This window comes from Papio anubis, unplaced genomic scaffold (assembly GCF_008728515.1).
Source record: "Papio anubis isolate 15944 unplaced genomic scaffold, Panubis1.0 scaffold346, whole genome shotgun sequence".
Lineage (NCBI taxonomy): Eukaryota > Metazoa > Chordata > Mammalia > Primates > Cercopithecidae > Papio > Papio anubis.
The window spans coordinates 1-72,089 of NW_022163596.1; the positions used below are offsets into that span (position 1 = coordinate 1).

The window sequence follows — 72,089 nt, forward strand, 5'->3', positions numbered from 1 at the left end:
AGAAAGAAAGAAAGAAAGAAAGAAAGAAAGAAAGAAAGAAAGAAAGAAAGAAAAAAGAGAGAGAAGGAGGGAGGGAGGAAGGAAGGAAGGAAGGAAGGAAGGAAGGAAGGAAAGAAGGAAGAGACAAACACATAAATTGAGCATCATTGAAAAGGACCTGCATACTCAAAAAAGAGTAGAAAGAATGGTGGCTAAAAAGAAAAACAGTAGGAATTCAGAGTTGTAGTCAGGTTGCAGGGGAGAAATTTTGAGAATATCGCTTGTGATTCAAGGGAAAGATACTGCTAATGACAGAAGTATAAAATTTGGTAAATATGTTCAGAACAAAGAGAATACGTTTCTTACCCTTTGACATTATTTGAGAGATGATGGTAAACAGCAATTTTTTTTTCATTACTTTCGGTTGCTAGTTTTTATTTTGTTCCATCCAACTCCATGCTTGGGCTGGCATGTGGGGCTTCATTTTTGTTTGAATTATACATCATCCAGTGGATATGTTTTATTCTCTTCAAGTCTCATAAACCTATTTCATGCCATTCATACTCATCAAACCATTTACAGTCCATCTGTCTTCTCCTCCAGCAGTCTTTATCATTCCCTATACCTTTTTTTCTCAGCAGAGGAACTGACCCTGAAAAAGTTCACTTTTTCCAACTGTTCAGAAATATTAATCTCACCTTCAATCTACAAACATGTACTCTAAACACACAACCACGTTTCCTTGTAAGCAGCTGCCCTCATTTTCTCCCTCCTATAAACAAACTTTGTTAGAGAACCTACAAAACCACTTATTTTATTTCATTTCCTATTTTCTAGTAAACTCACTTGGATATGATTTCTGATTTTAATATGATAGACATGCATCTGCAATCATTAAATCCAGTGATTGCCTTTTATTTAGTTAGACTACTCGATAGAATGATAACATTGATGATGCTTTTCTTCCTTCACTGTAACACACTATTTTATTACCCACCCTTCAGCTCACTGATCATTTTCTTTCTGGCTTTCTTCTAGCCGTATCCCAATAGTTGGTGCATCCCATGGTTTCATCTTTGCTCCTTAGCTCATATAGACATGATTTGTGTGTGCTATTATTCTCTTATGCAGATTTTCTTAACAGCAATGGGCATTCCTAAATAAGCAAAACTAAAAAGGCCAAAGCAAATTTGTCACTAAAGTTTCCTGTGTTTCCTATTTCATTAAATGAAGCCAATGACATTAATATTCATCAAGGTATCCAAACCCAAAAGTTCAAACATTTTTGAAATGCCTTCCTTCAACCTCGTATCAGTTGGTTACCAAGCCACTCTTATTATTCTGCCTATGTTAAATATGAAATGGTTTTCCTCTACTCCGTAGCTCTATCAGTGCAGACTTATTTTCCCAATTGTCTCAGTTATCCCTGAACTGAGAGACCTTTTGTGAAATCTCATCCTCTATGTCTTCCCTTCCACAGATTTGAGCACAATATTTTCTACTTTAACACTTATTTCAAATCTTGGACAGAAAAGAATGATACGTAAGACCTTTACAATATGGCCACTGATATGAATTAAATGTTTGTGTTCCCCCTTTTCCCAATTTTTATGTTGTGGTCCTAATGTCCAATGTGATAATGTTTGAAGGTGGGACCTTGGAGAGGTTGATTGGATTTGGATGAAGTTATTGGAATAATGCTCCTGTAATGGGATTGGTGCCCTTATAAGGGGATGAGGAGACCAGAACTCTCTCTGGGAGATGTGAGGATGTAGTGAGAAAGTGACTGTGTATAAGCCAGGAAGTGGGCCCTTAGCAGAACCTGACTATTCTGGCACCCTGATCTTGGAATTCCAGTCTCCTGACCAGTGATAAATAAATATTCATTGTTTAAGTTACCCAGTCTATGGTATCTTATTATATCAGCCTGAGAAAATTAATATAACCACAAATTCCTTTTCTTAATTTGCCAAGCCACATCTCATTTTTAACTATACTAACTTATTTTTAAAATATACGCAGAGCTGAGGGGTACCACTATTCAAATATCATTAAAAAAACTTTCTAAAGGCACACAAAATCATGAGTTCAGGCAGTGTACCACAACGTAAATACTGGAAAGAAGCTCTAATGGACAAACACTTGAGCACAGGCAGTAGCAAGAGGCTGGCTGAATCTGTGACACTCCAGAGGCATGGTCATAAACATCTGACAGCCCTAATAGTGGCTCAGAAAGGGCTAACCCCTGGCAACAGTGGAAAAAAAATAGTTACTCCACATTTTTACAACTGACATCACTATTTCTGAAAACTTCCTCTTTCCCTTTCTCTATGTTGTGCTAGGAATTCAGGTATTGACATGTCTCGTATGATTGATAAGCAATTCATGGATGAAATATTCTATGAATATGAAAAATATTTGAGGGCAAAGAGTGATTACTTTTGTTCCAGTTAGTCTCGTAATGACAGCCTGTTCTGACATAAGTTAGCTCTGGCTAGTCTCAACTAAAATATTTTCAGGTACAGTTCATCTGAAGTTTCAAGTTATTCTCAAATAGATAATATCATCTACAGTAGCATGCTCAAATACCGTAATACTCATTGTGTATGGGAGCAATTAAAACTGAAGATGATTCAGGTGAATATATTGCTTGGCTTTAGAAACTAGAACTGCAAAATGGATTCTTAAGAATGTGAATCTAGTAAAAGAAACAACAGAGAATGAACACTGACAAATAAGAAATATATATTGGCAGAAAGAATTAGAAGTCATAATGATACTTGTAGAAAAGGAAATTAGAGCAGAAAAAAAAAGTAACCCTAGTGACAAAAAGAACTGTAAACACTTTTAGAGATAGGAAGAAAGAAAAAAAAATCATGGTAACTGAAAAAAAAAAAATGGATCCTTTACATTAGAGGAGTGTATTTTTCACTCACATATTTACTCACAAACACACTCAGAATAGGAAATCTATCCAACAATTTCAGCAAAAGACAACAAATTATTTTAAGAAAGCCAAAAAGTAAAATAAAAAAAAAATCTGATTAATCTTCTTGGAAAAAGTATTCTAACATTAAAATTTTATTATTTTTTCTTTTTTACTAAAAAAAAAAAAACCTCTAGAGTTAGAAGTTAACCTTTAATTGCATGGTGTCATTCTCCATTCAGCATTACATAATTTGAAAACTCTTACTCAATTTTATAAGCTGACAGTTATAAGGAGTTTGCTTTTAAATGGCCTCAGGCTTTAACTGGGCTAGGATCCTCTTTGGTTTGGAAAACACAATATCCCATTGAGCATTACCTAGGAATCTGATCATTATTTCAAAAAAAAAAAGAATCTCATTTTTATGGAGAGAGAATCAGATAGAATTTCTGCAAGAAATGTAATTGTATCATCCAAACTGATGAGGTGGAGGGGGAAAATGTTATAACCATTTAAAAGACAGTTTGGTTATGTGTTACACGAAGCTGAACATAGACTTATCATACAATCCAGAAATCACACTCCTAGTTATTTACTCAATAGCCAAGAAAGGCAGCAATTGAGCCCAAAGATGTAGAAGAATAAACGTGAAAATAGAATCGTGTCAACTACATTAAATTCCTAACATACGTTCAATGTATTTAAAACATTCTCACAGATGAAATCCTGATACCGGATGCCTTCACTGGTGTATTCTTCCATTTATTTCTGAATAAATTACCCTACCCTTAAACAAACTCTTCTGAATTATAGGAAAATGGTTCTTTTTTTATGAGGTCATCACAATCTTGATTATAAAATCTGACAAGGACAGCACCCACTCTGGAATTAAAAACCAGTTTCTCTCATGGTATAGTTACAAAAATCATAAACAAGATAGCAAAGCAAACTCACAGAATGATTTAACATAAAAAAGTCAATGTTATTTAGCATAATAACTACAAAAAAGATTAAAAACGATTATCTCAAAGTAAGTTTTTAAGATGCCTTTGCTGAATTCAGTACCCCTTCATAATTTTAAAACAATTATTAGTATGTTAGGTGTACAGAGAATCGTCTTTTATGAGATAAAGACTATCTGCAAAAATCCAAGAGCATTCAAACTTGATGGTAAAATATTAAAACTTTCTTCCCTTCTGCCCTCTTTCTTTTCCCACTACCTCCAGTAGTGCACAAAGGAAAATCACCCTCAGTATTACTTTTGTTCTACCTCTCACTGTAGGGTTTAGCTAGGACAATATCACAAAAGAAACAAAATAAAACAAAAACAAAAACAAAATAGAGAAAAGAAAAAGAAAAACAAAAGTAGACATCATGTGCATAGAAAAGGAGAAAGAATATTCTTATGATTTGCATGTCAATGGTTACATAGTTAGAAAATAAAAAAAAATCTATGAATTATAATAAATTTAATAAATTGCTTTACATACTGTTTTGCACAGTGCTTACAGATGCTTTAGTAAGAAAGGTGAAAACAGTGAATACACAGATAGAACTCTGTGTCAGCATTTGGCAGCATTTAGCTGTCATGAGACTTCCTGAAGGTAAGACTTAAATCAGTAGTTCATGTAAACTGTGCTGCTGTGCAATGTTAATGCCACCCATCTCACTGCAATGCGAGCGCAACACGATGCTTTACAGGGCTGACAGGACTGGAGTGCGTTCTTGTATTTTCAAATTAATGTTAATTCTATCTCATTTTAAATGTCGACATTTTATCACCAGCTTTTGTATCAGCAAGGGAGAATTCTAGTCTTGGCAATAGCCTCAAGTGTGATTTCAGCATTACCCAAATGGTGGTGATGTTCACTCTTCTCAGCAAATGAAACTTTCATCTGTTTTTAAAGCAATCTACAAAATATTTATCTCTCAGTTGCTTCATAAAAAAGAGCTCCCAAGAGGTGGTAAAAATTATTTTTGCACTATCACAGTGAGATTTAATGACATTTTTAATAAATAACAATACCCTGTTTACACATAATTAAGTATTACATTTATAGTGTCTTGGCTTGGATTTATCAAAATGCACTAAATCAGTGATGAAAATCAGGATTTATAATTGTTCTATTATTATTTCTGAAACTATTTATGGTAGGAAGGGTTAGTGACTGCTGCTGGCACTGTGGTAGCAGTAAGTTAATGATTCTCTCGTCTTTTAGTGGAGTTAGACTGTAGTTCATGTGTAAAACAATACCTCCAGGCTGTGCTTTAAATGCTGAGCTCATTTATCTCTCATCAGTTAGGTAAATGAGATGCGGAAGTGGCTCCTGGTTTCTAAATAACTTTTTATACACTACTGAAAGCCTTAAAGGGTACTCAAATGCTTTCTCTTGTTAATGACATTTCGCTCATATAATCCGTTCCTTAGTCTAGGAGACTCATTTTTTTTTTTTTTTTGAAGCTTCCAGGCAGGCTGCTGATTTCACACTTATTATGCCAATGTTTATAAGTTCATTTTTTATTGCAGATTTACTTGTTTATATGAGGATACTTTCAAAATATATGTACCATAGTTATGCAAAGTGTTAACGTTAGGGGTAGCTGAGTGAAAGCTCTGCTGTCTTTTCAGCTCTTTGGTAAATCTGAAATTATTTGAAAAGAAAAGATCTAAAAAATTACACACCAAAATACTCTCCTTTTATCCCCCCAAATAAGAATAGAGTTCTGATCGGCATATTTTGTACTTATTTTATTATTATAATGTGGAATGCTTTCAAATTTACATATCATGCATGTGTGGCTAGCTTAAGTTTTTAAATGTTATTCAAGAATTGTATAAAGATTGCCACAAAAATAATGCCTAGTAAGTAGTTATAGCCCAGACATTCCAACTGCCACTCTACATTTCTTTCTCACAAATCACTGTCAATACTATGATAGTTGAAGAACAAAAATAAATATCACTGAGTGAGTGTCTCTGTGTAATCTATAGTATGATCCTCAAGGGCCACCGTTACTGTGCTGGAGAGAACACAATGTCTTTCATTCACAGAAAGAAAATTAATTTTATTGCTGTCCCTCAACCTTTCAATGTTTCCTATTCCACAGACAAAAACTCTCAGGCAGAGTAGAATTATTTTCTCTCCTTCACTTAGGTAAATTCTAAGGACAAAGGAAATACCTACGAAATTGTTTTTGGATAGATCAGTGTGTGAGTATAAGTGATTGAGCTATACAGTCAGAACAAAATAAGACACAATTTCAAATTTAAGACCTCATCTCCATATGGAGGTTGTGATCCTTAATTTTATGTGTGGCCTGGGCCATAGGAGGCTCCAGATATTTGGCTGAACATTATTCTGGGTGTGTGGGTGCGGGTGAAGGTGTTTCTGGATAGGATTAACATTTCAGTTGGTAGACTGAGTAAAGCAGATTACCCTCCCACACGTGTGTGGCTTTCATGCAATCCACTGAAGGCGTGAATAGAAGAAAAAGTCTGAGAAAGGAGAATTTGTTCTGTGAACCCCAAATATCTGAGACCAGTCTCAGTTAATTTAGATGGTTTATTTTGCCAAGAATGAAAATGCGTGCCTGTTACAGAGCCTCAGCAGGTCCTGATGACATGTGCCTGAGGTGGTCAGTGCACAGCTTGGTTTTATACACTTGAGGGAGACATGAGACATCAATTAAAATATGTAAGATGAACATTGGTTCATTCTGGAAGGCTGGGACAGCTCAAAGCAAAGGCGGGACAACTCACAGCAGGGAGGGGGGCTTCCAGGTCACAGGTAGATAAGGGACAAATGGTTGCATTCTTCTGAGTTTCTGATTAGCCTCTCCAAAGAAGGCAATCAACAATGCATTTATCTCAGTGAGAGGAGGGGTGACTTTGAATAGAATGGGAGGCAGGTTTGCCCTAAGCAGTTCACAGTTTGACTTTTCCCTTTGGCTTAGTGATTTTGGGGCCCCAAGATTTATTTTCCTTTCACAGTTCCCTCTGCCTGTCTATCTTTAAGCTGAGACAATAGTCTTCTCTTGCTTTCAAACTCAGAATCAGACTTAGACTCAGACTGCAATTGACACCATCAGCTTTCCTTGTCTCAGACCTTTAGGCTCCAGACTAATACAATGGCATTGGCTCTCCTGAGCCTTCAGATTGCTGATCGCAAGTTGTGGGACTTAGTCTCCATAACTGCATAAGCCAATTCCTTATTTAAAAAAAAATCCGTGTGTGTGTGCATATATATGTATGTATGTGTGTGTGTGTGTCAGACAAGGTGTACATAGATAGGTGTGTGTGTGTTTGTGTGTATATATATTTATATGATTCTCTTTCTCTGGAGAACCCAAATACCAAGATGATTAATAATTAAGTTTAAATTAAAATTTGGTATGTCATTTAAATAGATTTGAATGTTATGGGTCTAAGAATGTTTTGGATTTTAAGCCAAGGATGAATTCCAATTTGATCTTTGTTGTGGTTTTCTTTGGAAAGGTGTTATGCCATTGAATCAGTTAAAAGTGAAATTTACTCATAATCCTTGGTCAAGGGTTTTATAACCCTCCCATCTTTGAATTACTTATAGCTTACTTTAGAATTATTGCTCATCCTCTTCCCTTTCTTTTACATCATCCATGCTCTTCATATAACATAGCTATAATTAATGAGTTTTACCAAGTCTGTTTCTTGAGTCTGTAAATCCAGGGGGACATATATTTCCATATAGCATCTAGTGTTCCAAAACTGCTTGTCTAGGCTATTGGGTTCCCACCTCTGTCATCCTGTTCCCTCACGGGATTCTGAAGTCATCATGTCTATAATTTACCATCATTTCAATTATAGTAGGTACTGGTGGAGTCACCTGACTTTTCTTATCTCCTTGCCTAAACATCCTTCTCAGGAATAAGAGCACCACAGGCCAGAGCTGAAGCCCAGAATCCAGAGCTAATTTGAGTGGGGTAGATGAACCTGTATCAGTAAGACATGAAATTAGAAACTAATGACAGACAGGAAACTATGGACTCTTGGACCAAGAGGGACCTTCAAAAAATGACAAAACTAAATCAAAGATGAAGACACAGGATAAAAATTAAAAGCTGGCTTGGGCACTGCTACAGAGGACTTGCAATGATGTTCAGTGGGATTGATCAGAAAGCACCAGGGGTGCATAAGAAGCTCATTCATTGATAGATTCCCTGACAAAGGAATCATCTCATACGACAATTGGGCTTTTACCCATGAACAGTGGAAGAAGAGATAAGGTCTGGCTTTGAAAACCATTGTACTAAACACTGACCCTTCTAATATACCCAACAAGACCTAATTGTGCATTAATTCTAACTTGCAGAATGTTTTGTTCTTCAGAAGCAGCAACATAAAGCAGTGAACATAAGTAAAATTTCAGGACAAACAGTATCAAAATTGTACAGGTGTATATAGCACGTTTTCATAGTTTCCCTTAGTTAAATATCAAGAAAAAAAGAGCAAGAGTTATATTTCCTTTAGCAGACAGTTTTTTTGGCAATATATTTTAATTAGTACAAGAATGGTAGAATATGATAAATATAGAAGATAATTAATTTAGGCATAGAAACATGTTAACCGTTGTATCTAAAACTAATATTATGAATTATTAATTTAGTAAAATTTGTCATTGTGCTTAGGAATATTAAGCCATATTAAGTAGTATATCTTAATTTAAAGTTATTCACACATTCCAAAAAGTATGAAGAGTTAGAAGAATGTTGTTTAAAAACATAGATGACAAAGATATTAAAGTTGCATTGTTGTTGTAGTTTTGGAATTCGGAAGAGAAAACACCAATGTGAAATAGTAGAGTTTATTTCAATGTTTTAAAGTCCTGCAAGCTTCATTACGTAGCTATTAAAAAGCAATTTTTTGTTCACATTACTTTGACCATATCACCTTAGGCCTTCCAAGGGTGTTTTCCTGCCAAGAAACAAATTAAGCATTTATTAGAGGGTCACTAAGGCATCATTACAGGAGTAATTGCTCACTATAGGTTCTTGCCATTAGTTCATTTATTACTTTCTCTGTCTCTTACAAGCTTTATAGAATCATGGATTTTTAATAAGTCTTGCACTCTGTGGTGATCTCAGGTTTGGTGTTGCTCATATAATTTGTTTCCTTTTTGATTCTGACAGCTTGTTGTTTACAAAATGGTAAATTCTCCTTCCTACAAGACAGTCCATAAAATGGCCTGAAAGATGCTATAAAATTGCTAACACTGTAGAATATGAATTTTTAACAATACTAATTCTTTGTCTTTTCTCTGACAATTACCTTCCTTTTCTTTATCATCTTATAATTTCCAAATTATAGGTAGATTATGTAGCTTTATAGTAAACCACAAGGGCATTCATACGCTCATTCTGGAAAGTTTCTGTACTTTCCATGGTATACCAGTGTGGAAACTGTCCAACATGGAAGTCTCTCTAACCCTCACCAAAGGCCGTGCCCTTGTGGCTCAGACAAGTGCTTGGGAATTCCAGTGGGACAGACACTAATAGTACTGACCCTAAAATAAACAAAAAACTAATTTCCTGATGCACCATTATGTTCCCTTTTCACTTTTCTGAAAAGGAAACTCGCTGACTTTGCTTTCACATATAAGGTTGTTATGATGCAACTAATTTTTACATGAAAATGATCTCCTTATAAGATAGTCCAGCATCTTTTCATACAGATGTAAATAAATGTGGTAAAACTGTAGTTTACACTCTCATTTTCTAAAGCATTAGCACTACTGCGTGACAGTGTCATTTTATATAAATATTATAATGTATAAAAATGATACTTTAATGACCTCCTCTAAATTTCTTGGAATATGGGACTAGTTGCAATGTAAAAGGAATTCAAGCATAGACAGAGTAATGGTTTTGTCATTAAGATTCTGTATCATACAGTACAAAGAAACTCTGTTGTTGTGTTTTGCATTTCAGAACATCACACAGTTGAATATTGGTGGTACGCAGTTATGAATGATGCCTAAAGTTTCTCTTAAAAAGTCTGCTTCTCATTTTCAACCAGAAAACTAAACGTATGAGTATCACAACTTTCATTCAAATAATGTATGTGGTAGTCATGATTGCTGTCCATATCAGTTATGTCTGGGCCTCCTTCCCTGCCACCTTGCAATTGGGAAGCGGTATGGTCTAGGTTGCTTTGGACAATGAAATGGGAATAGAAGTGACTTGTATCATTTATGAAGTTAGACAATTTTTTTTTTTTTTTGAAATGGAATCTTGCTCTGTCACCCAGGCTGGAGTGCAGTGGCACGATCTCGGCTCACTGCAAGCTCCGGCTCCCAGGTTCATGCCGTTCTCCTGTCTCAGCCTCCACAGCAGCTGAGAATACAGGTGCCCACCACCAATTCCAGCTAATTTTTTGTATTTTTAGTAGAGACGGGGTTTCATCGTGTTAGCCAGGGTGGTCTCAATCTCCTGACCTTGTGATCCACTCACCTAGGCCTCCCAAAGTGCTGAGATTACAGGCGTGAACCACCATGCCCAGCCGATCTGAGACTTTTGAATCAGCAATAATACACTACATTTTTTTTCTCTGCCACAGTGATATGATTTAGCTGTGTCCCCATTCAAATTTCATCTTGAACTATAGTTCCCATAAACTCCACAGATCGTGGGAGGGACCTGGTAGCAGGGACCTGGTGGGAGGTAATTTAATTATGGTGTGTCCAGAATTGGTGGGTTCTTGGTCTTGCTGACTTCAAGAATGAAGCCACGGATCCTCACGGTGTTACAGTTCTTAAAGATGGTGGGTCTGGAGTTTGTTCCTTCAGATGTTCAGATGTCTCTGCAGTTTCTTCCTTTTGGTGGGTTGGTGGTCTGGCTGACTTCAGGAGTGAAGCTGCAGACCTTGGCAGTGAGTGTTACAGCTCATAAAGGCAATGTGGACCCAAAGAGTGAGCAGTGGCAAGATTTATTGTACAAAGCAAATGAGCAAAGCTGCCACTCTGTGGAAGGGCACCCAACTCGGTTGCCACTGCAGACTGGGGCAGCCTGCTTTTATTTCCTTATCCTGCCAACCCACATCCTGCTGATTGGCCCATTTTACAGAGAACTGATTGGCCCACTTTGACAGAGTGCTGATTGGTGCATTTACAATCCCTGAGCTAGACACAGGGTGCTGATTGGTGCATATACAATCCTCCAGCCAGACATAAAAATTCTCCAAGACCCCACCTGACTCAGGCGCCCAGCTGGCTTCACTTAGTGGATCTCATGCCAGGGCTGTGGGTGGAGCTGCCCGCCAGTCCCACGCCACACACCTGCACTCTTCAGCCCTTGGGCGGTGGATGGGACCCTGGGTTGCTGAGCCGGGGGCAGCGCCCGTCAGGGAGACTTGGGCATGGTGGGCTGTAGGTCCTCAGCCTTGCCAAGCGGAGAGGCAGCTGAGGCCCTGGGAGAATTTGAGTGAGGCGTGGCTGGGCCAGCACTGCTGGGGGACTCCGCAGCTGCTGGCCTGGGTGCTAAGCCCCTCAGTGCCTAAGGCTGGCCGTGCTGGCAGGCCACTCCCAGTGCAGGGCTGGCAGAGCCGGCATCCACCTGGAACTCGTGCTGGCCGGTGAGTGCCACATGCAGTCCCGGTTCCCGTTCATGCTTCTCCCTCCACACCTCCTTGCAAGCAGAGGGAGCTGGCTCCAGGCTCAGCCAGCCCAGAGAGGGCCTCCCACAGTGCAGCGGTGGGCTGAAGGGCTCCTCAAGCTGGCCAGAGCAGATGCTGAGGCCAAGGAGGCACCAAGAGTGAGGGCTGCTAGCACATCATCATCTCTCAATGGGGGTGGTTACCTTCATGCTGTTCTTGTTATATGAGTGAGTTTTCACAAGAACTGATGGTTTTACAAGGGGCATTACCCCCTTTGCTGAGCACTTCTCTTTCATGCCACCATGTGAAGAACATGTTTCCTTCCCCTTCCACCATGATTGTCAGTTTTCTGAGGCCTCCCCAGCCATGCTGAACTGTGAGTCAATTAAACCTCTTTCCTCTATACATTATCCAATCTCGGGTATGTCTTTATTAGCAGCATGAGAACGAAGTAATACACAGAGTACCCAGAAAATACTCCAGAAAATATCGTCTCGTTTTCTCATCCTAGGTCCCAAAATAAGAATGACTTAGAGAAGAGCCCTTAGCTAACCGGCATAGGATATAAAATTTGAGGAAACAAACTAACCTTCAGTGCTTACATCATTAAGTTGTTTGTTGCACATTTTAACCTAGTATAAATGAATGTTCCCATAAGGGAAAACACTTAAATTGGTGGTATTTGTTTAGGGTCTGACTGGTAGATAGTGAATAAATAATGACTGGATGTTGGAAAGCAAGCAATCTATGCTATGTAATGGTGAAAATGTTGGTAACATTGTTGCTATGATAGCTTGGAAGGCAGGTCAATTACTAATGAACCTGCGACTTTGAGGGAAGAAGTTGTGCAGGGTTAGGAGCATATGTTGGTTGCTATTGGCTATATTTGGTGATGTATTAAAAGGAAGAGATAAAAAGAGGGAAGAATTGATCAGTTTGCAAGTAGAAATGGAAGAGAATAGAGAAAAATCACATAATTAGGGACCTGTGAGGTTGCAAAAGGTAGATGCTTCTCAATTACTGAGTAAATAAAGTAAAGTAAAAGTGAAAGAAGATATTCAAAATAATTTGAAAAAATACTGAGATGTCACTGAATAATGGATATTATTTCAATATGAATGAGATTAAGAGTAACATATTTGAAAATACAATATAAAATAAAATATTACAAAAAATTTGAGCACTGAAGTCTATTTGAACCTCAGCCTTTCTGTTCAGATCCAATTAATGTTAGAAGTACAATATTGGTACTTAAAAATATTAAATGGATTAAAGTAGTGTGTATTAGGTCCATTCAACTGGACAAAATAGCACAGGGAAAAAAAGGCCAAAGGTATAGTTTCCCATCGTATTTGTTTTCTACTGCTGCTGTAACAAACTACTACAAACTTAATGGCTTAAAACAGCACAAATGTATTATTTTTCATTTCTCTTGGTCAGAAGTATAGCATTGATTTTGTTGGATAAAATCAAGGTACCAGCAGAACGATTTCTTTTTGAGTCTCTGGAGGAGAATCTATATCCTGACTTTTCCAACTTTTAGAAGCTGACCAAATTCCTTGGCTTATGGTCCTCTTTTAAAAATCAGCAATGGCCAGTTGGGTCTTTCTCAGGATCCTGACTTCTGCTTTTGTTCTCACATCCTTTTCTCTGATTCTGCCTATCCTGCCTTTGTTTTACCTTTGCAGTTCCTTGTGATTACAGTGGTCCACCTGAATTATCCAGGACAGTCTTTCTGCCACAAGATCCTTAATCACATATACAAAGTCCCTTCTGTTATGTGAGATAACATAATCAGAGGTTCATGGAATTAAGATGTGGATATATTTGGGGAGTCATTATTTTGTCTATCTTGGTGAATAAATGATGAATGGATGTTGGAAAACATGCCATCTATCTTATGTAGTGGTGAAGATGTTGGTGAAGTTTTTGCTATGATAACAAAACAGCTCAGCATCTAATGAACTTGTAGCCTTGGGGAAGAGGTTGCAATTTGTGGCATTAGGATCCCCTTGTATCCAAAGATTCATGTCCATTCCACATGCAAAATACATTCACCTTATTTACTCCAATATTCTCAAAAGTCTCAACTCACTACAGAATCAACTAAAAGTTTAAAAAAAAAGTCATCTAAATTTTATTAGTTCAAAGTTTCAGATCTCATTACCTAAATCATTTAACTCAGGTATAGGTGAGAATCTGGGTAAAATCCATCCACAGGGAAAATGTTTCTTCATCTTTAGACTTATGAAACTAGGAAACAAGTTTCCCACTCCTAAAATACAATGATGGGACAGGAATAAGACACCAGTTATAGACATTCACATTAAAAAAGGAAGATGAGGGAAGAATAAAGGAGTCACCAATTCCAATTTCAAAATCTCAGATGGAAAACTCCATTGAATTTAAAGGCCTGAGAATAATCCTCTGAGACTAGTGGCTCTTTCCTTATAATTGTCCTTCTTTTTTCATGAAGGCCAGCACAGTAAGTTAGTAGTTTTACCAGCCTGTTTCCTGCTTCTAGAATTTTGGAAGTCAACACCTTTTTCCATTACTTCATCTTTCTATTCCTTTCAGTAAAAGCTGGCTATGTTTCTAATGAGCCTGTTCTATGATATGCCTCAAAATTCTTCCAGTCTCTGCTCATTGCCCGATTCCAAAGCCATGCCTACAGATTAGGTATTTTTACAGCAGCAACTCTCTTCTTGTATGAAAATTGGTTTTCATTTCCTATTGGATCAAATGTTAGTTTTACTTTTAGTTTTTTAAGGATTCTCCATACTGTCTTCCATAGTGGTTGTACTAGCTTACATTCCCACCAGCAGTTTAAAAAGTGTTTCCTAAAAAGGAAATACAAAGGATGTGGTAAAAACCACATGCATCACAGCATCTGTTATTTTTTGATTTTTAAATTATGGCCATTCTTGCAGGAGTAAGGTGGTATCTCATTGTGGTTTTAATTTGCATTTCCTTCATAATTAGTGATGTTGAACATTTTTTCATACATTTGTGGGCCAATTGTGTATCTCTCTCTTTTTTTTTTTTTTTTTTTTTTTAGAATTATCTATTCCTGTCCTTTGCCCTCTTCTTAATAGTATTATTTGTTTTGTTCTTCTGGGTTTGTTTGAGTTCCTCGTAGATTCTGGATATTAGTTCTTTGTCAGATGCATAGTTTGTGACTATTTTCTCCCATTCTGTGGGTTGTCTGTTTACTCTGCTTATTATTTCTTTTGCTGTGCAGGAGCTTTTTAGTTGAATTAAGTCCCATTTATTTATCTTTGTTTTTGTTGCATTTGCTTTTTGCTTATGGATTCTTTGCCAAAGCCAATGTCTATAAGAGTTTTTCTAATGTTATCCTGTAGAGTTTTTATGGTTTCAGGTCTTAGATTTAAGTCTTTGATGCATCTTGAGTTGATTTTTGTATAAGGTGAGAGGTAAGGATCCAGATTCGTTCTTCTACATGTGGCTTGCCAATTATCCCAGCAGCATTTGTTGAATAGGGTGCCCTTTCCACTACTTTGAATTTTTGTTTATTTGGTCAAAGATCAGTTGCCCATAAGTATTTGGGTTTATTTATGGGTTCTCTATTCTTTTCCATTGGACTATATGCTGATATTTATAACAGTACTCTGTTGTTTTGGTAACTATAGCCATGTAGTGTAGTTTGAAGTTGGGCAATGTAATGCCTCCAGATTTGTTCTTTTTGCTTAGTTTTGCTTTGGCTATGCAGGGTTTTTTTTTGGTTCCATATCAATTTTGGATTTTTTTTCCTAGTTCTGTGAAGAATTTTGATGGCATTTGGCAAATCAGAAAGGAGGAATTACCTAAGGATTAGAGCCAGGGCATAAGAGACTAGGGAGGCCTTCAGTAGAGAAGAATTAGGGCCTAATAATGATACATTTCATAATCTAGTGTAGGGGACTTTGCATAATATACAAGTAAGTTATAGATTTTCTATGTGTAAGTGACTGCTGATTCTCCCATCATTTTTCTATCAAATGGAATATTTACTGTGAGTTTCCTTTTGATGCTTCATCATCATATATTAAGAGCATTGGAAGCAGACAAACTGGATTTTAAGTTTATAGATTTCTGTACCAAGAGGAATGGCTGTGAAGACACAGCCAGGCATCATGCTCAGACATCAGACTTTGTGCCTGATGCAGAGATTAAGTAGAACTTTTGGTTTTTCCTCATGTTCTGAAATGTAGAAAGGAGCATAAGCTGCATATTTGGCAACCCAGAGGGCAAATTGTTATAGTCTTTGATGTTGCCTGAAAACACTTCTGCTTCTTTTCCTTGGCAAGTTGATAGGCTTGCACTTACATTTTACTTTGAATTTGCGAATGGTCATATTTCTTGATTTGATCAGAAAAATGTTAATGCAGGGAGGACATGAGTCACTTCTAGATGGACGTTTATCCAAGTTATCACGCACTGGACTCTCTCTTCCTTCTGAGATGGAAATGATTTTCCAGTTAGCAGCTGTTTTATCACTCTGGGTCCAAGAGTGAGGGTAACTTGGTGCAAGTGCCGCTTGCTAAATTATACTGGACATGAGGTATGAACAAAAACGAGTAGGAAAGAAAACTTTGTGGCTTGAATCCACTGAGACTTCAAGACTTTTGCCTTATCTTTTGTGACTGTAGCATGACAAAGCTCATACAAATATCATTGAAAAATCTCATTTTATTTTTCATATGAGACAACTTGGGACAATAAAAATAACTGGTTTATCCTTGTCAGTCATCTTAAAGGGATAACACAAGTTGATGTGAAATGTGAGGGTAGATTGAAAAAAATAGGTTTTTGAAAAATATATATGTAATTAATAAAATACGTGTCAATTTCAAATCAACTTGATAAGATGCCAGTAGTTATGTTTATGTAGTTTGCCTTTTTCAGATCCAGTTTTCTCACTGGCTCTGATGCATCATGCTGTGCAGTTGAGAGCATTTTTAGAATATACCTACATAAAAGTATTTTGTATTATAAACTTACGGTTTTTTTTTTTTGCTGTAAAATAAAAATTGGGCTTTTATTTTCCCAACTAAATTGATGTTTTTTCAAATATACTTACAATGTTTGATATGTTACATTCCACACTCCTCTGATTCTGATGACAGATAGAAATGATCAGCCTATTATCAGCTCAACAATTTCTTGTTGAAGACAATAAATGACTTTGTTGTTGTGTTAGCTGTGGATTCAACTTTTACTTTAAAAACATGTGATTCAACTTCCTACTTTATCTTCTCCCCCAGTTCCTGACAACCACTGTCTACTCTCTGCTTTTCTGTGTTTGATTTCTTTTATCTTTACTTTTTATTTTATTTGTATGAATTTATGAAGTGAAGTCTAATTCTGTTACACGGATATACTGCATAATGGTGAATTCAGAGCTTTTCGTGTCTCTATCATCAGAATAACATACATTGTACCTGTTAAATATTTTCTTGTTTTTCACCCTTCCCAGCCCCCAACCCTTTCAAGTCCACGTTGTTATCATTCCACACTCTATGCCCATGAATATTGAGTATTATTTAGTTTCCACTTCCAATTACCAAAGTGGTAATTGACTTTCTGCTTCTGTGTTAGTTCTCTTACAGCCTCTAGTTCTATCTATGTTGCTGCAAAAGACATGATTTCATTCTTTTTCATGGCTGAATAGTATTCTATTATGCATATCTACAACACATTTTTTAAAATATAGTAATCCATTGATGTACACATACGGTGATTTCATATTTTTGCTGTTGTGAATAGTGCAGCAATAAACATGAGTTCATGTATCCTTTTGAGATAACAATTTCTTTCCCTTTGGGTAATTACCCAGTAGTGGGATTGCTGGATCATATCGTAGTCCTATTTTTAGTTCTTTGAGAAATCACCTCACTGTTTTTTATAAAGATTTTACTAATTTACATTCCCACCAACAGTATATAAGTATTCCCTTTTATCTGCATTCTTGCAAAGTTCTGTTAATTTTTTTTTAATAATTATGATTGGTACAAAATGTTATCTCATTATGGTTTTAATTTGCATTTCTCTAATGATTAGGGTTGATGAACAGTTTTTCCTGTTCTTGGCCATTTGTATGTCTTTTTTAGCAAAATATCTGTTCATGTCCTTTGCCCACTTTTTAATGGGATTATTTATTTATTTATTCGGTTGGGTTGTGTGATTTTTCTCATCAATTTTGACTATCAATCCCCTGTCTGAGGTACAGTTTTGCAAACATTTTCTTTCATTCTGCAGGCTGTCTGTGCACTCTATTGATTATTTATTTGACTGTAAACCAGATGTATCTGGTAGACATTTCATTTTATCCAACATTATTGAATTATTAAATTCAAGAATATAAATTTTTATCATCAGAATGTGTAACATTCTCCAAGATACATCATAAGTAAGGCTACAAAATCAGTCTCAACAAGTTAAAAAAATCAAAATTATGTTAAATATCTTTTCAGATCACAGCAGAATATACTAGAAATTAATAAAAAGAGGAACGTTAGAATCTATAAAAATACTTGGAAATTAAATAACATGCTTCTGAACAATTTTTGAGTCAATGAAAAAACTAAGACAAAATTTAGAATTTTTTTTGAAATGAATGAAAATGGAAACACAACATACCAAAATGTCTGGGATACAGCAAAAGCAGTGCTAAGAGAAAAGTTTATACAATTAAATACGTACATCAGAAAAGCAGAAAAATCCTAAGTCATCAACCTAACCTCACACCTCAAGGCATTAGTAAAGCAAGAACAAACTAAACTCAATGTTGGCAGAAGAAAAGAAATAACAAAAATGAGCACAGCTAAATGAATTTGAGACCAAAAATAGAATACAAGTGATCAACGAAACAAAAAGTCGGTTTTCAAAAACATAAAATTGATTAACTGCTAGCTAGACCAAGAAAAGAATAGAAGATCCAAATAAACAACATCACAAGTGAAAAAGGAGGCATTACAGACTACTATGAGCAACTACAGGCTCACAAACTAAAAAACGTAGGGGAAACTAATAAATCCTGGAAACACACAACCATCCAAGCATGAATGAGGAAGAAATAGAATTCCTGAACAGACCAATAATAAGTTACTAGATTAAATCTGTCATAAATATTCTTCCAACAAAATAATAAACACCCAGGACCAGGTGGATTCACAGTTGAGTTTTTCCAAATATACAAATAACTGCTACCAATCCTCCCAAAATTGTTCCAAAAAAATACAGGAGGAGGGAATTCTCCATAACTCATTCTGTGAGTTCAGTTATCACCCCGATACCAAAACTAGATGAGGACACAACAACAAACTGCAGACCGATATCCTGAATGAATATAGACACAAAATCCTTGACCAAATACTGGCAGAATAATTCAACGGCGCATCAAAATGATAATACACCATCTATTTGATTATTTTAGATAATCATTTTAGACTGTGCTTAAGTCTAACATAAGTAATCTTCGTGATAAATCCAATCATGCAGTTTATGGGAGGTTGCTATCCAATGGATACAAAATTTCAGTTATTCAAAGTGGTTAAATTCTAGAGATCTGCTGCACAATATTGTACCTTTAATTAACAAAACTGTGTTATACACTTAAAAATTTGTTAGGAGAATATATCTCATTTATAGTGTTCCTACCACAATTTAAAAAATCTGATTCAAAATGCTTATTTTTTTTTATTTTTGGAGCTAATATACTTTTGAGATTAATTTGAAATTAATTTTGAGGTTGACTTTAGTAATAGTATTTTGAGAAGAATCTTAGGTTTAATTAGAGGTGACAAGATTTGTTATAAGAATTTCCTTTACTCTATATTTTCTGAAACATATTCTCAAATATAAGGTACATAATTTTATATAGACAACATCAGCCACTGTTATTAGAAGTATTGCAATTGTTTATTATAGTAACTACTTTATATCAGAGATATTTTTACTGTAGTCTGAAAATAACTAATATTTCATAATATTCTATCATTTTTCCTGACAGATTTTAATGCTCTTTAAAAGAAGGTAACATTTCAGTCATTGTTTAAAGTAGATAGTACCATGTTTTGAAGGCTTTCTTAAGAACAATAACAATGAAAAGTAACAAATAAGATGTATTTAACATTAGGAATATGTATATTAAGTTCTTCTTACATAAAAATAATAAAAAATTGACTTAGTTGTTACCTAAATTTTAAAATAAAAATTTCTTAAATTAATTTAATAATTCCAACATGACCAAATAAATATTGACAAATTGGAAAGTAACTTTAGGATTCAGGTAGAGAGATGTACAAAGAATTTACAAGTGAGATTTCAAGTGATGGAATATAAGCATATTCTTTATGCTTAAAAGTAATTTTTTCTCCTGTATATATTGAACTCATCTTTTACTCATAGAAGAAATTTAAGTGACTTCATTTGAATTACCATATGTTTTAATTAGTATTGTCTGAATGCCTATTTTCATTTGATATAATGCCATCAGAGAACATAATCAATTACCAGTGTCTAAAGAGGTTGTAAATCACAAGTTTCTATATTGATGACTTTATTGTCATTCAACAGCATAGTTTACATTGAAAACTTTGTTTTGATGTAATTGAAGACAATGAGCATATGAAACATAAATCTCTTTATGTAAGCAATTGATTATATGAATTTTGGGTTGAGATTCTTTTTATGGAAACTGGTACATTCAAGTAAAAAAGGTTTGTATGTTTTGCTTGCTTTAACTAGCACATTAATTTATGTGCTCAAACTTTCATTTGGCATTATTAGTTAGAACAGATTTTTATAAAGGAAAGTATAATGTTGGCAACAGACTATTCGGCATTTGCAATTTTGATTATTCTGCAAGAACCTAGAAGACCTATTTATGTAATAATGTATGACTTTGACATGATGATAATTTGAAGAATTTATAGCACCTTTTAAAATTTAGCCAGATAGCTTACATGAAGGCCCTAAAAGTTCATTTTAGTATACTTTTCTTGTCCTCTACTTGTCCTTACATAAGTAGTTGACTACATTAAAATCATAAGAAATTTGCAGATTCCAGAAGATTCTTGGTTGTTTCCAGAGAAATAACAAAATTTCATATACTGAAAGTATTTTAATAATGGGATTTATTTTAATAGTCTTACAAATGCCTTCAGACCAGCATTTATATAAACATTGAAGATCTGAATGGGGCATTCAATTTTTCAAAAACATTTTGTTGCATTTTGTGAGAAAAATTACATTACACACAAAGTTGAAATTATTTAATCTATTTTATAGCAACTTTCATACAGGAAATGGATATAAAACTATTTTCTTCCCATTATGGCCAGAGATTATATGATGTACATTATTTTCAAATGTGCATTTTGGTTTTGATATATAAATATTTTAAATGCCTTAAACAGATTCTCATTCAATGGGTGTAGCCCATATTTATCAGGTGGCTTTGGCAACATCTTGGCATGTAACCATATCCTTCTGCAAAGCTCAATTTGCAAAGTGCATAAAATATTATCTAATTTAGTATTTGCCATGACTTCCTAAAGCACAAGCTAAGGCCCAGGAAGGCTCATTACTCCCGGATTTAGAAGCTTATGAAGATTAGAGTTGAGATTTGCCGTTGGGATCTGGTCAACAATGAGAGTAGATGCTTCCAATATCTCTGGAATAGTTACATTGTAATATTCCTTTAGGGTACTTCTGCTTTCAAGTCTTCACTATTTTTCATTTTTAATCTTCTGTTCTCTCTCTTTGTGTTTATATTTATTCTCACTCCAAGAGTTGCGGTTTTTTTTTCTCATTTTTTCCATTCTTCTTGTCATCCTGGAACTTCTACAGAGACTGAATCACAAAACATTATCTTTAGACATGAACATGGGAACAACAAGCACTGGGGACTAATAAAGCGGGGAGGATGGCAGGGCAGCAAGGGTTGAAAAACTACATATCAGGTTTTTACCTGGTGATTACCTGGGTGATGGGATCATTTGTACTAGAAACCTCAGCAGCATACACTTTACCCATGTAATAAACCTGTACATGTACTGCCTGAACTTAAGTAAAAGATGAAAATAAACAAAAAATATTCCTCCCAAAACCACACTGTCTTCATCTTATAGTCACCAGTCAAGATTATGTGTTAGTTGTTCTATTTTTTTTTAATGGGTTTTGGTGAAAGCTACAAAGAAAAAGTTAGAATTTAAAAATCTTCCTTCCTTTGTTCTACCATAGTTATCTCTTGGAATTAAACCCAAAAGTCTTAAAAAAAAATTAAAAAGCAGAGGTTTTTTTTGGCATGTGAAGGTGGGAAATAAATTCATCTTTTTCTTTTTTATTTTTCAGAGAAAATCCCAAACGGAAGATACTAGTGATTTTATTAAAGTTGTTTTGTATTATCCAAGATTTGTATCCCACCTGCAATGGACAAAGTGGGAGTTACCTACTCTGATCTTTTCTCCCAGGAAACCTTGCTCCAGACATTCAGAATGGCAGGGACAAGGTAAAATAGTAAAGGGATCTGGGCGAGAAGGATGAACGGAATGAGTCTGAAGAGGTTGGGGGCTGAGGAGTTGGGAGAAACATAGAAGCCCAGCCTACAGTGGTGAAGGTGACCTAGCTTTGAAGAATGCAGCAAAAATAGAGGTAAGGAACATCATACGATAGCTTTGGGAGACAAAAGTAACACCTATAGATAGCAGACCAGAGAAGACATTTTCTGTGATTATCTATAGAGATAATGTTTCTTGTGCTTATTCATAAAATCATTAAAAACAGAATAGCTTAACAAATGAGTGTTAGAGATGGACATACCTGAATTCAAGTCCTGGATCTGCCAATGTCTAACTATATGACTTGAGCAATTAAAAAAAAAAACAAAAAAACCCTTATCTAAACCTCAGTTTACTGATCTGGAAAATGAGGCAGAGGGGAAATAATTTTAAAAAGCCAAACATAGGTTTTAATCTGTCAATTGAATGTGGTCCTTCTTGTAAAGTGTTTTGCATTAAAAGTTCAAAAAAAAAAAATACTAGGTGAAATGATTGGTATTAGAAAGGCTAATATATATAATTCTGGGACTGCCTGAACATGTGCTTTAAATTTTTCATACTTATTTGCTGTTGGAAAATCAGCTCTTACCTGCTGGTAGAAAGGCTTAGTTGATAAATTAACTTTATAATAATTACCCCTCCTGCTGTAAAGTTAATTAAATAATGGCCCAAGAGCAGATGTCAGGAACCGTTTTAAATTTTCTAAAGCAATTTCTTTGATTCAGCCAGCAACTATTCATTAGATTATGTATATAAATTCTAAAATTCTAATTTCAGTGGAATTGGGTATTATGCTATTTTCAGTTTATATTTTGTTGAAGATACAATTGTCCCTAAAGAATGATCAATTTGACTGCTTTCATCACAACCAGTGGGCAAATTTAGGCACAAACCTATGTAATAAAAAACAATTCATGAATTACAACTTTTTTGTCAAATAATTATTGTGGCCCAGTGTAAAATAAGTAGGTGTTATTTTGAAATATTTAGAATTTTGATCAACTACTGATATGCCGATAATTTGTTATCTTCTACCTTTCTGTTATCACTGTTGAAGCTTTCATCACAAATAACATTTTAGAAGGGAATAATAGGAGTTCAATTAAAGTGTTAAACTAAACATTTGTATTAATTATCTACTATGTTTCTGGCAATGTAGTAGAATCCTATGTGCATAATTTTGAATATATTATATTGTTTTTATTAGTCAGTATTCTCTAGAGGGATGGAACTAATAGGATAGATACATATATAAAGGGGAGTTGATTAAGTAGTGTTAGCTCACACAATCAAAAGGTCCCACAATAGGCCATCTACAATCTGAGGAGCAAGGAAGCCAGTCCAAGTCACAAAGCAGAAGAACTTGGAGTCTAATGTTCAGGGCAGGAATGATTCAGCATGGGAGAAAGATGTAGGCTGGGAGGCTAAGCCAGTCTAGTCTTTTTACATTTTTCAGTCTGCTTTATATCCTGGCCATGCTGGCAGCTGATTAGATGGTGTTGTGACATGGATAAGAGTTTGAACTTTGGACTTTTGAGTTAATGCTGAAACAAGTTGAGACTTTGGGAGACTGTTGGGAAGGCATGATTGGTTTTGAAATGTGAATATATGAGATTTGGGAAGGGTCAGGGTTAGAATGATGTGGTTTGGCTCTGTGTTCCCACCCAAATCTCATCTTGTAGCTCCCTTAATTCCCATATGTTGTGGGAAGGACCTGGTAGAAGATGATTGAATCATGGGGAAGGTCTTTCCCATGCTGTTCTCGTGACAGTGTATGGGCCTCATGAGATCTGATTTTAAAAACAGGAGTTTCTCTGCACCAGCTGTCTCTTTGCTGCCATCCATGTAAGATGTGACTTGCTCCTCCTTGCCTTCTGATTAATGATTGTGAGGCCTCCACAGGCATGTGGAACTGTAAATCCAATACAACTCTTTCTTTTGTAAATTGCTCAGTCTCGGGTATGTCTTTATCAGCAATGTGAAAATGGACCCCACTCCTGATACCAATTTGCTGCCTTAGTCCGTTTTCATGTTGCTGATAAAGACATACCTGAGACAGGGAAATTTACAAAAGAAAGAGGTTTATTGGACTTACAGTTCCACATGGCTGAGGAGGCCTCACAATCATGGCAGAAGGCGAGGAGGAGCAAGTCATATCTTACATGGATGGCAGTAGGCAAAGAGAGAGCTTGTGCAGAGAAACTCATGTTTTTAAAATCATCAGATTTCATGAGACCCATACACTATCACAAGAACAGCATGGGAAACTCTCACCCCCATGATTCAATCATCTCCCACCAGATCCCTCTCACAACATTGGGAATCATGGGAGCTGCAAGATGAGATTTGGGTGGGGACACAGAACTAAACCATATTATTGTTCATATTATTTGTATTCAGATGCTGAGAATAGGCTCAGTGATTTATCTGACATACTGAAAGTCACATATTTGATGGTAAGTGATGGTAAATCATGGAGCTAAAATTCCAACCCACACTGTTTTATTCAAAACACGATTCTGCTAACTAGTATGCCATGATGCCCCCTTTATCAGTGTTCAAAAATACGCTTTTTAAAATATTGAACCTCTTCAGTGTGCTGTGTTATTAATAGCTCACAATTCAATTCTTACCATATTATTTCTATATAAAAATTAGAGTACTAATATCTACCACTTACTGTATAATAGGTATTCGGTTCTATACTATGTGATTTAATATACACTCTTAAAACTTAATATTTTTAATTACCATTTGGAGAAGTAGGTAGTGGTTTTTATCCACATTTTACAGATGAAAAAACTGGGCCTCACGATGGGAATATATTTTTCATGGCTAGCAAATGGCAGAGATATGATTTATATCCAGAGCTTTTTGACTCTGAAAGCATTTACCACTTTATTTTCTTGCCTGTTGGTATCATGAAGTCATATATAGTGTAATAATTCTCACAATGAGAAAAACATATTCCCTTTTGGAGACTGAGGCAGGTGGATCACTTGAACCCAGGAGTTCAAGGCAAGCCTGAGCAACATGGCTAAACCTCATGGTTGCAAAAACTACAAAAATTAGCCAGGCATGGTGGCCTGTGCCTGTAGTCCCAGCTACCTAGGAGGCTGAGGTCAAAGGATCATCTGGGCTCAGGAGGCTGAGGCTGCAGTGGGCCATGATTATGCTACTGCAGAACCTGTCTCAAAACTAACAAACAAACAAAAACAAACAAACAACAAAACATCACCAAACCAAAACATATTCCAAGAACTGAAAGAGGAAGTTCCAGACATGAAATTGAATACCCTGACAGGTAATTGTTAATAAGCCAAAATTCCACAAATCAAGATTTTCTGAGCTGCACATTTGTGCTAAATTCAAAGATTCATGTTAAGAGTATTTGCAAGTTTAAGAAGCTCTTGGATGACATGGCCCAGTGATTTGGAGTTTTGGTCATCTATAAACATGTGGGTGTAAAATGGATCCTCTAGTGACATAGATATTCATCTGAACATGGCTGCTTAGTGCAGTAGTTATAAAAAATTATTGAGCTAAACTGCCTAGGTTCAAATCTCTTTACAGGTATGTGACCTTGTTTAACTCTTCTATCTATTTATACCCCAGATATTTTCATCTGTAAAATTGGGATGATAATAATAATAAAATTTCACAGATAATTGGTAGAAGAATTAAATGGTAATGTCTGAAAAATATATGGATTTATGTCTGGAACAAAGTAAGAGCAATACAAATATTTGCTAAATAAATAAATAAAAATAAAATCTTCACTAATGACCTGGAGTGGAAGTGGTCTCTCTGTCTTCTGTGTTCTGAGACATTGGAGTCAACTCATGGATGTTACCACATTACCCTTCCTTTTAATTACTTACTTACATACCTTTTTGTTATGGTAGGTTTTATGCTTCTTGAGAAGAGACAGTATTTATTTTTCCTACAGTCTCAGAATATTGCTCAACTAGACTCATGCATAAGAGAATCAGTGACTCCCTACGGGCAGGAGTGTGACTTCTATTTCCTTTCATGGGAGGGAACCTTGCTGATAATTGTAACAGTATTAGACCATCTGTCAGAATACAGTGGCAGTTAACATTGGTGGAAATTGATACCTTCTGATATAATCAGTTAGTGCTTTCTATGTATATGGTAGGTGACATAATATGCCTACAAAGTTTTCTGTGTCCTAATCATTAGAACCAGTGAATATGTCACCTTACATGACAAAGAGAACTTCGCAAATGTGATTAAGAACCTTGAGATGGGAGATCATCCTCGATTATCCAGGTAAGCCCAGTATGATCACAAGGGTCCTTACAAGAGGGAGACATTGGAAGCAGGGGTCAGAGAGGTGCTATTGCTGAGGAGGAACATGTGCCAGGGAATGTAGGTAGCCTCTATGGACTGTAAAAAAGAAAAAAGGAATAAATTCTCTCTTAGAATCTCCATAAAAAACTCACCCCTACTCACACACTGATTCTAAGATTTTTGACATCCAGAACATTAGTATGCTACATTTGTGTTATTTCACACCACTAAATTTATGGCCAATTTCTACAGCAGCAATTGGAAATGTATGAAATCTGCTTCTGGAATAAAAGAAAATGAAAAAAAAAAAGATAATAAGAAAAGAAAGAACGAAAGAAAGAAAAGAAGAAAAGAAAGAAAAAGAAAGAAAGAAAGAGAAAGAAAAGAAAGAAAGAAAGAAAAAGAAAGAAAGAAAGAAAGAAAGAGAAAGAAAAGAAAGAAAGAAAGAGAAAGAAAAGAAAGAAAGAAAGATTGATTGAAAGAAATAGGATGCTTTGCTGTAAGTAACATCTCTGGTTGGTGTGAATAACGGAGCCATAAATTGTTAAGACAGAATTAATCATCACAACTGATGATGGGCAGGAAATAACACGAATTGTTGCAAACAAAAATTTAAAACAAGTACATAAAGTATTTTTTCTTAGAAGTTAGTAGAAGTTTATATGAAAATTTAGTATGAGCATGGCAATGCAATAAGATAAAATCAATTCATTTCATAAAGAAACAATAAAAGTAATGATGTAAAATTAATTCATTCTAAAAATGCAGGTGTCACAAACCAAGTGCAGAGTTTCTTTTTATAAACACAATACTGTAAATGGTGAGTAAAAGCTTTAATTTTTTAAATAAACTATAATACATAAATGTTTCTATTCATGCCTCTCCTCCCTTACCTGCTGTCTCTGATCCCCGATTTCAAACCGGAAGCAATTGTGTTTAGGGTTGTTGCAAAGGGATAGCAAGCAGAACAGTGCCGTGCCGGAGATGATATTGTCACTCTCGTTTTAATAAAGGGTCCTCAGAGATGCTGAACAGAAGCTTTCATAGCATTCCTGGCAATAACCACCCCTGTTCCCCATGTATTTTGAATCAGATTTAATTTGAATGAAATAGAAATAAAAACACTTTACCATTGCACCCTAATGACTGTAATTTTCTCTCAAGCTGTTACTTACAGACACAGTATGCTGCACCTTGGAAAGAACATCCTTATGCTTTTTTATTGGGTCTCAAGAATAATGTCTTAAAAACTAACTTATGTTCAAAGAATGAACTTAACTTCAATACCGTGAATTAGTATGAAATATAAGGCTTTCTGAATTTTCCAAAATAACAGAAATCTCCAATTTAGGTGGCTTCCTTTTGTTGCAATAATTCTAGTCAGCCCATTGATATCACCCAGTTTGTCTTTTTCAGAGCTGTAATACTCCTGTCAGCATCTCTGTGTGGAGCATTTAACTCACCACATAGCTGTAACCCTGATTGCCAGAACCAAAATGTCTCTCCATTACCACTTCAAGGAGCTCAACTCTCTGGTGCCAGATGGTATGCAAATTGGTCCCTTTCCAAAGATACAGATGTCACCGTGCCCAGAGTTTTTTAGAGTGTCTACATCCACTCTTGCTGGGAATATAATTTGGTGGAATAACTCTTTGGTCTACCTGCCAATGATCTGCAGAACATTGACTCATCCCCAGATGACAGCCTTTAAAAATGCATCTTTCTATTCATCAGAATGACAAAGGACCAAAATTCAAAATTGGGGATCAACATACGTTTTTGAAATATATGTGCTGAATGGAACTCATGCTAGGTGAAAAAAGAAATTTGCTATAAAATTAGGATGATTACTAAGATGAAATTTCACCAAAATGAGAGCTCTAATTTATCCTTCCCCCCATTCCTCATTGTAAATGCTGCCTAGAAGAATATCAAGTTGTTCATGGTAAATAGACCAGGGGAACTTGTCTGCTTCCATGTATAATTCCTTTCATATGTAAAGGAAGGCAGGAATGAAAGGAAGAAACATCAGTGTTCATGAAAGTTACTTGACCTACATAAAGGTTTTTAGAATGAATAGCTGAATTTAAGTCCTATATCCTAAGTTTCCCCTTTGTTAATATCTAACATATATGTCCACTTTTAAGGACCTTTGTTTTGTTCCAATTCTATCCCATGGAGTTCTAGAGTAGGATTATTATTTTTTTTTTTTTTCTGTTCCCATGCACTTTTAGGTCATCCTGTGACCTAATTGATTATTCAACTAATCATATATTCAAAAATAGGAATAAAATTTTAGCCTAAGACAAGAACACCTGGAAAGATAAATCAACTCCAAAATAAAATAATTTATACTACAGACCAATGAAAATATTTTAAAATTGTTTACAATTTTAAATTCTCCATATCACTGTCTCCTTTATTTAAAAAATATATAAAGTCTGAGAGTATTTTATAGATTCAAGCATAATCCTGGGAGCGAAATGTAAAGCTACAATGGAAGTCTAATTATATTTTCTGTGATCTTATCATTTCTCTAAGATACGCTGGACTTCAGTCTTTAGCATGGACAAATAAAATATATAATTATACTTTTGTCAGGGTTGTATAATTTGCCATCTCACCAAATTTTTGCTATGCCACCAAAATGTTTTTAGGAATCATCATAGAGAAAATCCAACAACTCTGTCCCATACTTAAGCCAATAGATTGGTGTACAGACATCTCTTAGTGAAATTTATGTGCTAGTTTAAATTTGAGGTAGAATATTTAGTATATAGGAAGGAATGAAAAACTAGTTTTGTATGGAAGCTATAAACTTAGTGCCAGTTTATAAAGAACATGTCAAGAAAGAATTAACTCAATAAAGACATTATATTTTTAAGTTTTATAAGCAAAACCAATGTTATTTTATTTGAGGGTTTAAACTACTATACGTTATTAATGCTAGAAATGATCTATTGTAAATACAGTGCATTTTTTCAGACAATCAAAATTGATTTAATAAAATAAGTAACAGTTAAACAGGAGATTAAAAAGATAATGCCAGGCTCCGTGACTCATGCCTGTAATCCTAACACTTTGGGAGGCTGAGGAGGGTGGATCATTTGTGGTCAGGAGTTCAAGATCAGCCTGGCCAAAAAGGTTGAAACCCTGTCTCTACTGAGAAAACAAAAATTAGCCTGGTGTGGTGGCACGTGTCTGTAATGCCAGCTACTTGGGAGGCTGAGGCAGGAGAATCACTTGAACCCAGGAGGAGGTGCAGACTGCAGTGAGCCAAGATCCCACCGCTGCACTCCAGCCTGGCAACAGAGCAAGACAGTCTCAAAAAAAAAAAAAAAAAAAAAAAGAAAGAAAAGAAAAGAAAAGAAAAAGAAAAGAAAAAAAAAAAGTTAAATTCTTCTAATGGATTAGAAAAACAAAACAAAAAACACCCAGGATTCTAGTCTAACTTCTAATTTTATCTGACTTTAAGGTAAATTATTTGATTTCATAGCAAGGCTGTAGGAAACTATGAGAGTCTTAATTTACTTATCTGTAAATTGGAGAAAATAGCTGCCTAAAGAAGTTGATAGACACATTATGGTGTTAGACCAATGGTAAGTACTTAGTGATTTTTAGCTATGATGATGTTGATGGTGATGATTAGTATCATAGATATCTAATAACACTACATCTATAACAAGTGTTTCTGTCCATTTGACTTTAATACACTATCATTTTTATTTTAAAATATCTTTTTAATGGTCTTATAAAATAGTCACCAATTTTTCTTCTTCAACTTGTAGCTGTTTTGCTTTCTCTGCCTCATTGTCACACATATTTTTCTGGCTTGTAGACTCCTTACGAAAGTAGATGAATGTCCACTTACTGCCTTTCTTAATAGGACTTAGGCAGCTCTGGATGAAAATACTTGTAAATTTACATTGTGTCCTCACTTTCTATGTCTTCTTTAATTTCAAATTTTAGTGCCCTATTTTTCAGAACAGTACGGTTGCATGTTCTCTTTATTGCTCCCTGGTGAAAATGAATATTCACCAAGTCCAGCCTTCAACTCCCATCACGTTATCTTATAACTAATGAGTTATGGTCATATATGAGAGAAAGTTTTTCCTAAAATTAAAACATGAAAATTGATTTGGTTATCAACAATTGCATATAAAAAATTAGCCAGGCATGGTGGTGGGCACCTGTAGCCCCAGCTACTCTGGAGGCTAAGGTGGGAGAATGGCATGAACCTGGGAGGTGGAGCTTGCAGTAAACTGAGATAGTGCCACTGCACTGCAGCTTGGGGGACAGAGAGAGACTCCGTCACACACACACACACACACACACACACACAAATTGCATAACAGAGGTGTACTGCTCTTCAATTTGCTTAATATCATGCAAAAGGCCATGATGAATATAAAACAAACTAAAAGCTATATGTTTGCTTTCAAAAAGTTGGAAAAACTACATCAATTATTTCTACTATCCACTGTCAGATTTGCAGTGCTACTGATTTTTAAACATCAGAGCCATCAACATCAATACAATCATTAGAATTTTTTAAAAGTACTTTGGATAGCATAGTTAATATGCTGTACTTATTATATAAACAGAACTTTTATTCTATAAAGTTGTCATAGATCTCATTTGTCATTTGATTAAAAGGCAACAATTTGTAGTAAATGTTAGTATGTGTTTCCCAGGTCACCTTCCCCTACCCACCCTCTACTGTTTTAAGAAAACCGACCCTACCATGTTCTGTCAGAAAACTTAGAGGGTCTCTATTGTTTTGTACAACCAAATACAGTTGATATAGAAGATCAATACTTCTTACTCTACCTTTCTCTCTACCTCTTGTATGATTATTATCGCATTAAAAATTGAGGCTTATGGAGGCAGTTGCTGTAAATCAGTAGCAATATTATTTCTCTGTGCATCTTAAAATCAGACAATTACGATTCAGATCCTCAACAGCCTATGTGTGGTAAAGATAAGTTCTGCATATCTATATTGGCATTTAAACAAATACAAGTTTATGACTATAGAAGCTGTTAAGAATGTTTAATTAGTTAATGTCAACCTTGTGGGAAGAATCTATTTTGAACATAGCTATTTCTAGAAAAAAAATAAAATAAAACTTTTTTCTATGATCCTAAAGTGGTCAATACAAAATATTTGAAAGGAGTAGTTTTCTTTCAGTGTGACTATATTATTATTGTTGTTGTTTTTAATTCTGTATTTAGTTGTTTTTAGTTTCAAACACTGAAAACACGGGGCCTTTTGTAAAATATAGTGACAGTTCTTTCACTGGGTATCATTTTAATTTTAGCATCTTGTTCTAGACATTTTTTCAGAGGCAGTAGTAATAGATGAACAACATTTTACCAAAATCTTAAGGCTACGTGCCTATAGAAGGAAAGGAAAGGAAAGTCAGTGATGGTAAAAGATGAAGGAGAAACACAATCAAATAAATTCAAATAGGAGTCACATCTTGTAATGAAGGTGATATGTCATAAACTAGGAAATAAAATTTACTTAGCTTCATGTATCAACAATTCAAATGAATAAATAAGTAAAGACACAACTTGAAATGGATAAAAACAGCACTGAAACAGGCAGGACCAATGATGCCAATATATAGGTGTCAAGCCAGCCTCCCCATTGTGGTCAAACCTCAAACACCATTGCATAGACAGCTAATATATCAGAATTATTTAACCCAAATAGATTGGTAGTAGGTGTGTGCAATCAAATCAAAAAGTGTGCATTTTTCCCTATTTAATGTGTTTATTTCTAGTGTTATTTGTAATTTTTATTTTTAAGATATATTATTCAATTTTTAAAGCATTCAAACCTGCCAGTAAGATTTTTTCAAACATTTATGCCATGTATAATTTTGGTTTCAAAACTTAAAAAAACACATTTATTTTTGGTGCTTTAATAGCAATGAATAAATTAGCATGTCTTTTACCTATTCTTTTGTTATATCTTTAGTATTAATTCATATGTGAAATTTCAAGGTTAATATCTCCCAAAATAATTTATCCACAAAACTAGGTATATACTTTTTTGGAATGGCCAGAATATAAGAAAAAGCCATGACGCCAGAGATGTATTCATGAAGGCCAATATTACCTTCTGCAGAAGACTTTTGTTTCTTCGCTCGTTTTCATGTTTTACAGAAACCTCAGGGCCTGGGGAGTTGGGTCAGGGAAGGCATATCTACTTCAGGCTTGCAGCCATGAATAGAATTTGATTTTATCTTTTCTTTTGTTACAGTGATATTTTTACTAACTATATGTGTCTCCTCTCAGTGAGCAGCTTGTATCTACATTTAGAATGAATCAATATAGGAATGCTTTAATAACTATCACCTTTAACAACTTCAGACTGAGGCTAAGGTCTAAAATCAGTGCCTGTGGAGGTTATGTGATCTTCTCTGAGAATTTTCCGAAATACTTGCATAGGAAAACCTGGTTTAAAGGGAAAGGAAGGAAAAGAAGGCAGGAGAGAAGGAGGCAGGAATAAAAGGAATGAAACTAAACCCTCAAATAACCGAAAACTGAACTTCCCGTGGTGAACCATTAAAGGAAGTGTTAGTTTTAAATGGTGAAAAAATGTGGCACATCTTGGTTACAATTGCAGGAACATCTAAAGATAAATCATGTAGCAATTGACTCTGCATTTGAGGGGACCTCGATATCTACAGGCCAAAATACATATTCCATGTTTCAATGTAATTGGACAAAATACATTTGACATTTTAACAAATAATAATAATTACTCTTGTTTTTCCATTTGTTTGGAACCACTTTAAATGTTTACATGTTTTATGTGGAAGCTTGGAATTATTTCTTACCCTAATTTTCACAAAAATGAAATGCAATCTCAGCAAAATTAAATCACTTCCCAAAGTTCTCACTGAGGAATTTCAGATGCTTGTTAGAAGCTGGCTTCAAACTGGGTAGTCTAACTCCAGAAGTCCTGCTCTTTACCACTATGATATTATTTTAGAAATATGTTCCTTTTAGCTTAAAAACCTCATTTGAAATCTTCGACTTTGATATCTCATTATTCTAGGCACACACATGTATAACCTCTGTAACTCTATACCCCAATGACCTACTCAGAATTTGATAAAATTTAAGTATAATTACTTTTTCTATAAATGATAGTCTAATAGCTGATATGTTGAAAACATTACACACCAAATTATCCTGAATATACTTCGCTATAATGTCATGGCAGATATTTAGCTCTACAAAATGATTATAGCATTTAAGTTTAACTGTTAACAATTTGATGCCAAATAGAATGTCCTGAATCACAAGTACTTACAAAATAATAGTTATTAAATAAATGGATTTGAAAACTTTTACTTACACAACCTAAATTCTAGCTTCATGCTTGTACCCTCAAAATGTACTTAGAATATGCAAACCTAAGAGAATATTTTCTCTTGATTCTTTTATTCTGTATTTTGCCACTAACAATGCAGACAAGGTACATATTGCAGAAGAGGTGTCAGTAACCCCTAAGGATCACCAAAAGAGGTTAGATATGTGTCTACAAATGTACGTATTCTTTCAAACATAGAATCAAAGTCTATGCAGTCTGATTTGGGTTTTTCCTTTTTTTTTTTTTTTTCCCAATATATTGGCTTCTGTTTTCTGAGACCACATGATTTCTTATAGTTAAAATTCCAGATTTGTTTGGTTTCTGTTTGTTTATCTTTTTTGAGGGAAATGGGAAGAGGATGTACTATTTATGAATAATTGAGCAAACTGAATTTCACTCGGTAGAATTTGCTTGTACAAGCACATATATGGGGTTATATTTGTTATAATAAAGAAGAATGGCAACAACAAAATTTCATCACTGATAATTCAGAAATATGAAACGCTCTTGCTTTATGAAATAATCTCATTCTTCTAAAAATTAATGAATGGGTTTAGAGAGACTTTCGAAATCATCAATCTGTTTCTTATGCCATTATGATATTTTCTTGTGAATATGAGAATGACTAAGCAATGTATTGCCTTTCGTGGTGTAAGTAAAAATACAGCATCACTCTATTACCTCACTGTGTAGTTCAGTGTGATATTAGAAATGTAAGTGGCTACAAATTGCAATGGAATCTACATTTAAACTCAAAGCATCTTTTCATATGATGTCAGCAATTGAATGTGAACTAGTAATACTTCTAAGTGTGACACATCTTAATCGAAACATATTACCTGTTTTTGTCACAGAGTTTAAGACAGATGCTTTAATGATATAGGCAGACAATTTCACTGAAATCTCATCAAGATGTTGCTAAAAATCTCTTTGGTCTGTATACTAAAATTAAACTCTAGAGAAAATTAGAATATTTTCTTATGTACTTCTAGACAATAAGGCTTAGAAACTGAATTGGGTCAATAGCATTTAAGTAGAACTAGAATTTAAGGTAATTTTTCAAGGAATGGTCTTACCTCCATTTCTAAGGAAGAATTTGTATATAGAAATATATAGATGGAAATATATAAATAGAAATATTACAGAACTATTTTTAGTCCGGAGTGGAGGGGCCCTGTGTCGGAGCCACCACACTCTTCTACACAACACTCACTGTCAAAGCTGGGAACTAGGTTTCCTAGAATCCTCTTAAGTATATGGTGTTGGTTTATGGTTTGCCAATGCGAGGACCTTAGGTGAGATTTAGAAGCCATTACTCTTGGCAACCAAGACATTGCAGTCATGCCACTCTCCAGCTAACTCCTTTTTGAAAATAGAAGGTGAATATAGTGATTTCTTAGTCTTCTCCACAAGCTCTGCCTTCTCTACCTGCTCCGATTTGAAGCTATTAGCAACTTTCTCCCCATGCCTTCGGCTAAGGTACTCCAGACCTTCCCTCTAACATGTCCTTCTACATTTGTTTAAGTGCAAATTCCTTGACTAAATTCTTCCCCGAAAAATTGTAGTGGCTCTATTTCCTTGAATACACCGGGATTAATAAAATTTTTGGTACCATAAGTACTTCGGTGAGTACAGTCTTAGGTTGCAAAATTAGAATTGATCATCTGATCTGATTAGATTTAAAGGGATGAATAATCTCATTGTCTGGTAATTAGGATACAATGAAGGCCAATATTTTAAAAATAGGTACACTTGACAAGATAGAAAATCTTTGGTGTTTAAGGAGTTTAAGAAGGTAGGTAAGAAGTTTAAGAAGGTAGGAGAGCTCGAGTGGATTCATTTTATATAACCTATTCTCTTATTCCTAAGTAGGTCCCCTGAGATAATCCAGAGGACAACCTCTTCAGCACAGCCTTGTGAGATATATTAGCAAGTGAGTCTATTTCTTAGTTTTACCTTAATAACTTACCGTAAACTCGGTGGCTTAAATAACAGAAATTTATTTCTCACAAATCTAGAGGCTAGAAAGCCCAAATCAAGTCAATGGTAGCACTGTGCTCCCTCTGAAGGCTCTAAGGAATAGTCTTCTTTCCTCTTCTTTCTGCTGTTTGCTGTCAATTCTTGGCATTCCTTGAGTTTTGGCATCATAACTACAATCCCTGCCTCTGTCTTTACATGGCTGTTTTCTCTGCATGTTTCCTCTGTGTCCCTTTTTCCCTAAATCTCTCTCTCTAAGTACCCCAGTCATTGAATTTAAGGCCCACTCTAATCCAGTATGACCTCAACTTAACTCAATAATGTCTACAAAGTCTGTATTCCCATGATGTCACATTTACAGCTCTTCAACATATTTTTTGGAATTCAACCCGCACAATGAGGGAAGCAATGGCACTTTCAGAAGGCATTCTAGTGGTTTTTCTCTGCAAGCAAAGCATAGTAGTGGGAAATGGTGTTACTAAAAGGGACTTATTAAATATAATGAAATGATGGAATTTTATAATGGTGGGGCCATGCAGTGCCACTTAATCACTATAGACAACCTACATAGAGTAAGCCTAATACATACCAAGACCAGAGCAGTACCAAGAATGGTTTGACCTACAGAGATATTGGACAATCTTTTGCTAGCATATCATGAAATTCTCAGGATTGCATTGCTGCCCCTTCACCTTCTGCCATGATTGTAAATTTCCTGAGGCCTTCCTAGCCATGTGGAATTGTGAGTCAATTAAATCTCTTTTCTTTATAAATTACCCAGTCTCAGGCAGTTCTTTATAGCACTATGAAAATGGACTAATACAGTAGCCTTCTTAAGGATTTATAGAAATAAGGTTTTATATTAGTCATGGTCCCACATGTAATTCCCAGAATTGAGCCAATTCACAGGCCTAGGAATCTTTAAAAGAAAGAAAGTTTAGGCCCTTAATGAAAGACTCTCTTACTGTGCCAACAATTTATTCTGCTAATTGCTTTTCTAACTCTCTCTAAATGCATTATGGTGGCATTTTTTTTGTGTGTGTGTGTGATTGTATATTGAAGAAACAATGATATTCAGTAGTTGAGAGTTTTATTGGATAACAGTTACATACTAATGCTGATTTTTGTGATATGATATGGTACCATACCATATCATACCATACCACTGCCCACCAGACTGAGTCAGACAGTTGTGTACTCATAAACTAACTCTCTTATGCCCACTTCACTCAAAAATCCCCCACAAAACTCAAAAACATTACTGATTTTTAATGTTTTCCATAGGAGTTCAGAACTATAAAAGCTGATATGGCCACAAGGTCAATTTTGGTTCCTGATACCAATGAACTACTCTGCAAATAGCAGGGATACTGCACTGACTGTAGAATCTGATGTCACTTTACATATTATATGGAAAATATAAATGTTAAAATGGTGATTACGGATGCCAAGTTGATAAAGGTGAGATATACATATATATCTCACCAGGAAATTCAGCATAGCCTGTGCATATATACACACACACACACACACACACACACACACACACACACCCCACCACTCCCTGTGAAGACTGGAAAATAAATGCCCAGAATCCCCTTCTCTGTATGGTTTTGGGTTTGACTTTGTCAATAAGAGGAAATTCGGCAAAGGTTCGTATGAAGTAGAAGCTATTATTCTCAGAAGGTTATGAAAGTCATGAACAGCCATTCTGTAGACCTTCCATAAGTTCTCATTTTGCAGTCATGGTGGACATACTTGGCAGTTTGGAGATGTTTCCATTCATTTTGTAGTTTTAATGAAACACAGTAGAGGCATCTCAGACTTCTCCATCAGTCTTGGCTTCCACAGTCACACCCGTGAATTTTTCTCCTATTTTTCAGCTACAGCCTTCCAGAAAACTCATGTCAACCCTTTCACATTTATTTAAACTCTAACTTTTAATTAATTCCCTGATCCTGCTAAAATCTGTAGTGGTTCTGTGTTGCTCAACAAATCCAAATTGACAAAGGCTTTGAACTTTGCTCTTTGAGGAGTTAAAAGCAAAATAGCTCTAGTTGAAAGAAATCAAAGGAGTCATGAAATCATACTTTAAAAATAATGACTAGTGTAGGGGATTAAATACTGCCCCCTCTCAAAATTCATATCCATCTGGAACCACAGCATATGATCTTATTTGGATATAGGGTCTTTGCATATGTTAATAGTTAAGGATCTCAAGATAAAATCAACCTAGGTTTATGGTGACTGGTGTTCTTAAAAGAAAAGGAGAGGGCACAGAGGCTCACAAAGAAAAGGTGATTTGAAGATGATTGAAGTAATGCAGTTACAAACTCAGGGACACTAAGGATTGCTGAGAGCCAACAGCAGGTAGAGAAAAGCAAGGCAAGAGTCTTCCTTAGAGCTTTTGAGGGAGCTTGGCACTGCTAATACCTTGATTTCAGGCTTTTAGTCTTCAGAACTGTGAGCAAATACATGTCTATTATGTTAAGGCATGAGAATTATGGTAATTTGTTACAGCAATCCTAGGAAATAGTGCAGCCACTTTGAAACAAAGCTTGTCAGAAAGAATTTCATACCAATACATGTTTTCCTCTTTCTATCCCTTGTGCATCATGCAACACAGAGTATGGAATAAATATTTGATAATGTGAATTCTAGAACTCTCATATTGTGAAAATGGTACAAAATTTATCATGTCTTCAAGACATGTTATACAAAGGATTTTGAAAATGAAAGCAATCTTTTCATATTACATTGCACTAATGTATAATATACCACTGATCAAAGTATGTCCACTAAAACAGGAATTGGTAAAGTACAACCTGGGGGGAAAATTCAGCCACCTGCTTCTTTTATTTTTTGTAAATAAAGTTTGTTGGAACACGGGCACACCTACTCTGAAAAAGTTGAATGGCTGTGGAAGAGATGGAATGGCCCACAAAGCTGAAAATAATTATTATCTGGCTCTTTGTAGAAAGGAAATTTCCAACTCTTGCATTGAACTATAATTGAATATTTAAAAAAAATTCATTATCCATGGTTTGTGTGAAAATACCTGTTAGTGTTTTGACATTATTAAAATCATAACATGGTTCAATTGTGGGCTTTTTTCATTGCTCAAGAGATTGCAAATTTGTCCTTGGAACTGATTTGTCATTGTCCCACAATCTTCATCTAATTACTGTAGTTGCAGATAAATGTTTGTTGAATTCAGTTTGTTCATTTAATCAGAAATGTGTCAGCTGTAATATATGGTTGAAATGTTAATATTAATTATATACTGAAGTGTTAATTATAGGTTTGCAATTGTACCATTAACACTAGGATAAGCATATTAATTATAGAGATTCTTGATGAATCTGTTGACAGATATGTGCGGATAGAAGCTGTTAAGTCGAGATAGGTCTCGTTGGCATTAGTACAAGGAAAATCAAAGATGCTTGCTTATTTATCAATAGGGATTCAGGGCTGAGACCTGCTGGGGGAGTGGAAGAAAGCACATCATCAGACAGGTGGGATCTTTCCTTGAAACAGAAACAAAATTAACCACCACACAAAGCAAGATATCCAAGGGGCAGAATTGTGACAAGAATTAGGGTGAGACACTACAGATAAAAAAAGTTTTTAATGAGAAAACAGATGAAATGAAATTAAAAGCTCTAGATGAAGAAGAACAAAATAAGTCAAGCATAAGCTGACTCTACCTGTACCATGTTTCCACCCTAAAACAAACATACCAAACAACAGAATGACCTTTCTTTATCTGTTTGTTGTTGTTTCTTTGGTTGGTTGTTTGAACAAGGTCTGACTGTAGTGTCTAGGCTGGATTGTAATGGTGTGAACTCTGCTCACTGAAGCCTTGACCTCCTGGATTCAAGTGATTCTCCCACCTCAGCCTCCCAAGCAGCTGGGACTACAGGTGTTTGCTACCACATCCAGCTATTTTTTTTTCTTAGAGATGGGGTCTCACAATGTTGCCCATGCTGCCAGTTTCTGTTTGTTTGTTTGTTGGTTTGGTTTTTGTTTGTTGTAATACAAGGTTAGCCTAAGACTCTGAAAATGGGATTTAGGATTTGTGTTATATGAAACATCCAGTCATTTTGATCATCATGCAGGTTTGAGATTCACTAGAATATATTTACTCTAAACTAAGATAGGAAAGAGTTAAAATTCCATCATAAATATTTGGGGTTTGATATCAGGCCTCTCTTATTCTGAGTCTGACATTCTCATGAGCATCTCAATTCTGACAATTCTTATTTAATATTTCTGTTGGACTGGATTCTTGTTTTAGTAATCCATCTGATTGTTCCATCTGTGAATCCTTGCTTGGTATTTGTCTTTTCTCTTTTTGCCTCATAAACTTTCAAAATTTCTAGACCTCTATATGGCAACAGAGATACTGCTGGCTGCAGATACATTTCTCTGATGCAGGTTGCTGGCGTGGGTTTCCATGTAAATCCTGTTTTGGGGTTGTCTTTTTGTCACTCTAATGCTTCTTTTTGCTTTTTCTTCTTGTTTGCCATGCCCTACATATTATGATTTTTACAAATGGCTCATTCCTTCAAAACTCTCCACAGATAATTCTGGGTTCTTTGCAAACTAAACACATAGAATCTCCTATTGAAACTGACAAACCCAGGCCTTTTTTTCCTTTTTCTATAACTGTTGATTCAAAGTTTCTTAATATATACCTTGAATTCTTCAGCTGAAAAAAATGCTGGGTGTGGTGGCTCACGCCTGTAATTCCAGCACTTTGGGAGGTTGAGGCGGGTGGATCACCTGAAGTCAGGAGTTCGAGACCAGTCTGGCCAACATGGTGAAACCCCGTTTCTACTAAAAGTACAACAATTAGCCAGGCATGGTGGCATGTGCCTATAATTCCAGCTACCCGGGAGGTTGAGGCAGGAGAATCACTTGAACCCGTGAGGCAGAGTTTGTAGTAAGCCAAGATCATGCCACTGCACTCCAGCTTGGGCGACAGAGCGAAACTCTGTTTCAAAAAAAAAAAAAAAAAAAAGATTATATGAAAACTACTGATTAATGTAATTGTAAGTATTGCATATTTGTGGTATATGTGATTTTACAAAGAGACTGCACATATATACAATTTGGGGAGTCTGGACATATGCATATACCCATGATACTATTGCCAAAATCAAGATAAAAAATATATCTATCACCTTCAGAATTTCCTTATGTCCCTTGTGTTTTTGTGGTGGTGGTGGTTTGTGTAAGAATACTCAATATGAGATCTACCCTCTTAATAAATTATGTTTTAAGTTTTATTTTATTTTTAATTGACAGATAATATTATAATTGTACATATTTGTGGGCTACAGTGTGATGTTTCAATGCATGTATACATTGTATAATTTCAATGCATGTATAATAATGAAATTAGGGTAGTTTGCATATCTATCACTTTAAACATTTACTATTTATTTGTGGTAATAATATTCAAAATTCTCTCTTCTAACTATGTTGATATATGCACTACATTAATATTAACTATAGTATCCCTTCTGTGTAATAGAACACCGGAATTGATTCTGTCTAATTGTAACTTTGTACTTGTTGAGCAATCTCTTCTTCCACTTACTCTCCCACCCTCTGGTAACCACTATTCTACTCTCTACTTCTATGAGATCAACTTTTTTTAGATTCCACATGAGTGAGATCATGTGGTATTTGTCTTTAGGTGTCCAGTTTATTTCACTTAACATAGTACACTCCAGGTTGATCTATCTTGCCACAAATGATACGATTTCATTTTGTTTTATAGTTAAATAGTATTTCATTGCATATATACACACCACACTTTCCATTTATTTATTTATTGTAGAAAAGGAGTCTTGTTATGTTCCCCAGACTGATCTTGAACTTGTGACCTCAAGAGATCCTCCCACCTCAGCTTCCCAAAGTTCTGGGATTAGAGGCATTAGCAATTGAGCCCGGCTAATACCACATTTCCTTCTGTTCATCCATCAGTGGGCACTTAGGTTGATTTCATATCTTGCCTTAGCCTCTTAACAAATTTTTTAAAGTACATAATACTGTATTGTTAATTGTATTTGCTGTGTTATATGGTGGATATCTAGAATTTATTCATCTTGTATAATTGGAACGTTGTATCCATTGAGAAACTACTTTCCATGTTCCCGTCCCACCATACCCTGGCAACAACCATTCTATTCCCTGCTTCTATGAATTTGACTATTTTAGATACCTCATTTAAGTGAAATCATTCACTATGCACAGAAAGACACTTCTGTGAGTGGCTTGTTTTTACTTAGCATAATGTCACCTGGGTTCATCTATATTGCTGTATTATACCAGAATTTTCTTCCTTTTATAGGCTAATATTCCATTGCATGTACTTGCTATATTTTAAAAATTATTCATCTGTTAGTGAACATTTGGGTTGTTTTTATGTGTTGGATAGTGTGAATAATGCTGCACTGAATATGAGAGTGCAGATATCTATTCAAGACTTTAATTCCTATGGATAGATATCCAGATGTGAGATTACTACATTATATGATTACTGTATTTTTACTTTTTTGAGAAACCTCCTTATGGTTTTCATACTGGCTACCCCATTTTACATTCCACTACAAGGGTGGTATTTCTAGTCTACAAGTGTACAGGTTACTAGTTTCTCTATATCGTTGACAACACTTGTAATCTTTTGGTTGTTATGAAATCCATCCTAACAGGTTTGAGGTGATACAGAATTGTGGTTTTAATTTGCATTTCTCTTATGATTAGTGATGTTGAACATCTTTTCATATACAGGGTGACCATTTGTAAGGCTTCTTTGGAAAATCATATATAAAAAATTGTAAAGCCTCCACTAAAAAACTGTTAGAAATAAGAAATGAATTCAGTAAATTTACAGAATAGGAAATCAACATGCAAATATCAGTTGTGTTTTTGTATACTAACAGTAAATGATCAAAAAAGGAAATTAAGAAAATAATCTCATTGAATATTGTAAAAATGTCCATACCACCCCAAGTGATTTACAGATTCACTGCTATTTCCATCCAAATTCCGATGGCATTTTTTACAGATATAGAAAAAAAATGATCTATTAATTGAAACCATACACACACACACACACACACACAAAATAACCAGAAAAGGTGAAGTGATCTTGAGAAAAAAGAACAAAGCTGGAAGCATCATACTTCCTGATTTCAAAATATATTACAAAGCTACAGTATCTAAAATATGATGGTACTGACATAAATACACATATATAGACCAATTGAACATGATAAAAATTCCAAAAATAAACCCATGACTACTCAGTCCATGATCTTCAAAAAGGGTGCCAAAAATACACAATGATGAAAGGATAATTTATTTAATAAGTGACATTAGCAAAACTGGATATCCACATGCAAAATAATGTAATAAGATCTCTATCTTTCACAGACATACACAAAAAGCATCTCAATAGACCTACAAATAAGACCTGATATTGTAAAACTCCTAGAAGAAAACAGGGGCAAATGCTCATAACATGGGTCTTGGCAATGATTTTTTGGATATGTCACCAAAAACAACAAAAGCAAAAATAGACAAGTGGAGCTATATACAACTAAAAAGTTTCTGCACAGCATGGAAAATAATAAATAAAATGAGCAGGCAACCTTCAGAGGGAAAAGATTTGCAAACCATAAATCCGATAAAGGGTTAATAGTCAAAATATATAAGAAGCCCCTACAACTCAATAGCAAAAAACAAATAACCTAATTAAAAAATGTACAGAAGACTTCAATAAACACTTACCTGAAGGAGAGATGTGTCACATATTTTGAGAGAAATTTTAACAAATGAATAAAAGAGTAGTTACTTTTGCCTTATAAGGGAAAATTTCACAGAGAAAGTGACATTTGACTTGGTTCTTACAGAATATCAGCAACATCAAAAATAGTTTGAAGAAGGATCTTTTAAATAGATTGACAGAAAGACCAATATGAGAAAATAAAGAGCCACAAAAGTTCACAGCATGTAATTAAACAAGTCGACAAATAAGATATCTTGAAAGGGAACGAAGCAAAAGTAGATTGGAACCAGATTAAAAGATATGAAAATATATTTAAAAGTTTTCAAAGCACAGTGAGCAGCCAGCACCATATTTTGTTTTGGAAAATGACATCCTTTAATTTGAGAAGATGACTAGAAAATGAAAGATACTTTTTAGTATTACTATTCTTCAGTTCTTTCTCACTCCTTCATCCTGGTTGTGTTTCTGTTTTCTTAATACTCCACCATTCCGCTTTACTTACCCTAGGTAATTGCTTAAAGTTCTTTAAATTTATCCACCTCTAACTGGTATTCCACTGGTTGATTTCCAGGTTTTGCTTTATGCTTAGGAATAGAGTGTCGAGAGTCATATATTTGAAATTTCATAATTATTATATTTATTCATCATCTATCAATTGTTCTCTTGCTGGTTTTTTAATGATCATTACATATCTTGACTTGAGGCAAGTCAATCAGCGACAGCTACCTGCTCAAGAATAGTCTGGGAAGGACAGGAAAGTGTGGGCCTATGTGTGGAACTTGGCTGTTGCACATCAGAGGCAGTATTCTCTCACATGTTTGCACCCAGTATACCACATTCTCTCCTCAACCCTAGAAATATATTTCTCTTCATTTTTTACAGTGAACAGGATTTCCTCTGGTGTCATAAACCTCTGACTTAGTTTATCTCTCTCTCTTCAGCTAATTCTGATCAGTGGTAGAACTCCTCCCTGGCCTTTGGAAGCTTCATTTCAAGTATGAGGATACATCCCAGCAAATGAAGATGATAACACTCAGTGCTTTTATTTTAGTTCTGTTTACACTGTCAAACAGCAAAATGAATGTAGACAGATATGGGATGTTTCTCACTTTTCTGTGACCACTCCCCGCAAAGCCTTGACACTTCATCAGTGCAAGCATTGTTATGCTTTTCCTAGACTGTTGCTTTATCCTAGGGAAAGCTGAAAATTGCTAAGAAATGTAGACAAGAACGTATTAAAACTTGGGGATGTTCTTCAGTTTGATTCACATTGCAGTGTATTTTCCAAATGATTTCTACGTTTTGTGGTTTCGGATATGATCATTTACAGATTTTGATGATCATATTATTTCCTTATTTCTTATATTTGTTTTGAGTTCCTGTTCTGAGCCTTGAAATGAGAAATAATAAAATCATTTCTGCTTCATATTTTTTAGTGGAAACTGTAAACTGAGTTTATCATAGCTAATTTTTATAAGTGATTCTCCGTATATTAGAATGGGTATTGGAATACTTAGGTAAAAAATAATTCTTAACATCATTAAATTTTGTATACATGCAGCAGAGATCAAACCTGTGATTTGTCTTTACACTCAAAACACCCAGGCCAATTCAAACTAAAATTTACAGTGAAGCTCTTTATTTACAAAGCTCTTTATGATAAGCTTTGGTGTATTTTCAGTATAAGCAAAGCAATTATATTTATGGGAAGAGTCTATTATACTGTAACATATGTTTAAGTCAATCTTTCCTTTATGCAAATTAACTATGCTAAAAATATACAAAGTGTTCTTAAGGGGAAACATATAATATGTAATTTTTGGAACAATAAATTCTAGAATGTGCATTATGATGTTAAATTTGAATAAAAAATGTATCTGAAGTTACATACTCTTTGAAGGTAATATTATTGTTTTACAGAAATTAATTTTTAAAATGTGTGGCCAGGTGCGGTGGATCACTCCTGTTATGCCAGCACTTTGGGAGGCCGAGGCAGGCGGATCAGGAGGTCAGGAGATCGAGACAATCCTGGCTAACACGGTGAAACCCCGTCTCTACTAAAAATACAAAAATATTAGCCCGGCGTGGTGGTGGGAGCCTGTAGTTCCAGCTACTCGGGAGGCTGAGGCAGGAGAATGGCGTGAACCCGGGAGGCGGAGCTTGCACAGTGAGCTGAGATGGCCCCACTGCACCCCAGCCTGGGTGACAGAGCAAGACTCTGTCTCAAAAAAAAAAAAAAAAAGAAAAAAAGAAAAGAAAACTGATTCTGGTCCTAGAGATTTTCATAACTGGCTGTTAGGAGAAATCTATATAACAATCCAAGTCTTCATTTCATTTTCTAGAAAACAAATGTGAACAAGACGTTTAAAAGCTTGATTCACTCTAGAGACTTTGTTGAGAGAACAAGGGAATTTCCGAATTCGTAGGACAATTCTTTTTCTTAATTTTTTTTTTAATGGTGCTCATTCTTTTTCTTTCTTTCTTTCTTTTTTTTTTTTTTTTGAGATGAAGTTTTACTCTGTCTCCTAGACTGGAGTGCAGTGGCGCAACCTCGGTTCACTGCAACATCTGCCTTCCGGGTTCAAGCAATTCTCTGCCTCAGCCTCCTGAGTAGCTGGGATTACAGGCACCCACCATCATGCCAGGCTAATTTTTTGTAGATGTAGTAGAGACGGGGTTTCACAGGCTGATCTTGAACTCCTGACCTCGTGATCCACCTGCCTTGGCCTCCCAAAGTGCTGGGAATACAGGCGTGAGCCACCGCGCCCAGCTGGTTTTTAAAATTTATTATATTGGACCTAAAATCTTGAAGGGCACATATTGAAAAAAATCCAAATCAAATAACTACACATCGTTACAGATACGACACTGATCAAAACTAACAATTTTATAATTACCTGATTGTGAATTTAACTGAAATTCAGATGAAATTACTTTTATATATTTCTCTAGAAATACATAAAACTGACCAGAAATGGTCAGGTATTGGAAATTTCCTATTTTCAAGCTAATATTCCTAGAGAAGACATATTTTTTTCCTCTTTCTCACACACATACACACACAGGCTTACATACACATTACACAAAATAAAAAATCCCTACCATCTGATCACCTGAAAATGGATATTGTTATGTTAAAGTGCATTTTTTTCTAGTCAGATATGATATATTCTGTATTTGCTTACTATCTATTACATTGGGATAATATTTTATGTAGTTATATATACTATTTTTTATAATTATGGCATAGACATTTTCCTATGTCATTTAAGATTCTTGAAATATGACAAATCTTTTTTTATTATATTTAGTAAAATAAATCATGGTAACTGTTAGTTGACTTTTTGGCCTTTTTTTTTTTTTTTTTTTTTTTGCAATTTTGTAACTTTATTTGATGTATTTGACGAACAGTGATTAGTTCTCATTCACACTGTCTGTAGATTTTTGGAAGTGGTAACAGGTACATAGGTAACCAAGGTATAGAATTTATTTGGTGAATCTTCCTCCTCATTACGTTTTCTGGACAACCGCACACGGATACGGTATGGGTCATCCCTTATTCCTTCGGCCAGACTGCTTTGTTGCGCCTGGTATCAATGCGCACATCTGGCGTTCCCATCGCCTTCCTGGCAAATTGCTGAATCTCTTTGAGTACCCGAGGGACACTCCTCTTGAAGCCCACTCCATGGATGCGCTTGTGAATATCGATGGTGTATTTTCGCGTCACCACCTCGTTGATGGAAGAATGGCCCTTTTTCTTCTGGCCACTCTTCTTTGCGGGAGCCATTCTGTTGGGTCCGAGTTGGAAAGCAATATATGTATATTTTTTAAGCCTAGCCTTTTCGGTTTGAGTAAGGTAATTAATCCAACTATATATTTTTCATATTAACTAGCAATTCTTATAAAAACTATGATAAAAGGTATAAAGTTAAAGCCGAAAATGTCTATGGTAATATGTTCTATAATACTACCAATTCCATTCACTCATAGAGTATGCACACAAAGGAAAGAGAGGAGCTTTTATCATATTCTAGCCATTTGTCTGTTAGTGCACTAAGGGCTCATTTTATACTTTCTATTTTAATACCTATAGCATTCTATGAAGGCAGACATTGTCCACAGCTTTCAAATGAGGAAGCTGAGTTTTCAGATGTTTCATACCCTCTAAAATAAAATATTTTTTATGTAACAGAGCTAAAAATTAAACAGATCCGGAAACTCTGGTTATTTCCTTACCAAATCTACATCAACCTAGTTTTTAAAAATCCTTGTGCTAATAATATAGCTCAACTGACTGATGATCATTCTTCAAGGAGAGCAGCTAAACATTAAACAGATCCAGAAACTCCAGTTATTTTCTTACCAAATCTACCTCAACCTAGTTTTTATAAATCCTTGTGCTAATAATACAGCTCAACTGACTGATGATCATTCTTCAAGGAGAGCAGTTTTCTGATCTTTGGAATATATATGGTCTGGCAGATTCTATGTGAACTCTCCTTAGTATCACTTTATACTTGTGCCATTGATACCCTATTATTTTTACATCTCTTCTATCTAAGAAGCCTTAATCATTGATTAAGGGGCAGGTATTAATCATTGATTACTGGCATACATAGGTCAGAAGAAACCCTGCGATAGCAAGGGAGCAAATATTGGATTTTGGCACAACCTAACCTCCTCCTTCACCCATCCCACATACAATCTTTATCCTGGATCTATAGAAGAGAAGTGGAGACAAGACAGATTAATGAAAAATAATTCAAGAGAAAAAAAAAGAAAACTGTTGGGAAATAGTACCCACTCCGTCCCTTCATATGACCATATGAATGCCTTTATGTATGTTAACATGTTTCTACTTCTTAAATATTTCTTTGACTGAATTGTAAAACAGCTCATTATTTTTTATAAAAAAGATATATCACTTACCATGAATAGTCTCATGCAAACTATACTAAAGAAAATCCAAAAAAGCTAAATATAGTGACAAACTTTCCAATAAAATCTAATATCTGAAACCATATTATACATAAATATACCCCAGTGCATGCTTGACTTTTTCAATAAGTAGATAATAAATATATAGTAGTCTGCAATATGAATTAAATCTTAAGAAGATATTGTCCTCTTTAAACAAAACCTATTTCACTTTTTTTCTAAAAGTAGAATATAATTTTACTTTTTCACATAGTAATCTACTTATATGTCTAAAGAACGGGATTTAGTACTCTTTGTAAAAATAGAAGTAATATGTCACTATTATCTTTAATACAAGTGAGTATTAATTTCATTAAAAAAATTTCTATTGATATGGTGAAAGTATAACTTGAACATATGTCCAGAGAACAAAGGGCTATTACAATATTACTTACTTCGGACTTACAGTGTCCCATGAGCTCAAGTCTTTAAAATTAAACACGTGGATTCAAAGCCTTTGTCTATCTCTATGACTTTGTAGTTCCTCTATTGTAGGGGTCGGAGTGTCAGGGTATTGCAAAGATCTAAGAAAATGATATATAAAAATGAGCATATGTCTCAAATGTCTATACAATGGTAGGGATACAAAAAGTTTGCTTTTTCTAGTCTTTGTAACGAACTTACTGCATGATACCCGAGGTCAGTATGTATATTTATTTGTGCCTTTACTATTCCACATCTTCCCACCATTCACTATAGACCATCTCAACTATATCACTTTTATAAGTCAAATTCTTTCTTTTAAAACTACATAGGACAGTACAAAGCCTGAACCAGTGACAGCAAGGGAGGAAATACTGGATTTCGACACAACTTAAAATTATTTATTTTGGTCTTTCATTTCTTTCTCCAGTATTACCTAGAGTTAATTTACCATTTTCTCTCAAATTAAAAAAAAAAAAAAAAAAAAATCGGCAAGGTGGCAGGCACTAGTAGTCCCATCTACTTGGGAGGCTGAGGCAGGAGAATGGGATGAACCCGGAAGGCAGAGCTTGCAGTGAGCCGAGATCGCGTCACTGCACTCCAGCCTGCGGGACAGAGCCAGACTCCATCTCAAAAAAAAAAAAAAAAAAAAAAATTCACCCGGTTCATGCCTGTGTCTTAGAAAGCTGAAATCAGGAAACATTTCACTACAAGAAATGCTTCCTAATAAAAGTGGTCACTAAGTAAATGTAGTTCGATCAAATATAAGATACGAGGAAAGGGAAGAACACGTATCTGGGTGAAGCCATGTGTAGAACATCTGGCCTAATCTACTGTTGAGTGTTGGGTCTTGAGGAATTTGTGCTTGGTCTGTGTATATCTGTGCTTCATTCAGTCAGATTCATCCTGCAGATGTTAATTCCACACTTAAGGTTAAACTACTTGCAAAATACACTAGAGTATAAACTTCATGAAGGTAGGGATTTTTTTTTTTTTTCTCTTTTGTTCATCAATGAAACCCCAGAATCTAGAAACATCCCTGGCATAATTTAACAATATGTATTTGTAAGATACAGCAACTTTCTTAAAGACAAAGTTCAAATTTCTTAATATGGTTGACAACGTTGTCCTCAATGAAGCCCTTGTTTAACACTTCAGAGTAGTTTCATGCTACCCCTCACACTCTCTCGCTGTGATTCAATGTGATTCAATCTCGCTGTGATTCAATCATAATGATTGCATGAGAATCATTTACTTCTTCCAATGTGCCACTTCTTTTCTTGAACTTTTTTTTTTTTTTAATCTGGAATACTTTTTATTTCACTTCTACTTCTGATTTATGCTTGGTAAATTACACACAAAGTTCAAGTTACAGCTCAAACAAAGCATCCTCAGGAAAAACCTTCCTAATCACTATGAATACATCATTTCGTACTAACCATCTCATAAAATGTATGCCCTTAAATTATTTGCCTTAATTCTGTCTTCACCACTAGATTAAAAGCAGCAAAAATTAGCCAGATCTTTTTTGTTCACAATTCTTACTTCATTGTTAAATCCCAAATTTATGTGTAAAAGTGAGAATTAAAATGCAGTGGGTCTAACGAAGTAGCTGCATTAGAATAACAGACATTTTTAGTGGAAGAAAGTATTCAAAATCAGACAGAAAATGTTGTCACTGTTAGAACTGTTTCCTCAACATTCTTAAATAAAGATGATCATTTTATATTATGTTTGTGAAGTTTTAATATTACTACTTGCTAATTAAAAGAAAATAATTTTGAATCTGTACTTCTCTCTGCATGCTCTAAAAGCATTCCAATAGACCAATTTACATATGCACCACGGACTACTATGCAGCTATAAAAAAAATGAAATCATGTCCTTTACAGCAACATGGATGGGGCTGGAGGCCATAATCCTAAGCAAATCAATGTAGGAATGGAAAACCAAAGACCACATGTTCTGACTTATAAATGGGAGCTAAACGCTGAGCACACATGGACATAAATTGGGAAAAATAGACACTGTAGACTACTAGAAGGTGGAGGGAGGAGGAGGTTTAAAAAAAAATTAAAAACCCACCTATCACGCCAGCACTGTGCTCACTACCTGGGTAACAGTATTGACATCCTAAACCTTCCCATCACACAATATTCCCATGTAACAAATCTGCACATGTACTCCCTGTATCTAAAATAAAAGTTGAAATTAAATTTAAAAAAACACTAAAAGTAAATAAATAGAACAATTATCTGTTTATTGAAGTCTTGAAAAAAATTACCACTGTCCCTAACTGAGACTAATGCTTTTGAGTGTAATCTCTCCCTCTTCTTTTTCTTTAATCTCCTCTTCCTGTTTCTACTTCTTCAAATAGCTATGTTTTCATTGATTACAGAAATAAAATTTGCAGATATAAAAAAATCAATTTTGAAAGTGTAATACCTTCTGCCAAATCCCTTTCCTGGTGGAAATGAAGAACTTCTTGTGAATTATTAAAAATATTATATTTATATGGTTCTATATATGCATACATATTCCTTTGGAATGTGTATATATGTGGTATGTGTTTGTAGATATTTTCAAATGGCAGTAGTCAAGATGCATAAATAACGCATATGAAATTAACAAATTTGAGACATCTGTTTAACTCTCTCCATAAATGTATATAAATTTATATTATATACATATCTGTGTATATATGCATCGAGATATGTACATATACAAATTTACACAGATGCATGCACAGACACAAATAGTATATAGTTTCTTGTACATAGTAAGTTCCATTTAAGGTTTAACTGGTATTCTCGGTCTTATCATCAGATTGTACGTTTAAAAAATATATTTAAGTCACAGGGTTTATTAGGATCTAAAAAATAAGCATTCTTACATATCTCCTTGGGAATGTAAACAGATACAAATTCTTTGAAAGGCAATTTGGCAAAATTTTTACTCAAGTAGCAATTGATTCTAAATATATACTTTGACATCTATGTATAGATGTATGTATAGATTATAAATGTTTCTTATGCTATCAGTTTTAATAGCAAAATATACAAACAATCTAAGTGCCCATTATAGATATATTTCTACCATGAATTATTATGTAGGCCTCAATAAAACTGAAATAAAGATGTATTTGCTACTATGTGAAGGTATTCAAAGTGTATTTTAAGTGGAAAAAAATACAAAAATATGCATAACGTTTATTCTATTTGTCAACAAAATAAAAACACGTACATGCAGATGTGCAAATATCTGGTAACTGAAATTTTCTCAGAGAGAAATAAACTATTATGATAGTAGTCTTAATGAATGCAAATAGGATCCTCAATGAGGTGTTTTATTTACTTTATATATTTTTGTGAACATTTATATGTATATATATATACACTTCTAAAATCAGATATACTTTTCATAATTAAATAGTTCCAATTATCAAAATAATTTTAAAAAATCGAAACAGACCAAGAGCCTCTGAGGTGAATACAGCTGAAATTTCCAAATTGTGTATCTCAAAATACACACTTATAAAGCAGGTTGGCTCATATTATAGGAGCATGAGCACTGAAATGCAGCTATATTCAGTTGCTCTAAAGAGTGAGTTTTTACTATATCTCATAAAATAGATTGCAGGGTTAAATATTTATAAGGCACTGTTAGGAAAATACTCTGTCTATTGCTATTCAAATTTCTTTTCAATAGTATCTATCTTAATTGCAAGAACATGTGAGTTTGAGCAACATTAAACTAGCAATAAAGTCTTAAGCTGAAGAGCACTTTATTTGTGAAAGTAGGTATAACCTAAATTGCTGTAGCTACAGCTACAGCAACATACATGTCTAGAACTTTCTTTGAATTACCATAAAAAATACTCTACTGGGAATAGTAAGTGGTCTTTTAAATTCCTTTTGAGTAGTGATAGCATTTTGAGTGTTGGAGCAACATGGAAACAAAATAGAAACTGATCTGGATAAAATAAATTCCCAGGAAATGTTAACAGTGTCATGTTGTTACATTAAATAGTACAGAAGCTGGAGAGGTGAGCGATTTCAGCTAGATACCAATAATTATCATTTTGAACAAGTGTCTTGTCATCATATGTTATCAGTATGTAAGATAATCACATGGTCAACAAAAAGATAATTTGATTGCACAGATATGTGCCAAGAAGCGAGCTAGGTTCTAGGAAGATAATACTTAACAACACATAAATAGTTCTTGCTCTAATGGATACTACAGTCTGGAGTCTTGGTGTGGGGTTGGAGGGATGGGGGTTGGGAGGATGGAGGTGGAAGGGTGGATGCGAAGGTGGAAATAGTTTCAGGATGAAACTGTTCCACCTTAGATTATCAGGCATTCCATTCTCATGTGGAACCTAGATTCCTCACATGCGCAGTTCACAATAAGGTTCTTGCTCAGAATCTAATGCCACCATTGATCTGACAGGAGGCCGAGCTCAGGTGGTAATGCTTGCTTGCCCGCCTGCCCCTCACCTCCTGCTGCGCAGTCCAGTTCCTACCAGGCCACAGACTAGTACTGGTCTGCAGTTCAGGGGTTGGGAGACCCTGGTGTACAGTAATATCCTAGGCCTTCACATTCACTTACTACTCACTCACTCACTCACTCACGCACTCACTCACTCACCCAGAGCAACTTCCAGTCCTACAAGCTCTGTTCATCATAAGTGCCATATTAATCTTTTATACCATAATTTTACCATACCTTTTCTATGTTTAGATATGTTTAAAGACACAAAAACTTACCATTGTGTTACATTTGCTCACAATATTCAATAAAGTAACATGCTCTACAGGTTTGTAGTGTAGGCGCTATAGGCTACACCAAATGTAACAACATGTTAGTATTCCTAAATGCTAATTATTGTTGTTGCTGTTGTTATTAATTTATTGGTTTTGTAAAGCCTGGTTAATTTATCTATTTTTATTTTAAAAGCAGAAAAAAATAATGAAAATGATTGCATAGGTCGAAATTGTATAAACATACTAAAATAATAATTACCTATTTATGGGAAAAATTTTATCTGTAATAGCCAAAAACTTGATTAAATCTATACCTGATGTATTGCAGAGTACAGCAATCATGTTTTATGATGTTCTAGAATAGCTGTGTTGGTTGTGGTGTGTAGGTATGTAAGTCAGTGCATGCTTCTCTTTCTCTCTGCATTCATATTTATATTGTTTAAGAAATGTCCTCATATCAGTCTCATTTTATAGACAATGAATATAAATTCAGAAATTACAAGAATCTTTCAAAGCAAAGGGAATAATGCAGGTGCGACACCGAGGAAACTACTGGGTATTTTATTTCTGTGAAAAGATAATGGTAAAGTCCAATTTTGACAAACACTATACTGTTTAATTATAGTCAAATTTCATTACACCTATAATGAGCACATTGTTAGAAATCACATTCATAGCTCTAGCAGCTGATGATGAAATGTGGCTCAGGCTGCTTCTCTGTAATGAATTCAAATGAAAATTGCTTTGATCTCAAGAAGAAAAGCAGTGCCCATACAATACCTTCATCCTGTAAGCACCAGAAGTATTATAAAGATCATTTTATTTTGCTAAGCTATTTGTGAATATATATTTTTAAGTAGGTTGATAGATTTTCGAATTTTGGAGCAATGAGTAAGACTGAAAGGTAATGGCATTTTTATAGGAAGTCAAAGGAGTCAATATTAGAATTCAGTTTACTTTTGCTTTTTGCCTTACCAAAAATATAATCATATGCCAACAAAGTACTGTTTATAGAGAAAATTGCCGCTCTGAGATTGACAGAGAAATTCTATTTGACTTTGAGTGGATTTCCTTATAAACTGATCAAGAAAACCCTGTTACAACAGGTGTTCATATGTAAATTGTATTAATGATATTCAAGGGGGAAGGATTTTACTGAGAAAATATACATATATGTGTGTACATGTGTGTGTATGTGTATATGCATATACGTATATATTTACATATGTATATATACATACGTATATACTTATATGCATATACACATACACACACACATGTACACACACATACGTTAGCTTCTAACAGACTATTCAGGGCATCAAGCAACTTTCAATGATATATCTTGTGATATATGTAAAATACCTGGAGATCAGGGTCATAATCCTAGTATTATCACAAACTGATTGTGACTTTGAGAAAGTATCTGTGTTCAGCTACTAAAATTGTCGTTTAAAATAATGTTTCAATATCTGATATTTTAATGAGGAAAGTTTATGTAGGTTATCATCTGAGATTCACATATATTACACAGATGGGTATTGCTATCACTTTCAGAATCTGTGAATGCTTCATGTGTATTATAATCCTTGGATAAAGGGTATTCTGTTACTATCAGTTACAAACATTGTCAGTGATCTGAAATTTTTTTTCAGATTTGAATGTAATGTAGTTCCATCATTTTTATCTCCTAGTGATTATTTTCAAATATAATTAAATCATTATAAACAGATCTGTGTAGTCTGTTTTGTTATTTTCAAAAGTATTCAACAATATAGCTCCAACACAGAAATATTAACTCATTGCTTTTAGAACTAGTAAATTCTACCAAAAATAACCCCCATAAATGTTACTCCTTTTTATCATGTCGACTCTTTATAAATTATTTTTGTATTCGTAAAAATGCATGTATTCCCTGATTAGATTCATAATATTGTTTGAAGCTAAGTGCTCATACATATTTATCCCAATATTGACCTTTCTGGTATTTACTATTGTTTTCTTAATTTTCTTGTTTTATCTTTTAATAGGATTATTTTCCTTCTGCTTAAATAATTCATATTAGAATCTATTATTGATCTAAAATTATTTCTCCTCTTCTCTCCTCTCCTCTCCTTTTTTTGAGACGGAATCTCCCTCTGTCACTCAGGCTGGAGTGCTGGAGCGCAGTGTCGTGATCTCAGCTCACTGCAACCTCCGCCTCCTGGGTTCAAACGATTCTCCCCCTCTGCTTCCCGAGTAGCTGCGATTACAGATACGTGCCACCAAGCTCAGCTAATTTTTGTATTTTTAATACAGATGGGGTTTCACCATGTTGGCCAGGCTGGTCTTGAACTCCCAACCTCAGGTGATCCGCCCACCTTGGCCTCTCAAAGCGCTAGTATTACAGGCATGAGCCACTACGCCTGGCTAAAAAATTAGGTTTTTAATTAGAAAAAGTGATGTTTTTTCTTCATATTTGAAGTATAATTTTATTAGATATAGGACTTTAGGTTGGCAATAGTTTACATTCAGCTTTCTAAATATATTATTTTATTTACTGCTAGTTTTATTGCATACCTTTGAAGAAAGCGCATTTTCCTGAAAATAACTGCTTAAATTTTTTTTTCTTTGATTTTCAACAATTTTACTATAATGAGTTTAGGTATAGATTTGTTATTATTTATTCTTTGAGTTTTGTAGAATTTTGTTCATATGTGACTGAATGCCTTTTGTAAATTTTAGGAAGTTCTTCACTGTTATTTCTTTAAATATCCCTTTGTCCCTTTCCTTTCACCCAGACAGAAACTCTAATGACACTCTGTTAGACATTTCAATGTCTCTGGTGTTTCTCCCTAAAGATAACTTACATTGGTATTTACCAGACATGGAGGAGCAAATCACCCCAAGCTAATCAGACAGAGGTGACTGACTGCTGGTTTTGGAGTCCTTTTGGTTTATCCTCTCTCCTCTTCCCTTCTCTCCTTCCTTCTCTCCCTTCTTTCCTTCCTTCTCTTCCTCCTTTTCCTCTTCCCTTCCTCCTTTTCTACATCTCTCTCTCTCTCTATGCTCCCCCACTCCATCTCTCTCTCCCCCTTCCACTCACTTTTTTTCTGATGTTTGGGTCTCCCTTTGAGAGGTGAAGCTGGCTGGGCTTCCAGTCCCCTGGGGACTTGGAGAACTTTTCCGTCTAGCTAAAGGATTGTAAATGCACCAATCAGCACTCTGTGTCTAGCTAAAGGATTGTAAAATGCACCAATCCACACTCTAAAAATGCACCAATCAGTGCTCTGTGTCTAGCTAAAGGTTTGTAAACATACCAATCAGCACTCTGTAAAAACGGACCAATCAGCTCTCCGTAAAATGGACCTATCAGGTCTCTGTAAAACGGACCAATCAGCAGGAGGTGGACTGGGCCAAATAAGGGAATAAAAGCTGACCAGGGGAGCCAGCAGTGGCAACACACTGGGGTCCCCTTGCATGCTGTGGAAGCTTTGTTCTTTCACTTTTCGCAATAAATCTTGCTGCTGCTCACTCTTTGGGTCTGCACTACCTTTATGAGCTGTAACACTCACCTTGAAGGTCTGCAGCTTAACTCCTGAAGCCAGCAAGACCATGAGCCCACCAGGAGGAATGAACAACTCCAGATGCGTCACCTTCAAGAGCTGTAACACTCACTGCAAAGGTCTGCGGCTTCACTCCTGAAGTCAAGTGAGACCACAAACCCACCGAAAGGAATAAACTCCAGACACATCTGAACATCGGAAGGAGCAATCTCCAAACACACCATCTTTAAGAACTGTAACACTCATGGCGAGGGTCTGCGACTTTGTTCTTGAAGTCAGCAAGACCAATTCCGGACACACCTTTACTCCTATCTTGTAGTCCGTTTCACCCCCATTAGTCGCAAATGTACATTATGGACTTTATATAGTATCTCTCCTATTCAATGATTTTGTGTCCCCATACTGTGAGCTCCCCTAAATCTCTCCTCTGCATTTCAAATATTTTCTCCTTGGTATATCAGTCTGTTATCCTTGGTAAATGTCAGAAGGGAAAAACCAGGATGAAGTGTATGTTTCACTTCTCTGTTACTCTCTTGGGCATCTCAGTTCTTCAAGTGCCAGATACCTTGCCAGTCTCAAATTTAATATTTGACTCTGAGTTTTTCAGAGATTGCTTTGAACTCTGCTGGCGTTTTTCATCTTTTAGCAAAGGTCCTTTACATCACTTATCAGTCTTTTGAGCCATACTAACAATTGCTAAGAATCCCAAGGGCAAAAGTGGCATGAAGAGGAAAAATAACCATGAAGGGGCAGGGCAAGATGACTGAATAGAAGCACCCACTGATCATCGTCCCCCACAGGAACTTAAAATTTTAGCGACTATCTACACACACACACACACAAAAGCATCCTCATAAGATCCACAATCAGATGAGCAATTACAGTACCTGGTTTTAACTTCATATGGCTAAAAAGGCACTGAAGAGGATAAGAAAGACAGTCTTGAATCACCAGTGTCATCTGTTCCCCATTCCCTGGCAATGGCACGGTGTGAAGAGAGAATCTGCTTGAGGGAGGGAGAGTGCAGATATTTTGGGACTTTGCATTGAACCCAGTGCTGCCTGTCACAAAGAAAGCAAAACTGAACTAAATTTAGCCAATGCCATGCTTGGAGGGAGCATTTAGATCAGCCCTAGCGAGTGACCAGAACGTGAGTTTCAGCAAGCCTCACCACTGCAGACTGAAGTGCTCTGGAGTGGTAAATAACTGTAAGAGGCAGGTTAGGACATAAGGACTGCAACTCCCAGGCAAGTCCTAGTGCAGGGCTGGTCTCAAAGCCAGTAGAGCTGGGGGACATGTGGCCTAGTGAGACACATGTGGAGGAGCAAAGGGAGTGCTTGCATCACCCTTTCCCCAATCCCAGACAGTGAAACTTACAGCAATGAAAGTGACACTTTCCTTGTGCTCAAGAAGAGAGGAGGAAAGAGTAAAGAGGACTTTGTCTTGCATCTTGCATCGTGGATACCAGCTCAGCCACAGTAAGATAGGGCACTGGGCATGGTTATGAGGCCCCGATTAGAGGTCCTAGCTTCTGGATGACACACACACTCTGGGCCAGAAGGGAACCTGCTGCCTTGAAGAAAAGGACCCAGTTCTGGCAGGATTTATGACATGCTTACTAAAGACTCCTTGGGCCCTGAATAACCAACAGTAATACCTGGGTAGTACACTGTGGGCTTTTAGTGAGACTCTGAGACCTGCTGGCTTCAGGTGAGACCTGAAACAATCACAGTTGTGGTGGCTATGAGGAGAGACTCTTTCTGCTTGAGAAAAGCTGAGGAAAAGGAAAAAGGTACTTTGTCTTGCACGTTAGGTAGCAGCTTGGGTACAGTGGGGTAGAATATCAAGCAAGCTCTTGGGGTCCCCAATTCCAGGCCTTCATTCTTGAACAGCATTTCTTGATCTGTCCTTTAGAAAAATGACTATTTTGTTTCAACTGGAATGAGATATAAGAAGAGGTGGTCTTACATATGAATATAGAAAGAATGGCCAGAATATGTGGGAAGTTTTATGTTATTTTTAAATGCCAATATTGTTTTCTTACCCTTGCAACTAGATTATACAGAAATTTGATGATCTGGCATCTTCTCAGTAATGCTTCTCATATTGAGTCTATAATGCTCTCTGTTTCTTAAATTTTACCTTTAAAAACAATTGTTTTGGCATCGCACTCTGTAAGTTATTCCGTTTGCGATGTGCTTCCGGTATCTGAGTAAAGTACATAGAATTAGTACAAATAAATCAAGAATTAAAAAAGAAAAAGAAAACATCATTATAGGAGAGCAGTTCATGATTTTTTTCCCATTCCATTTTAGCTGTAGACATTACATTTCAAAGTTGTTGATCATATTTTAGGTTTTTATAAACATTTTATCTTGAAAATTGTAAGACAGAAGACTACTTATAAAAGCTACATATCCTATAATCCCAGCACTTTGGGAGACTGAGGTGGGCAGATCACCTGAGACCAGGAGTTCAAGATCAGCCTCGTCAACTTGGTGATACTCCATCTCTACTAAAAACACAAAAATTAACCGGGCGTGGTGGCATGCACTTGTAATCCCAGCTACTGGGCGGCTGAGGCAGGGGAATCACTTGAACCAGGGAGGCGGAAGTTGTGGTGAGCTGAGATCGTGCCACTGTGCTCCAGCCTGGGCAACAGAATGAGACTCTGTCTATAAACAAACGAACAAATAAACAAAAAAACAAACAACAGAAAAACGAAAGCTACTTATTTGAGACATATAATGGTTTTCCTAAATAATATTATCCTGGAAATAAGAACTCAGCAGTTGCTTCAGTAAGTAAACCTCATTTGTTTTTCCCTGGCAGGATTTTTTTTTTTTCTCAACTTAGTTGTAAACTTTCAACTGTTCTATATTGTAATTTTTAAACTTGATAATACTGGCTTAAATAAGAATATATGGACCACATGAAAGAAGTCTGGTGCTTACAAAATGAGACATGGAGAAAAACTATACTTTTTGGTTTTTAGACCTCTTAATTCATCAGACCTGTAAAAACTCAAAGCAGGTTTCTCAATGTTAAGTTCTAGGCTGGAATCTCAAGGATGATAGATGAAAGAGCTGTAAGATTACAGGCTGTAAAATGCCTCCCTAGAGGACACCAAGCAGCAGGGGATAGAAAGCAAAGCAAAGGCCGGGCGCGGTGGCTCAAGCCTGTAATCCCAGCACTTTGGGAGGCCGAGACGGGTGGATCACGAGGTCAGGAGATCGAGACCACCCTGGCTAACATGGTGAAACCCCGTCTCTACTAAAAAATACAAAAAACTAGCCGGGCGAGGTGGCAGGTGCCTGTAGTCCCAGCTACTCGGGAGGCTGAGACAGGAGAATGGCGGGAACCCGGGAGGCGGAGCTTGCAGTGAGCTGAGATCCGGCCACAGCACTCCAGCCTGGGCAACAGAGCGAGACTCCGTCTCAAAAAAAAAAAAAAAAAAAAAAAAAAGAAAGCAAAGCAAAAACTGTTCGGATTTTGTATTACATTATGCAAAGTGGTCTCTGCAGATATTTCTTCTCAACAACAGAGCATTTATGGTCAAATTATTTGATTTCTGCTTAATTATGTTAAAATTGCATAATTTTGGTCATATATTTCAGAAGAAGCAACTTTCTAGAGTTATATTTTTTAAAAATGCATCATGGCAAAAATAGCAAGTTCCTGAGTGTGGTGTAATCAATCATCTATAAAGTACAAAATAACTACATTCGATTTCATGAAGATTATCTCTCATGTTCTGTGGCCTATTATGAGGTACTAACAAATGAATAATACTGAATAATGAGTGCCATATTAAACCATGGTCAGTTGTATTTTAAAATATTCACTTTAAAGTACTAAATGAAACTTTGTTTGTGGTTTTAATAGTGCAGTATTTTCACTGACTTTAACAGGAGGAGAATTTTAAATTTTATATATATATACACACACACACACACACACACACACACATTGGCCAACAAAAAAAGGAAGGAATCCTGCCATTTGTGACAACATGGATGAACCTGGAGGACATTGTGTTTAATGAAATAAGCCAGACATAGGAAGCAAAGTACTGTATAATCTCACCTATCTGAGGAGTCTAAAAAATTCAAACTCTAGAAGCAGAGAGAACAGTGGTTACCAGGGGTTGAGGGCTGGGGGAAACTTTCAGTTATAAAATGAACATGTTCTAGGATCTAAAGTATAGCATGGGTAATGATGGATATGTTAATCAATTTAATTGTGTCAATCATTACCCAATGTTTGCATATGTCAATTCATCACGTTATACACCTTGCATATATACAATCTTTATCTGTTAATCAGAGATTTAAAAAAGAATAAGTGTACTGCTTTTTAAAGTTATTATCCAAAGATGAGGCCAGGCATGGTGGCTAGTGCCTGTAATTCCAGCACTTTGGGAGGCCAAGGTGAGAGGACTGCTTGAGCTCAGGAGTTTGACATTAGCCTGGGCAACATGGCAAAATCCTCATATGCATGAACAAAGAGATATCTGAAACTGAAACTTATATTTAAAAGAGAAGCAGGGCATATAAGTTTGGGAAATTTACAACATGGCCATGTGGGAAACACACATACACACACAGACACACACACACACACACACACACACACATACACACATAACATTTTTGGGAGAGAATCAAGCCTGCTGCAGAAATTTACTTAAGTAAAAAGGAGCCAAATGTTAGCAGCAAGACAATGGGGAAAATGTCTCCAGAGCATTTTAGATAAATTTACGACAGCCCCTCCCATCAAAGGTCTGGAGGTCTAGGAGGTAAAAAATGATTTCCTGAGCTAGGCCCAGCTGCTCTATGCAGCCCTGAGACATGGTGTGCTGTGTCACAGCCACTCCTCCTTTAGCCCTGGCTAAAACAGGCCAAGATACAGCTTGGGCCATGGCTTCAGAGGATGCAAAGCCCAAGCCTTGGCAGCTTCCACATGATTTTGGTCCTGCAGGTGTGCAGAAGGCAAGAGTTGAGGTTTGGGAACCTCTACCTAGATTTCAGAGGATGTATGAAAATACCTGGATGTCCAGGCAGAAGTCTGTTGCAGGAGTGGAGCTCTCATGGAGAATCTCTACTCAGGCAGAGCAGAGGGGAAATGTGGGGTTGGAGCCACCACACAGAGTCTTCACTGAGACACTGCTTAGTGGAGTTGTGAGAAGAGGGCATCATCCTTCACACCCTAGAATAGAAGATCCACCAACAGTTTGCAACCTGCACATGGAAAAGCCTCAGGCACTTAACACCAGTCCATGAAAGCAGCCACAGAGGCTGAACCCTGCAGAGCCACAAAGGCAGAGCTGCACAGGCCTTGGGTGCCCACTCCTTGCATCAGCCTGCCCTGGATGTAAGACATAAAGTTAAAGATTATTTTGTAATCGTAAGATTTAATTACTGCCCTTTCTGGGTTTTGGACTTGCATGGGACCTGTATCCCTTGTATTTTGGCTAATTTCTCCCTTTTGGAACAGGAACATTTGCCCAATGTATCTTGAAAGTAGTTAACTTGTTTTTTTAATTTACAGGCTCATAGGTTGAAAGGTGTCTTAGATGACACTTTGTACTGTGGACTTTTGAGTTAATGTTCAAATGAGTTAAGACTTTGGGGGACTGTGGGAAAGGCATGATTGTGTTTTGAAATGTAAGGACATGAGATTTATGAGGGATCAGGGGTGGAATGATGTGATTGGGTCTGTGTTCCCACCGAAATCTCCTGTGAAATTGCCATGCCCATGTATTGAAGGTGAGACCTAGTGAGATGTGATTGGATCATGGGGGTGGATTTCCCCCATGTTGTTCTCATCATAGTGAGTGAGTTCTCACAAGATCTGATGGTTTAAAAGTGTGTGGCACTTCCCCCCTCACTCTCTTTCTCTCTTCTGCCACCATGTGAATATGTGCTTACTTCCCCTTCACCCTTCCCCATGACTGTACATTTTCTAAGGTCTCCCAGTCATGTTTCCTGTTAAACCTGCAGAACTGTGAGTCAATTAAATCTCTTTTCTTCATAAATTGACCAGTCTTGGGTAGTTCTTTATAGTAGAGTGAGAATGGACTAATACATTCTACAAGAAAATTACAAAAGATTAACTGGGTGTGGTGGCATGCACCTGCAGTCCCATCTAGTCTGGAGCTGGAATGGGAGGTTTGCTTGAGCCTGCGGACAGATGTTGTAGTGAGCCAAGATCATGCCACTGCATTCAAGCCTCGGTGACAGAGTGGGAACTTGCCTCAAAAACAAGAGAATTATCACCCAAAGGAAGTTGGTGCTACTATTTGGAGATATGTATTTTAATTTATGCTAATTTATTAAAACTAATGATTTTCTCTGCACATAAGCAATATATATCCATTTCAGTATAATCATTATACTGTAACTAACATTTTTCTAATTTTTTTTCTTTTTTGAGACGGGATCTCTCTCTCTCACCCAGGCTGGAGTGAAGTGGTGTCATCATAGCTCACTCCTAGGCTCAAGGGATCCTTCTGCCTTAGCCTTCTGAGTAGCTGGGAGTATAGACTTGTTACAACCAGGCCTGTCTTGTAACATTTTAATGGTGTTATTTTACTTAACATTATAGTATTTGCACTTATCTATACCATTAAAACTATATGATTATGTAATCTTAGTGATGATGAGATTTTAACTTATATTTAGTATACATTATTTAACCTTTTTTTCTTACTGAACATTTGATTTTTTAAATATTTGCTATATTGTAAAAGTATAAAATTAGCATCTTTCTGCATTTAGCTTCATATATATCTCTTGTTGTCTATTGTAAATTCCTCAATGTGGAATTGATAAAAAACATTATGAATAATTTTAAGACTTGATATGCATAACTAAACTGGTTTCCTGAAAATTGTGGCAATCTAATCTACTACATGCAGTATGTGAAAAGATGCATCCCTGCTTTCCCTTATTTAGCAGCTTTCAACCATATTAATAAGAAATGCATGATTCAGTAAATATCGGAATACTCATGTGGCATACTTCAACTTCTTTTAGAAGAGGTACATTTTTTGACTTCATCAGGATGTCAAAAACTTCAAGCTATTAAGTTAATTGATTTTCAATACAGGCAAGACTTTGGACTTTGGGGATATCTGGTGTTTAACATTCTGAGCTTCATAATGTCAGCTGAATGTTTAAGATACTCAAAACTTTAGGACAGAATAGACCTATTTTATTCATTATCTAGTAAGGTAACGTTTCATAGATATGAAAATCTTGCTGGCAATGTTTCATAATTATATTATGAAATGTAATTATATTTCAAATGCACTAACTACATTAGTCTGTTCTCACATTGCTGTAAAGATACTACACCAGGATTGATAATTTATAAAGAAAAGAGGCACAACCGACCCACAGTCCTACATGGCTGGAGAGGCCTCAGGAAACCCACAATCATGGTGGAAGGCAAAGGGGAAGCAAGAACCTTATTCACATGGTGGCAGGAGAGAGGAGAGAGGGGTGAAGGGGGAAGAGACCCTTATAAAACCATCAGATCTTGTGAGAACTCACTCACTATTATGCAAATAGCATGAGGGAAACCTCCCCCATGATCCAATCATCTTCCCCCAGGTCTCTCCCTAGACACATGGGTATTACAATTCAAGATAAGATTTGGGGGGAGACGCAGCCAAACCATATCAATTACATTCTTGGGACTCCTTTAAATGGGCCTGATTTTCTATGAGGCAACTTGCATATAAAGAGCTTTCCCATGGTACATTATGTAAAGTATTGGAGCTAGCCACAGACCATAGAAGACCCACTAGTGCACCTGTGGTGCACCCACTGGCCAGTCTTTTAGGTCTCCATTCTACCCACAATTATCACCATTAACATAGGTGTAGAAAACACCACCACTATTATTTTGTATTCCTCTCGACACCTTCTTATCACGTAAACAACAGTCCGTGTAAACTGTTTTAATGCTTGTCTCCCCTATACTCAATGGATTCCTTGACAATTAGGAATTGGCTTTAAAGTCTGAATTCTGAGTGCCTAAAAAATATTCGATAGATGTGATTGGAAAAAAGAAAGAGAAAGCAAAATGAAAGAAAATGTCATGATTGAAAGAAAATCATCTTACATTAGAATACCAAGAGAAATCTCTCATTGTTTAGAACTGTTGCTTTATGTTTTTAATCCCCAATTTGTTTATTAAATTTAAAAAGTGGACTTGTGTGCTCGAAAGAATAATTAACTATTCGTTGGGAGACTTTGAGTGTGGGTATCTTCAAATAGCCGAACAAATTTGGGTTTTAAATATGATACTATTTTATAATTTTGTAAGTTGGTATTGAAAATAAAAATATTGGATGTTTCCTCTAAAATCACAGAGATAATATAGTTCACACTGGCTTTCTGAAGTTTTATTTGTGCCTGGCAATAGAGTCACTACATCATACGTATTATTTCAACCTCCACATTGATCCTATAATGGAGGTTTAGTTTAATTTTAATAGTCTTTTGCCATGAAGCTATAGGAGCTTTAAGTAACTTAAGCGAGTGATGGAGCCAGGATTTGAATCTGAGCAGCTAGAATCTAAAGCCTACATATTTAGGTTAGATTGCAGTGTTATGTAAATAAAAGTTAAGCCTTAAAATGTTGAGAGCAATATAAAATAATGGAAACATTTAGCATTTTATCTTTTACTTTGTAAATGTAAAGCATTGGGTCTTAAATTTAATATATTGTATATTCTAGGGTGTTATGTGACATTTCAAGAGTGAATAGAGTATTTATCTAAAAAAAACTATGTATTCAAACAGGTGCATGGATATAAGAAACATTTAATTGATAAATAGCCCTCAATCAAGTAAATCCGATACCTACACATTTAGCTTTCTTTATTTAAAAGGTAAATATAATATATTCACATATTGCTCTCACATCAGACATTAACTTTTTATGATGAATATATAGAAAGGAAAGACATCTCTGCTGGTATGAAAGAGGTTTTTGGAAAACAACTTACTTCTGCTTCTCACTGTAGCAATCTAACTTCTAGTAGACCATTTCTTTCTGAGTACAATTAGAAAAGCTAGGTAGAACATTCAACACAATGCAAACAAACAGGCAAAAATACGTGTTAAAGTGTTAAAGAATTCAGTGCAAGTTGAAGTGACTCAAACAGCTTTGTTTTATAAGCAATGGAGCTGGAGATTTAATTCCATCAAATAAGAGAGGAAAAAGTGATTTTTATATTATTAATTCCTCAGGACAAGATTGCTGAATGTTAGAGTGTGTGCTTTGTGTTAAAAGACATAAAATCAGCAAGTTTGCAAGATCAACTTGCAGAGCCAATTCCCAATTCCCAATTTTCTAATTCAGCTTGTCTAGCAATATGCCTTGTGCTTCTTTTGGGGGACACAGAGACAATCAGGACAGAAGTTTAGCATCTTATTAAGGTGACAGTGAGAATTGCTAATGATAAACAAGTAACACCAAACATGAAACTTTAAGAATATTGGTACAGTTATCCTTCCTTTTTTTTTTGAGAGGGAGTCTCCCTCTGTTGCCCAGGCTGGATGGAATGCAGTGGCGAGATCTCTGCGCACTGCAAGCTCCGCCTCCCAGGTTCATGCCTTTCTCCTGTCTCAGCTTCCCGAGTAGCTGGGACTACAGGCACCTGCAACCACGCCGGGCTAATTTTTTGTTTTTTTAGTAGAGACGAGGTTTCACCATGTTAGCCAAGATGATCTCGATCTCTTGATCTCGTGATCCACCCACCTTGGCCTCCCAATATGCTGGGATTACAGGCTTGAACCACTGCTCCCGGCCTATCCTTCTATATTTTCACAGAATTTCAAATATTGCTAATATTGAGAATTATTATGATACATTAAAAAGATCAGGACTTCTTGAATGACAATATTTAAAAGATTTTGTTTTTTAATTGATAAACTTCCCAATTAGTTATAAACGTGTTCTTTTTCTCTGATAACCTGTACATGTATCGACACTTAAATATCTTGAGAATCCCTAAGCAGGTTTATAAAATATTTTGCTTTATTGTAAAATGAGATACTCAGAATTCTATTAAATGTGCTTAATAATTTAAATGTTTGTATATAATAATTTTGCCATTATTCAAAATTTGGAAAGACATTTATTTTCATGAACTGATGAAGTATTTCTCTTTTAAATATAACATCTTGTTTTTGTTTTAAAGTTCTATAGCTTTCTGGACTTCAGGACATTTTACCTTCTAAAATATACCAAATGTCAGTAAATCAGAAGTTTCTATACATAACGGAGAACGTAACATATTTCAAAAGTGAAAATGCCGACCACAATCCCCAAAAGAATCAAATGAGAATTCCACACCGGCAGGTCACTGGGGAGAGCAAACAAGACCATGTTGTATTTTGTAGTTCAGCAACATGTAAAACATCACTGGCTGTCTTGAAAGTATTCCACTGGGTAGAGCAGGAACGGCTTGCTGACAACCCCGTCTTGTAAGATCATGGAAATATCCTAGGTTATTTCCGAATGTTTATAGGCATCATTTAAAGGCTTGCAGCTGTGTTTTTACCTGTGCTTTCCACCTGTCACATTGTAATTGCTTTAGAATTAGCACTCTCTAAAAGGAAGTAAGGATTCTTAAGAGATGTATTTGGCCCCAAATTAAACAGAGATGTGCATAAACCCACTCATTTTCCCATTAAGAAGAAAGCCATAAAGGAATGCTCCTCTGCTCTTGGCAGATGATGAAAGAAACTCCTGAGTTACTCCCAGGCTGCCTTGTCATAATCTTATGGAAAAAATGATGATCTATTTCTTAAATTTACAGCACTTAAATTATGCTACCTTTTAAGTAAAGACAAACATTATCATCAGGCAAAGATGGGTTAACTGTGTTATCCATTATGTAACGAAACACCAAAGGTGAAATATTGCATTTAGAATTTCCAGTGAATCAACAAAGCTTTAAGATTTAGGTCCCATCTCCCAAAATTATCCAATAAACTCATTAAGTCTTTTGAGGAATGGTAAAAGTATAGACAGAAAAGCAGACTAGCAATAATTATAGCTTTATACGTATGCTTAATTGGCAGATGTGAGAATTCTACCACTGAACGACCCAGGCACTAGTACATATACTTAATTAGAATGAAACTCTTAAATCATGCACCATAATGTAGCATGATTTAAGAATTTCATTAAATGTGTTAGGTTTTCATGTTAAATGTGAACATTATAGCATAGCTAAATACTTCCTAAGTAGGAAAAACACCCTTTTGTAACTACATCCTGTACATGTATTTTAGTTGAAATCTGTCAGAATATTTTCAGTGCAAAACAGGTTACCTAGCTATCTCTGTAAATACATTAATTTTTATTTTCCATTTTGTGGTATCTACATTCTAGAACTAAACCTAGAATTAAGGTGAGAACCAACCATTATTAAATTTATATTCTACATCAGATACATCCTATCTTTCATCTCATTGTTCATTTCTTCACCTTCTGTTGATCTGGAAATTATTTCTCCTTCCACTCAATAAATAACAGTTTCCCAAAGCTCACTGAGTGCCTTTGGTTACTCTCTTTACCCACTTCAAGATTTCATATAGCAAATTCAATCCCTACATTTATGGGAATGACTTATGCATTCTGCTCTGATATATTTAACAAGTATCTTCTATCAGTCAAGCTCATTAAAATTTCTGACATAGAAGCTGCTCTGTCAAGCTTTTCCATTTTCATCAATGATAGTGTGATTCTTTCAGGTTTGATAGTTTCAGGAGGCCCTACTTACAAACATAGATCAATGAAATAAATCATGTATTTTTAAATATTCACTATTCACATGCCATTTTGGTTCATTAAAAGGAGTAGAATAGAATTCATTGAAGAATGAGGGAGATCTCTGTAGAAGTTGGGCTTTGTAAATCTTACATTTTAAAAGGTTTAAATGAGTGCAATGGGAATACGGAATGGCGGATTGAGACCACAGAATCAAGGGGGGCTTTTTAGAGAACACACTGTTTGACTTGGGGTTATGAAAATTAAGTAAAGTGTTAGTAGCCAGGAGAAAATATTTCAGGCAAAGAGTGAAGTTTCAGCAAAACCCAGAAAATTCAAAGCATCAGGAATACACTGGTTGGAGCAAGGGGCCATTGATAAGCATTACTAGCAGATAAGATGAGAAAGAAATATTGGAAGAAGGTTGAAGACAGCCTCAATTATTTCCTAAGTAGTTGACTTTTTGAGATAATAATGGGGAGTTAAGAAAGAAGGGGGTGTACCATAACAACTTTTGTAATCATACCTCTGGCAGTTGTCATGAGTTGAATTTGTTCTTCAAAAAAGATGTTGAAGTCCTCATTCCCAGTTCATGTAAATGTGATTTTATTTGGAAGTAGGGTCTGCCTTAATTCTGGCTGGATGTCATAGTATCATGACTGGGTACCACATACTGGGCTATTTGAGACAACAGGAATTTATTTCTCACAGTTCTGGAATCCGGAAGTCTTAGATAAGGGTGGCAGCATGGTCACGTTCTGGTGTAGGGCTCCCTTCCAGGTTGCAGAATTCTGACTTCTGGTGTCCTCACATGGCAGAAGGGGTGAGTTAGTTACTCTCTGGTTTCCTTTATAAGGGCACTAATACCATTTATGAGGGCTTCCCCCTCATGACCTAATTGCTTCCCAAAGGCCCCCCTTCCAAATACCACTCACATCCACCAGGGATTAGATTTCAGCATACAGATTTTGAGAAGATATAATATTCAACCCATAACAATGTCTCTGCAGAGGATCAAATTAAGATGAAGTCATTAGTGTGGGCCCTAATCCAATGTGATTGGTATTTTAATACAAAGACAAAATTTGACATAGAAATAGATGTATCAGGAGAGATGGTGTGAAGACACAGAGAAAACATCTTCTGTAAGCCAAAAAACATTTGAGGCTACCAGAAACTAGGATTGCTGCATAGAACAGATTCTCCCTCACAAACCTGAGAAGGCGCCAAGGAAGCTGACCTCGTGATTTTGTACTTCTAGAATCCAGAACGTTGAGACAATAAATTTATTTTATTCCAACTCCCAACTTTTAATACTTTATTTTAACATCCTTAGACAACTAACACAGACATCATGAAGATCATGGATGTAAGGCTTTGAAACTAGAGGCAGAAAAAACAGGTAAGTATAGTCGTGCATCAGTTAGCAATGAGGATATATTCTAAAGAATGCATTTGTAGGTGATTGTGTCGTTAAAGGAACTTCATAGAGGATACTTAAACAAACTTAGCCTACTACACATCTAGGCTGTATGATATAGCCTGTTGCTCCTGGGCTACAAACCTGTACAGCATGTTATTGTACTATTTTACTGTAGGCAATTGTCACACAATGGTAAGTATTTTTGTATCTATACACATCTAAATATAGTAAAGGTACAGTAAAAATACAGTATTATAATCTTATGAAATGACCTTTGTATGTGCAATTTTCTGTCATTGACTTAAACATTATGCAGGGCATAATGTTTGACTAAAACATAGTCTTTGACTAAAATAGTTATGCAAGCCATGACCATATTTGTAAGAGAATCCTCAACAATGATTCAACTTACAATTTACAACAGTGCAAAAGTGATACATGTTCAGTAGAAACTTTATTTTGAATTTTGAATTTTTGATCTTTTCCCAGGCAAAGGATGTGTGATTCGATACTCTCTTGCAATGCTGGGGAGGTAGCAGCTGAAGCTACCAGTCAGGCCACAAGATTATGAGGGTAAACAACCAATATTCTGCAGTGCACTGTATTGTCAGATGATTTTGCCCAAATGTAGGCTAATGTAAGCATTCTGAACACGTTTAGGGTAGGCTAGTCTAAGCTGTGAAGGTCAGTAGGGTTGGTGTATTAATGTATTTTCAACTTACTGATGGGTTCATCTTTATGATGATGTAATCCTATCATAAATTGAGGAGCATCTGTAGACTGGGAATAAGTGAGGATATCATAAGGTATAGGAATGAAAAAGGTGGCCTATATATGAGAAACATTTTTATTTATTTATTTAACTTTTATTTTAAGATCAGGGGTGCAAGTGTAGGTTTGTTACATAGGTAAACTTGTGTCATGGGGGTACAGATTATTTCATCATTCAGGTATTAAGACTAGTACTTGTTAGTTATTTTTCCTGATCCTCTCTCTTCTCCCACCCTCCACCTTCCAAAAGGCCCCAGTGTGTGTTTTCCCTTCTATGTGTCCATGAGTTCTCATCATTTAGCCCCCACTCATAAGTGAGAACATGCGGTAATTGGTTTTCCATCACTGTGTTAGTTTCCCAGGGATAATGGCCTCCAGCTCCATCCGTGTCACTGCAAAGGACATGCTCTTGTTCTTTTTGTGGCTGCATAGTATTCTATTATGTATATGGATCAAACTAGAAAGCTAAAAGTCACTTGTGTGCTTTCTTTCCTTTACTTCCTCCATTAATTTGTCAATAGTCGTAATATTCTTCATTACATTTTAAGTAAATTTAATAAATTTACTTATTTAATAATAAAGAGAATAACTTTTCACTTTCTAATTTGATCCACTTAGTTCAATGATTAAAAGGTGGCAAAAATGAGACGTTCAGAAGAAATCACCTTGGAATGTGAGAAGAGAAATTATTTTAGAAATGTTTTAATTTGAAGTTACTGTGAGCTCTTTGGTTTGTTTTCAAAGAAGCTTGAAAAAAGATCTTTACTGGACATAGAGATTTGAGTTTCATTAACAACTGAAGTAATGAGATTGCATA

General features: G+C 35.6%; 1 long non-coding RNA gene and 1 pseudogene across 1 annotated transcript; both read right to left on the reverse strand.

Moving 5' to 3' along the window:
* Positions 1 to 17,702: 17,702 nt before the first annotated feature.
* Positions 17,703 to 26,723, reverse strand: LOC108584841. The gene is made up of 2 exons (XR_002521175.2): positions 26,355 to 26,723; positions 17,703 to 21,386 (listed from the first exon to the last, which is right to left on the reverse strand). It is a non-coding gene; the product is annotated as an uncharacterized LOC108584841 (long non-coding RNA).
* Positions 26,724 to 46,948: 20,225 nt separating this feature from the next.
* On the reverse strand, positions 46,949 to 49,434 carry LOC110742905 (annotated as a pseudogene).
* Positions 49,435 to 72,089: the final 22,655 nt, after the last annotated feature.